General features: G+C 43.3%; 1 protein-coding gene across 7 annotated transcripts; it reads left to right on the top strand.

The window, feature by feature from the left end:
• The first annotated feature begins 15,857 nt into the window (after window positions 1-15,857).
• Window positions 15,858-58,245, top strand: plppr2a (phospholipid phosphatase related 2a). 7 transcript variants are annotated; one of them, XM_070981133.1, is made up of 8 exons: window positions 15,858-16,267; window positions 20,489-20,610; window positions 40,605-40,793; window positions 53,612-53,732; window positions 54,326-54,576; window positions 55,895-56,071; window positions 56,394-56,521; window positions 57,231-58,245. In XM_070981133.1, the coding sequence occupies exons 2-8, from the start codon at window positions 20,542-20,544 to the stop codon at window positions 57,295-57,297; spliced, it is 1,002 nt and encodes a 333-aa protein (XP_070837234.1). In that variant the 5' UTR covers window positions 15,858-16,267; window positions 20,489-20,541; the 3' UTR covers window positions 57,298-58,245. The 7 variants fall into 7 exon arrangements, with proteins under 7 accessions (XP_070837234.1, XP_070837232.1, XP_070837236.1 ...); XM_070981131.1 differs by having other exon boundaries at window positions 15,859-16,267; window positions 57,497-58,245; XM_070981135.1 differs by having other exon boundaries at window positions 15,859-16,267; window positions 56,394-56,537; window positions 57,497-58,245.
• The last annotated feature ends 13,844 nt before the right edge of the window (window positions 58,246-72,089 follow it).

Here is a 72,089-nt window from a genome sequence, read left to right as displayed (position 1 = left end):
ACGCTCAGTCTTTCTCAAAGCACTCCTCGGTGTGCATGCTCTGACGCTCTGAATGTTTTGCTGGACAGACAAATGAGGTATTATCTACAGTGTGTCTCAAATCCTACTGCTGTCAATACTCAGCTGTGGGATCTGTGAAGTTAGTCTTTCTGTGAAGGATGCACATGCACAAAAACTACGGGTATTCGGGCTGGGCGTTCATAAAAACAGAACAAGAATTGAAAATTAAATACAAAAATATAAAAACTCTCACATACTTCAGAGCCGGTGTACAAACACTGAACCAAGTGTGACATAGAGAAGTGGAAGTGACGTGTATGTGAGGCAGGAATCTAGAAGTAAAACTGTTTAGGTTGCTGGCCAATTTCACAGTTAATCTCTTGCTTAATTGTTTTGCTGCCCACACACAGATCTACAATATTCCAATCTAAGGTGCACTTATAAACTGCTGCATGTTTTATTATCTTATGTTAATTAGTGAGCTTTGGAGCGGCTGGAAGGCAGCTTTTGTTTTCTTTGGAGAGTCAGGCTCGCTGTTTCCCCATTTCCAGTCTTTGTGCTAACACAACATGTGTATGTCAGAGGACGTATGCATTGTCTCCATCACACTGTAGGCTTGTCTTTACTGAATGCTGAAAGATTGTAAACCTGTGACAGTTTTCCATACGTGACTACAGTCTTAAACCCACACTAGTTGCTGTTCCAGCTTCTCGTCAGCCGCTGTAGGGCAGCTGTGATTGTGTTTGTGTTTGTGTGTGTGGTGCAAATAGCTTGCACACTTAACATGCTATGGCAGTGTGTTAAAGAGGCGGTGTCATAACCGACACTGGAATCACCACATGCACTCTCTCGCTCTGTATCCCTTCGGGTGGGCCATTATTTAAATGTTGCCACAGTTGCATTTCATGCTTGTGCCTCCTCTGCTGTGACATGCTAACCATAGCAAATTTAGCTAAGGCCAAGAAGTGAACCAATCTAAAGATAATGAGAGGGTACGTGCGTGTGTAGAACAGAAGAATTCAACACCGTGCAGTGATCTCGTACAGCTCATGAAAGCAGTGTACTTCACAGAAGGAATTATTCAGGACTGCTCTGAGGGAGGCAGACGTGCCCTATATTTCCAGTAAAGTAGACTACTGTGAAAGATTATGAGAACTAGACCTATGATGTCCTAGTTTGAATGTCAAAATTACTTTTCCAGTTAATTTTTCCTATATATGTCTTATTACACAAGCTTTTTGGTAGAGACCTTTTCTGGCTCTTAGCCTCCCGAAATAAACACGGCTTTGCTTTGGTCAGGAGAAGCTGACCTCTGCAGGACTGGGTGAATCTCATATGCTGGCCCAGTTCTTACAAGCCTCCTAATCTTTTTACCCCCACTTCTCCTTCTTTTTTTTGGATTCAACTGAACTCCCATAATGCATGATTACAGCTGGAGTACCTGGCGTTCCCAACTTGGCTGTCACATTGTTAAGCACTCAACAGCCTGTTAATTTGTTTCAGCTGATCCCTAAACTGACAATCGATACAGAAAATTGCAGAAAACAAGTGTTAATGGAGCTCAGGCTTCATATAAAACACAGCTGTGATGTAGCATTCTGTCTAACTGGCGTAAACTCACACTGCCTTCCTATCAAGCTTAAATAACAAGCGTAATCAGTATTACTCTTTATCAATAATCAATGACACTAATTGCCGTACGGATGGAGAAGTAAAATCTTATGTGATATATTCATTCAAGTACAAACGCCAGCAATGAAAGTAATGAACATTTATTTACCAGCCCATTAAAAAGCAGCAGTATGTTCTCCCTGAATGTGTGGAGTTCAGCAGATACAGTCCAGCCTGACACCTCCGTAAGGTGTCTGACCTTCCCAACTCACACGCAGCTGTTTTCCAGACCCTGGTCGACACAATCAAGTTACAAGTTAGAAGAAACGCTGACTGTGTCAAATATACAAAGACGACAAAGGCTGGTTAAAGCAAATGTAGTCAGACATCTGCTCCATGTTTGAGCAAATGTGGGTGAGAGTTACTCTGTGAAGACTTTGGTCAAGCTATTTTGGCACTTAGCTGGCATCTGCTCTGACCTCTGACACCCCCCCCCCTTTTATAGTAGCATGCCAAGACACAAAGAACCAGGGGCCTGCTTATCTGCCCAGGGCCCCCAACTGAGAGGACTCCTAATGGTTATAGTTATACTACTGCATGATATAAAACACAAATTCTTACATATATTTACATGCACTCTGCAATAAAGTCAAAAATGCTAGTGTGTCTGCAAGGTTGTACCACCCCTGCAAAGAACACACAAAGCTTGTGTAGGAAGAGTTAACTGTATACAACATTATGTGCTTCTACAAAGTCCCCAGCTTTGTTGCCATACAGTATGCCAAGGTGTCTTTACTTGCACAGAACTAGAGCTTTGAAAGTCATCTTGGCTTCAATCACCCATTCGTTTGCTGCTAAATAAAGCTAATCTTTGTGCTAAGGCACTATAAGCCTCCAGTACCTCTCCATGGGATATTTCCCTCCTGTTGAATGAAATCAAAGAGCTGCTGCAGCCTACACAGTATGATCACACACACAGATTCACCCACATTCTCCAAAGGAAACATATGATTTCACCAACTGTGCACACACTGATCCACCCACAGAGTAGCCAGGAGGATGCGGCATGCTGGCTTTTAACCAGCTTAGGGCAAGAACATGCAGCATGCACTGAGGCTGACAGACACGACACACACGAGGAGCAATTATCCAGCTTGGCTTCTCTGTCCTCCCATTCAAACTGCAGATTGAGCTCTGTCTTACTCTATCTGGCAGCACTGCTTAATTCTTGTTTAGCCAACATGGGACATGGAGTGCTAGGGGCACACACACAGAAATCTGATCTGTGTATGTATTGTACCGTTGCACTGTGCTGCTGGCTGCCTGTGAGCTCAATCCACATACAGCAGCAGCGCCCCAGGTGGGGAGCGAAACAAGACGCCCTATTTAAGCCCAACAACACTCTTCTGTTGCATATTTACTTCATGTCCATTGAGACTTCCTCTCCTCTGCCCTTCACATAACTCTCCCTCTCCTCCCCTGAGAGGGGGGGCAGGGATCGGTGGCGGTCATAGAGTCAGATATAATGGGTTCACATTGCATAAAAAAGGATTACCATTTACTGAAGGTCAATATATGGTGCTAATTGTAGTTTAAAGGGGATTAAAGGAGCATACATTATATGCATGTATTAGCACATTGAACTGCATATTCTAAACGTTTCTGGTGACTATTTTGTAATACATACATTTATGCATTACTTGCCCTTTTCAAGTCATTTCGGTGATATATGAGAATCAAATTGTCAAGCTTGCTTCATATAGTTTGGATAATCTATCAAAGTCCTGTTACTCATACGTCATGTCGTCATCAAGCTGCACTGCAGTACGAGCTGCAGCACTCCATACTGTGCCTTGGTCATATAGCGTGCCCTGCACAAACGGTAGGGGGAAAAATTGTCATTTCTATACCAGTTATCTTGTAGTGGGTTGTGCCGTATGTTCAAAGGTAAAGGTGTCTGCTGTCCACCTGGACAGACTGAGGAAACATTTGATTTAAATGATGCCCTGCAAAAACTGCATTGTCCCAGGTAGACAGCATGGTCACCAAAATGCCTTTGACAATACATTCTGCTGACAGCTAACAAGCTAATGCTACGTGACCTAATCGTGGAGTAAACTACGCAGTGCGAAGGTCATAAATGCAGCTGGTGTGAGCAGGCACAATGTAAAAGTCTTCTGCACTGATTCTTTCAATGAAACACCAGAGAGTTGGCTGCTAAACACATTTTTTACAATGATCCTTAAACCTGTAATAACTGACGCTTTTGGCCACTTGGGGGCAGCAGAAACAAGCTGTGAACACGACATTGACATATCATCTTTTAAATTTATTTGGTGAGCTTGTTAGCAAACATTTGCTCATTTGCACATCCAGCAGTTACAGACTAGAGAGTCATGTTTGGGATCACCTGATGAATATAAGCCTAATATTCACTCTCCTTTAGCTCTGCTTTTAGTCTCTGAGGGAAATAACCGGCTCTTTAGCTTCTAAATACTCATTCAGGAACAAAGTTTATGGCCTGCCACAGATAATTCAGTAAAGAGTACGCTTTAAATATGTATGTTAATACGACATGCATTTTCTTTTGGAGCGTTAGAAACATGGTCCTTTATTTACATCCTGTCAGCCAGCAATAAAATCTGAAAGAGGGAAAACTATTTTGGGCAACAGCAAAGATATGACTGGCCTCTGCTGATGCGCTTTCTTTAAATAGCCCTCTGTGTCTGGGTTTCTTAGATCTCTTCATATTTCTTCTTCATTTATATTTCCTCATCACTTATCTGCCTTGCTGTTAAACCGAACTACCACTGTTATTAGAGCCTCAACTCCATCGTGAAGCACTCAGTCACACAGGCTCTTAACCACGAGAAAGCTGAGACCCATATAAGAAAATCATCTCTATCCCCAGTCCAGAGCTCATTAAAACATACAAATAGCTGGCAAATGGCCTGTGACCCATTTCTGGAATCCAGACTTGGTTTAAACACTGATGTAGAGAGAAGGTGTTGCAGCAGAGGAGTTATCTAGCTAAAGTTGAATTAGGTTAATTAAATGTAGAGAGGAAGAACAAATTATCATAATCCAATCACTTTCCTGAATGGAAATGATCTCCGTGGCCATTATATGTCCTCACAAAAAAACTTGACAATGTAAAATAATGAGATACTTTTCTCTGCAAACTGACAACACTGTTCTGTGCAAATGTTCCTTTCTCTGACAGGAATCCCATTCCTGAGCAGAGTCGCTGAGCAGATTCTCCATAAGTAGTTTGTTGATTGCTGCATCGTGAATCAGTTTCATGATACATTTCAGTCAAAATTCTGTGCGAACCACAGTATTGAAACAGCTCTTCTCAAGGTGACCAATCCTGATGAGTAAATAGTAACAAAGGTGATGCTCTGAGAGCAGAGTTTGCTGCGATGGATATCATTATATTTGAATTTTTTTGTCTCTTGGGAATTTTTACATCGAGGAAAGTTGAAATCATACTTTATATGGAATCCCTCAGGGGTCAATACTGAGCTCACTGCTGTTTGCTCATGTCAACTGCACAAACTGCAGAAATACAGCTTATGTTATCACAACACACAGTTATACCAATCTTCCTCCTCTCGAGATCTAAACATTGCTCAATATCTGGCTAAATTCATTAGAGACATAAATAACTAGATGTCCTACAATGTTTTGCTGTTCAGCAAGGAGAAAACCAAAATTAGAACTAAAAGCGAGAAATATATACTCATTTAACCTCAATCGGTCCCTGGAAAGTACCACACCGGTCAGGATCTGGGTGTTGTCCTTGATTCTGACCTTAATTTCCAGAGCCACATCTCTAACGCAGCCATTCTGTACTCCATCCTCTCTACCTCTGAGCTAGAGGGGGCTCTGATTGCACATTCTACATCTGAATGAGTGGACAGTGGTTCATAATATTGAGTTATGAGCCCCACGCTGACTGTATCTGCATTGCAGCCCCCCCCCCCCCCATAACAGGGTCACCTGATGAGAGAGTAATGGGTCTGTGGGATGGAGAGCCTCATAAATTATGCAGAGTAAGAGAGAGGCAAAAGACAAAGAAAGAGGTAGATGTATGCCTGTCACAAGCAGGTGGGAATGAGAAAGAGACCGTGAACTGTATTTTTTGTCGGTTTATAATGAGTCTAAGAACGACAGCTTTGTTATCTGCAAATAAACCGAACAACAAAATCAGGGCAGAGGTTTTGTGTCCCAGTGGAGCCTATCCGTCATGTTGCAGAGCTGATTCACAGGTCGACAGCTCATTGTGTGCTGCGGGCCCCTACAATACGTGGCTCTTTTTTCAGCTTGTCAGCCTGTGTCCTCCTGAACCGTTTTAAGCCACATGATGGACATCAACAACAGAATTTTAGGCGGGGCAGAACAAAATTAGGTGTGGGGGGGGAGGCTGTTTCAGGTAATGCAAAACTGAGTGATCCGCCAGCGTAACTGTGTGAGAAAGTGTCAGCTTCCTCAATACAGGAAGTAACACATCAGAGTAACGCGGGGTGGAGAAGGGAGGTGATAATTGAGTTGATGCGTCATAGACAGAATCTCGCTTCCACGAGTTTAAATTAGATCAGATCTGTTTCGAAAGCTTGGTGAGCAAGACATAGGAAGTGAACCACATCGAACTGAACACACGATGACCAACAAAACAATCAACAAGAACACAAATTTCCCAAATGGATAAAACTCGATTTGATGTTGCTGCTGTTTGACCTGCTGTTTGATCACAAACACACGATGGCCAGAACGTTCACAGCTGGTTCAGACTGCCTTCAGTTCAGCTTAGCTTTGAGAATCCCAAATGGCTGCTGAGCCAACAGGACAACACATTGAAGCCATTTGGGATAAAACACTGACAATAGCTGACCTAGCTTCTACCGCCACCTCCTTACCGCTGCACTTGACATTTTGGCCTCACAACTCCACTACACACTTGAGTGTGCTTGGCTAGCTATAAGCAATCGCCATTGTACAGTAAACAGCTGTGGGCAGTTCAGGTCTGATAGTTCACTTCCTGCTTTGTTTTCAGTAAAATGACCATTCACAGGATTTCATGGTGACCTACAACCCTCCACCCCTCCTCTGTGTCACAAACACTTTGAACTGCCTGTGTAAAGTCCCGACACCGCGGGAGTATTTTTAAAGATTCTGTCCAGATGGAGTGTGAAGAACTATTTCCTTCATCTCTCTCCCTCTCCCACCCACCCTCTCTTCATCCTCCGCCCCCACCGCTGCGTGTCCTACCTAATGAGGCGCTCCGCTTCAGCATGTGGGCGTCTTATAGTGAGTCTCAGCAGCCTTGGGCGCCAATCTGGATGCTTGTAACACTGTCAGCCCCACTGTGTGCTGCAGATTTAACTCTGTCTGTCTCTCTCTCAGATGCTTGCAGACAGCTCCAGCATGCAGACACATATAAACACATACAGCCAAGTGCATTGGCGCTCAAACTTCCCATGTCTAGCCTGCAGCTCTCTAAGAAAATAAATATTTGGTTCCCTTGCATTGCATTGCGATGTATGAACTCATCTTTGTGCGTTTGATGATTAGACAGTGATACTGTCACTTTTGACTTGGGACATGTTTGGACTAAGTGAGTCTTTAGAAAGCTAGATTTGGTTGATCTCAGCTGTATCACCTGATAGTGAAAGGTTCATTCTCTGAGCCATGGCAAACTCCAAAACATTTGGCAGTGCATAGTGTAAATAGTTATCTGTATTACTTGAAGGAATAGTTCAGACACATGGGGAAATGTGCTTATTTGCTCTCTTGCTGAGTGTTAAATAAAAAGTTAGCCAACAATTTGTTGCCTTTGGACAGAACCAGGCTAGCTGCTTCCCACTGTGTGCAGTTTTTATGCTCAGCTAAGATAAACTAAGCTAAGCTAACTGACTGCTAGCTGTTGCCATCTTCTCATCTAACTCTCAGCAGGGGAGCGAATGAGCACATTTCCCAAAATGTCAAACATGTTCTTTTAAATCTATTTCAAATGTTACCCCTAAATCAGTCACATGGCCCCAGTATATAAATGTCTGCTGTATAAGTACAAATTTTCACATCATTTCAATGCATGACTTTTAATTATATCATCTTGTAATTATATCAGTCATTTTCCTTGTTTTATTAGTATCTTTATTACTGAGTAAGTATCTGAATACTCCTTCCACTGCTGTCATATTTCTGTATTTCCTTCATTAAAAGTCTATGTTTATATGTGGCAGATTTCAGGTAAGCACACACACACACACACACACACACACACACACACACACACACACACACACACACACACACACACACACACACACACACACACACTTTATTTAACTGTCTGTCCTGACGCTTCTGCAATAACTGATGAGCATAAATTGGTTGAAAAAAGGCAGCATTTCTTTTGGCATAATATTTCTTTTCTCTGACATATTTGCAAATGACACGTTGTTTTGTGCTGAAAAAAGATTCCACACTGAAGACATTTCTGTCTGCCGTCAGCGCCTGTCACTGCTGCCAGTGTGGGGTAACACATTTTAAGCAATTACTACCTGATATAAAAATCATTCTAACACAGTTTATTTTAAACCCTGTGCCTCAACCATGTCTCCTTTTCTAGTCCAAACCTTTTCACTATTTCTCAGCATCCATGTGGATTACTGCCTGAGACATCAGAGGAGAAAGCAGTTGGACAACAGACAGCAGCAGGAACAGCACATATCCATAGTTGAGAGAGAGAGCGGAGGCCAAATTGGTGGCAGCAGTGATGAGGATGATGACAGTGATGCTGATAGGTGGTGGTGGTGTGTCTGCCTGGACTGGAGCCAACACCATTAATAAAAGCAACCAGGCTAAATGGACTTCTTGTGCCTTGGGTGACAGACAGAGTGTCCCAGAGCAATTTGTCTCCCTAACAGTTGGGTCATATTAACTCTTTCTGCTGCCATGGATGGAGGTCTCTGTTGTTCGTGGGTGTTCACTGATGGGGATGTTGTAAGTCACCCATGAATGACTTGTTGTTTGCTGTGTTGTCTGAACTGCATATCAAATAGCTATTTTGGATGCAGACTGTAGTTTGATTTGCACCACCAGCCTTGTATTTGTACAAGGATATCCAGAAATGTTCACGAGACTCCACTGCACATTTTGTCCTGTTTTCATCTTTGACAGGACACTCAGTGGTAACTTTGCTGCTTCTTCTATTCATTTCCTCAGGCACTAATTAGTTGAAATAAATATTCCAGAGGTTTGAATGTGTCTGAGGTTTTTCGTGCTTGTTTGTGGAAGTAAAGGAGGTATCTTTTCTCACGACACGTTGTCAGAAAAATCCACAAAATAATTGGTTGTTTAGCAGGAATGCGCAGTAACGAATGAAGCGTCTTACCTTTCTCAACTTGCAGGTAGTGGAGTTCACAGCAACTACTCCTAAAATATCCAGTTTTACCAAATGAACTGCCTGCAAAAGCTCAGTCTCGTGATACTGTGAAGGACTTTTTGGAGCCCAAACTGACCGAAAGTTCACACACTGAGAGGGGGGGTGGACCGGACAGATAGGGCGCTGCACACTCCTCTCATTAATAATGTAGCGCCCATCAGTCAGAAGGCTACGGGACGAGCTGCTCCCACTGACTGTGTATTAGCTAACATTACAAAAGGTACTGTCGGCCGTATCCAACGCAAGAACAAAACGTATAACTTTACTTTATTCTGTGGATTTTACAGCACGACTCGAACTGGCACGAAGAGCAACAAACACGCCTCGCCTTTCACCTCCCCTCCCTCCCCAACTCTCTGCCAATCACAGGTAGACTATCTCACAAAAATCACTGTCATAGGTAGCTCACATGATTGACAGGCTGATATCACGTTCACTGACACCCTGGAGAGCTCAGCGCCTGTACTAAAAAGTAATTTTGTATCGTCTGAAGTTCTATCTGTAAAACACGTGTCACCCAGTCCGTTACAGTGACATGAAAAACATCTTGAACATCTTGAAAGGGGATCTTCTGGGCAGCTCGGGACGTAGGGACAGCAGGCAGTAAATACTGCGTCACACCAAACCCGTAGACCTTCAGATTTGTACAGCTGAAACAACTTGTTAGCAAACAGGTGCCTATTTGCACATCCAGCACATGCGTAGTAACTCTAGAATTCATTTGAACTCGTCTCTCTGTCCACCTCAGTCATGTAAGTCCAAAATTCACTCTCTCTTTAGCTCTGTTGTTGGTGCTCATTTACTCCTCAGTTACATATCTGTGCTAATTGACTTTTTAGTAGTTAAATTCTGTGTTAACTAGCTAACTTAAGCTAGCAGTGGTGGAAGAAGTACTGGAACACTTCACATGTAGAAATATCACCTTGTAGAAAATACTCCATAACTGCATTTAAAATGCAGCTTAATATAAAGCTACATAAATATTATCAATGTTAACTACTTAAATACTGAACATTGTTATGAAGAGTGGAACAACTGAGTCAGGTGATGATTTGTGGGCTCATCACTGAGTGACACCTTTCACATTACACAGTCACTAATATCCTGTTATTATAAAAGTACAGATTTTAGACTCTTTAATATTGGCTGGTAGGTTTTTAGTTTAAGTCCCAGTCTAAGAAGAGCTGTGGCCTTACTCTAATATGACAAATGTGATTTATTTTCATGCAGGTTTGCTACCTGTCACTTACATTACTTCACACTGTCATCCATTGAAATGAGCCTCCCTGTCACCATCCCCGGCTTCGAGTCGCCTCCATTTACATCTCATTATAAAAAGATTGCTGCTCTACCTCCTTGTTCTCTGCTTCAGGACCCCATCTGGTGTGTTCACAATGACATGCATCATTTCCCTCTGTGCCTGAGGGCTTTATAGCAAGCTTACATGACCAAGGGACCACTCCACTGGATGCTGTGTAAAGGGGGGTGATAATAGCCAACTGCAGCTCATGAAATCAAATCACATGAGATGGAATTTATTTTCCAATCACCGTGAAAGGGGGGAACACCTGCTGTTGCCCCCCCCCACCCCCAATATTTGCAGAACCTTGCCCTCATGCTGTTATGTTTATGGTCTGCTAGCTCCGGCATTTTCTAAGACAGCAAAAAAATCCTCACGACTAGTACAGTATGAAGCAGCTCCATGATGAAAAACAGTGACTCCAGATAGGACACTGTGTTATGAAAGAAATTCACGAAGAGAAGTTTTTGACTTGAATTCAATGAGACTTTTGAGGAAACTGCTCGATGAATTTTGTGTGTGGGCACTTGAGCTGCTAAAAGACATTGGATATCATGTTGGTGTGGTTGGTTATGTTGATGGTTTCTAAATACTTTAAGACAATCCACGACTATTTAAGATGATATTCCCGTTGACAGTGATCAGTCACATCACGTCTTGTTTGTTTTGTTTCTGTTAACTATGGAGTCATATTTGCAGACTAAAAGGCCTGTTTACACAGCATGTAGCAGGTATTCATACAGATAGGCTTGATGTAATAGGGATGATCTGGTTTGAGAATAACCAAAAATGAGAGCTTTGTCGTGCGTTTAACTGGCAGAATTAGCACAGGATCAAGTGGGAGGTCCAGACAAAGGAGAAAGGATAGTGTAGGAATGTGGTCCTTTGTTGTCGAGCTGATTAATGATTTGCCCCTGTAGACCACAGCTGGAGCTCCTGGCATAATGATACAGGGGTGTGTGTGTGTGTGTGTGTGTGTGTGTGTGTGTGTGTGTGCCGTGGGGGGTTGTGTTTGAAGAGCTGTGCAGGAATTATGTGTGGTGGTAATAATGGAGTAATGTGTGTATCTGCATTTGGTGTTTTTATATGACGGGCTTGAAAATGGATATTAAGGTTGTGCATTCATGTGCCCATTTTGTGTGGTTCATGAATTAAAATGCATGTTTTTTGTTTTTTATACAGATTAATCAAATGAGAGAAAAGGTGGCGATTAGTGAGCTGGCAGTAGCTTCATATTCACTGCACAGACGCATCCAGCTGTCTGCAAGAAAGCAAGGAAATGTCAAACTCTTCCTTTAAAGCAGTGACTCTGTGTTTGAAATAATATCCACATGCTGAGTCATCTATGTTCAATTCTGTGAAAACGTTGTTTAATGTGCTTTAAAGCTTTTTTTTCTATTCTGAGTAGCTTTTTTGTTTTTCTACCTCTTGAGTCTTCACGTTGGCCAAACGTCTTGCATGAATGCCCATTTGATGTTAAATTGACAGTGAATTGATCGTGTGAATTATTCATATGCGGCATGTACAGTGCCAGTACACAGTTGACGTAAAGGGAAGCATTCAGCTGTGCCAAGGGTCCTGTAGATGCTTATGTTCATGGATGCATGCAGTGCACAGTTTGCAAGCATTTCTGCATTTATGTGCAGTGTGCATGAACGAGTAAATATGTTAATGCTTACAATACAGAGAACTTCCCGTTGACTGAATGTGTTTTCTGTGCATGCAAAGTTTGTGTGGTAACATCTAATTCACACTGTAAGCGCAGCTCAGCAAGATCTCTTTCAGATCCAGTCTCTTTCCTTTTGCCCTTTGCTTCTCTTTCTTTTGCCCTGTTATATCCTTCAATATCACTGGCTCTCAGTTTTCTCATCAGTCAAGGATGGGGAGTGTCCATTGTAGGCTTGTGGATGGTACTAGGAGCCAGAGAGGGGGATGGACAGAGAGATGGAGCAGGGTATATGGCCAGGGGGAGAGTAGACCCATGGGACAGGCATCCAATGTGCTGTAAACCATAACGGCCCCATAACAGGCAGATTTCTCATTTCCACGATGCACGGGCCATATCTCATCTACCACCATGACAATCCCACTGAGACCCATACAGGGCGGGACAGCACATTCAGCACTGGAGGAGGGGGCGCGGGACCTCGTGAGATGGTAATTTGGAGGGAATGAGAGCGAATGGTGATGAATTTCATTGACAGATAATTTTGAGACAAGGCCCAAAAATACCATAAAGATTTGATTTGATTCCTCCCTCACTCCTTGAGGCTAAAGGATTGTGAATTAAGGAGGTTATTAGGATATTTTTACCTTGAAGCCATATGATTTGGCCACTTTTCCTTTTTTGGTGTTTTTATTTTTTGACACTGCTTACACCGCAGCCCGTACACCATTACAAGAACATAACTCATAGCTGGTTACTGGTGTTCTTTGCCTCTTTCTTGATGTGTTATCATTCATAAAATATAGATCAGAAGCTGTGTACACATAAAAAAAGGCTAGTGGCTACTAACGTCTCTGAGGAAATGCTATATTAATGAAGAGTAGGCAAGGCAGAAGCCACCAGCAGCCAGGCTAACAGAAAAGCCCAAGGTTAACCTCTTGATTCATTAACACCCCTGGGTTTCTCTGAGCTGCAGAAGTCCACCTGTCATCCTGTTATATGTGTGCGTTCAAAAAGACATTAATACAGTGTGTTGGTGATGAAGTAAATCAGTCAACTTGATTCTGATCAAAACTTCTCGCAGAAGGTGATCAGATCTGGCTTTGTATTTTAAATGAGGCATATTAGTAATATTAATAGGATACAAGCTGTATTACTGTAGCGTCTTTCATACAAGAAATGCAGTTCAAAGTGATTTACAATAAAGAAACAACACGCAAAAACCAACCAACTGTTCAAGTGAATTGATTAAGATATCGTGGTCAGATGATATCACTTAGATCTAAGAGGACAAGAACTGAGACCTTTTTTTCATCAGAATTTAGTCTGAGGTCACTGGTTATTTTAGGCAGTGCAGTGCAGTGTGTGTGTGTGTGTGTGTGTGTGTGTGTGTGTGTGTGTGTGTGTGTGTGTGTGTGTGTGTGTGCGTGCGTGCGTGCGTGCGTGCGTGCGTGCGTGCGTGCGTGCGTGCGTGCGTGCGTGCGTGCGTGTGTGTGCGTGTGCGTATATGCTATCTTTTCCAGTATCTTACTGATGAATGGAAGGTTGGATATCAGCCTATAGTTATTGAGTGCAATACTATCAAGGTTGGGTTCCTTTCGTAATGGTTTTACAACAGCTGCTTTAAATGCATCTGGGAAGATGCCTGTTTGCAGAGATGTGCTTATAATCTCCAGTACATGACTTGAAACACTGTCACACACCTGCTTTAAGATGCTGTGGGTACAGAGTCAACACATGAGGTGAATGAGTTAGACTCAGTAATAGTCTTGCAGAGCTCAGTTAATGTGGCACAGGTGAAGTTTCCCATGGTTCCGTCTTTTTTACAGGGTTTGTTGAGCTCATCTGTGTTCACATCAGTAGCAATACTGGCTGTAATTTAAGTTATTTTGTCATTGTAGAATGATGCATGTTCTTCACAAGTTGAAGCAATGAGCTGAGGGCGGTTGGGGCTGGTCAATATTGCAGCATTCCCAGCATTCTCTGTAGTAATCTACTCATTTTTTTTTGTTGTCTTTGACGATGGTCACCAAGTCAGTTCTAACAATCTCAGTGCCATAAACTCTTGCCATGTCGTGGATGCGCTATGACATTAAAAGCAAATGCAAGAGGCGGTGTAAGCTTCAGCCCATTCGGTCATTATTTATACATCTGGAATTAGTAATGATAAGCATATTCCCGCAGTAAGGACTGGGGATAATGTTACGACAGCACAGCCTGCTACTCGCAAGGCTGATGAAGTGCCTCTGCTATTTCTCACCAACATTTGTCTTTTTGTCTTCGCCATGGTTACCTGACTGAGCTCTGGAGAGAGCATCTGATTGGTGAACGCTCAGGAACATGTTGTGGGTGATGTCACACTAGGCGTGTCAAGACAAAAATTTTGCTTCAGTCTTGCTGTCTAGGAATTTCTTTTGAATCCAAAAATCCCTTTAAGTCTCTGAGAATTCCTGCATAAACCCAGATGAATATCTTGGTGGTCAGTGCAACGTGATGATGACCACTGATGATTCTGCTGTGAGCTCAAGAGCAAGATTTTCAAATGATGTAAACTCACCGAGGTCAATGTCATTACACACAATCCCTCCTTTACTGTTTTATTTGACTGACTGATAAAAGTTAGAGTTTGGAGGATAAGACTGTATCAGTGTTGCCACACCAGTAGTGCTGTGTAGCCAAGTCTCAAATAAAACATCCATCCATCCATTAGCTATACCGCCTATCCCTTTCGGGGTTGCGGGGGGCTGGAGCCTATCCCAGCTACAATGGGCGAGAGGCGGGGTACACCCTGAACCGGTCGCCAGCCGATTGCAGGGCCACATGCAAAGACAAACAAACATTCACACTCACACTCACACCTACGGACAATTTAGAGTCATCAATTAACCTAATGAGCATGTTTTTGGTCTGTGGGAGGAAGCCGGAGAACCCGGAGAGAACCCACGCATGCACGGGAAGAACATGCAAACTTCACACAGAAAGGCCCCGTCTGACCCGGGGATCGATCAAATAAAACATAAAATGCACATTTTTCTTCACTGGTCAGATCATTAATGTCCCTGATTTCAAGACTGTCTACGGCCATGCTAGTGGCTCTGTGAGGCTGCGTGGTGGTGCTTTAAGCTAAATGCTAATGGATGCATGCTAACTTGCTCACAGTAACAATGGGATTGTCATTAGTTTTGCAGGTATTTGATCATAAATCAAAGTATTAGGCCAGTTAAAATGCTGAGCTGATGATGGTGCTAGATGAAAAGTTAAGTGATCACCAAAGTGATTAGAAATTATGTGCACAGGCACACTTACTGCTGTACAGCCAGTCAGACCAGCCTCTCCTTCTATGTTACCAGTTCTGACCTGTGATGTTACATGTGCTCCTGGAGTGCAAGATCAATAGCTGTGTATCATTAACCCACATCCAGAGTGTGCTGTGCTGGAGGCAGGCGGCCCAGAAGCCTTTCAAATACACACACACACACACACACACACACACACACACACACACACACACACACACACACACACGTGCAGCCTTCTTTCTTTTCGTTGTCTGCAGCATCCCTTCTTTTTTCCTCTAATGTTTGGGCCAGGTTCATGTCCTCTACGTCCATTCACGAAGGAGGAAAGGAAAAAGGAAAGGGAGGAAAAGAGGTGGAGAGAGCAGGGAGGAATGGATGGATGGAGGGAGATAAGGGGAGAGATGGACAGAGGGAAAGAGAAGAGAAGGGGAGGGATGGAGGGGGAAAACAAGCTTTGAATACAAATGAGCTGACACACATAATGCATGCCCTCCCTCTCTCTCCCTCTCTCTCTCTCGATCACTGTCTCTCACACACACTCTTACTCCCTCACACACATGTTCCTGCCCTCTCTCCCTCTCCTCTGTGTCTCCTCATTGGACCGTACGCTGCACAGGAGGTAATTTCAGCCACTTAATTTATTAGTCATCACTGGTTGTTGGAACAAGCTAATTAAAAGGAGGGTGAGTGTGTGTGTTTGTGTGGAAGATTTGGAGGCACAGACGCTGCTGCTGCTGCTGCCGCCGCTGCTGCCGTCTCTCATGCTTCACTTTGGAGCAAGAGGGAGCAGGCGAGAGTAGAGGGAAGGGAAGAAGAGGAGAGACAGACAGCTGGGTGGAAGGAGATTTTCACACCACTCTACCATCATCTGATCTGACATGGCCACCGCATAGGAATCTGGTGCCACGGCAACCGTCAGCTTTGGCGACGAGGTATCCGAGGTAAGGAGGGAGGGAAGGATGAGTGGATGGACGGACAGCAGGTTTTCTCTCCTCTCCTCCATGTGATTTGAGCAGCCGGTCTGCCTGAGGTGCCAATACAGAACAGTCATGTTGTGGAAGTCACTGCTTTGCATTTTCTGTGCTTTAAGTGGATCTGTTGTTATCTGCTTCTTCCCCAGGTCTTTGAGTGTGCCTGTGGGCGTGTGTGCGTGTGTGTGTGTGTGTGTGTGTGTGTGTGTGTGTGTGTGTGTGTGTGTGTGTGTGTGTGTGTGTGTGTGTGTGTGTGTGTGTGTGTGTGTGTTGTGATGGAGAGGGGGGAGGAGTGTCTCTCTGTGGTATTCTGTGTTTTGCGGTGGTATTCCCCAAACAGAAGCTGTAATTATCTAGCACTGAGTAAATCCTATTATGGCTTTACTCTCCTTGACTTTGCTCTATTAATAGTAGGGAGGGAATGCCTCATAGGCAGAGGAGTGGGATGTGTGTTGTTTGTTTGTGACTCAACTCAGGTGTCAGGATAGTTGTATTGTTCATGGTTGTAGCCTGTGTGTGCACGAGAAGCATGGCATCCTGCACTGTATGTAGAATGTATGTGTGTGAGTGCGATACAGCATGGGGTCTGAGTTGAAAGAAATTGGTATGACAATGGCAGGGCAAAAATGGCCACACTGCACACACACACACACACACACACACACACACACACACACACACACACACACACAAAATCCAAAGCACCATGAGAGCTGAGGGATGTGAGGTTTTGCTCAGATCAACAGTGACAGCTCTGGGCTGCAGGTAAATGGTCAAAAAAAGAGACTATTTCCATCACCGCTCCACACTGGAAAATGTACTGCAGTCAAAGTCTTGAATATTTAGGTTATGGCAGAGTTATCTCCCTGGATGTGGCACACAGGAGTAGAAGAATGGCTGACTGACAGTTGGCATTTTAACGCTGCATTGCTGCTGCACCTCTGTGATGTTACTGCTGCACAAATGTGGATTTAAGCAAAAAAGAATGTGATACTGCACTCTGCAAGAGCATTGTTTAGCAATGCAGAAATAACTAAAATCATGCATGATCCAGATTGTTGTATCCAATTAGCATTTGTGCATGTGCGCGCTCACATGCACAGGCGTGTGTCCTGTATGTCCTGGGGCAGGGTGGTGGACTGCAGAGGCAGGAGAGAGGACATATGGCTGCCTGGGTTGCTACCCTTTGACTGGAGTCCTCAGAGCCGCAGGAGATTCAAATGTCCTGCTCTCCACGACGTGTGTGTGCATCTGTGCGTGTGTGTGTGTGTGTGTATGTGTGTGTGTGTGTGTGTGTGTGTGAGAGAGTGAGAGATGGTACTAATTCAACTTTCTCCTCTGCAGCTCACTTTGCTCTTCTCTTCTCCACCATTTTGATTTCAGTAGCCTCATGTTTTCACTCTGATTGGTGTGTAATTGTCTCCTCGGCTCTGGTCTTTGTCTTTCCTTGTCTCCCGCCTCAAATTACACACATCTGTCTCTCCACACATCCCTCTCTGTGTTGACAGGTTGGTTTGGTTTTCTTGTATTGATAGATGGACTATCAGATTAGGTCCCTTTTCATTTAGCCCCCACTAATCAGATCAATACCAGCTGCACTGCCTCTTCTCTGCATAGTTACTCAAATGCACACACATGCACACAGATCGGTGTGTATTAGCCACCCTTTGTCAGTAACATGTTACCCAGTAATATTATTACTTTTTGCAGTAATTTTCAGTAATGGATATCAGTTGGTATCAGATTCAGGTGGTAACCCTCCGCTGACATTCTCACCTTGTTTTCACATTGTCATTGTAAAAATATCTATTATAGCAGCTTTACATACTGAACATGGTACATCTGGGTGTGAGGGCTTGTTTAAAGTAACAAGTAATGTAACTGCTCATTTTTGCGTAGTAATTTGCCAAGCTACTTTTTGATACTATTTGATAAGAAATTGATTACATTCTTCAAGTAACTTGCACAACACTGATTTGAATTCTTCAGTGACAAAGCTCTGATGTAGCCTCTATCTGAGTTTTCACATCCTTCATACTGAGCGTTGGCCAGATTTTCTCATACTAATTAAGCTACAAACTTGTCGCCCAAATCAGCACTGAGCAAAGGCTTCTGAGACGAATTTACTTCCACCAAAAGTGCGTGGGACAGCTCAGAAGTCTGCACACACCGACGGGGAATGTAACAAGCTTCACAATTCCCATTGTTTAGGTGAAATCATCCCCGGCTTGGTGTCCCACTTATCGTTATCGTTACCATCAAAAGCCTCACCGCCTCATCTCTGGCCACCCGAGTGCTTTCTCCCAAAGCGCAGTTTCATCTTCAGGAGATCTGTCACCACCAACTCACAGCCCGTGCGTGTGCTTTCTCAGCCGGTGGCCCAACTGTGGGAGCTTGTCTCTTTGTGCACCCTCCCACTGAGGGAATGAAAACCAAAGTAACACTTCCCATCAGCCTCTTGTAGGGAAGAAACAGGAACGAATCCCCCCTCTGTCTCTCTCTCTCTGCTGGTTTCCGTTACCTGGAGCCTTTGCTTGTTCACCCTGACAGCTCTTTTTTTTTCTTTTTTTTGGACAAGTATCTCACGCACACACAGAGAGGGAGTCCAACCAACCTTCTCTAAAAGCAGTCTTGGTTGGCACATTGCGTTGTTCTGCGGGCTGCTAAGAGCTTGGCTTCATGCCTTATTCATCCCTCAGGCCTATTCTTTCCACCAGCGTAGAAGGAATTAGGAGGAAGGAAGCTCTCTGGCACATAACACACCAGCAGAATGGAGGTCAAACTGACAACTGCTCAGAAACAGAAAAATCCCTTTTTTTCTACCTCTGCTCTCCTCTCTATGTTGTGTGTGTTCAAAATCTGTCCAACTTGACGCTCAATGATCCATCTCAAGCCTCTGAGGAGAGAGTTTGTGCTCCAAGTTCAGCAGTGTGGTGGATAACAACCTGAAGGCCAGATCGAGCTGAGCACTGCTACTCACTTTTGAGATTGTTTGCAAAGTGTGACAACTGGGATCACACTGTTCACACTGCTGGCAGTTCTTCCCTTCTGTCCTCTGTAGTACAATGCTTCTTAGTTTTCTTCCATTTTAAGTGGAAAAGCAGTGAGTAGTTGATGTCTCCTGCGAGACATCATGAGATATGTTGCTACTTAAAGGACTGATTTGACATTTTGGGAAATACGCTTGTTCTTTTTCTGGTAGAGAGTTAGTTTAGTAATGCTAATAGTTTAATGTTACAGTGGACATATTTCAGTAGGAAATTAATTGTTTGTTACTATGACAATGAGTTTTTCTCTCTTCATATTTGTCCAGTCAGACTGTCTGAGGTGTAACACTCAAGAACATGTTTGATGAACATGCTTTAATCAGGCTTTTCCTTTGCTGTGCTGGAGTTCGTCATGGAGGTGTGTCATGCACATCTTCACTGATTACCATCTTACAGTAAGCTAGCAGAGCTATTGAAATGTAGCTTCCTGACGCCCTCAGTTGTCTCTGTCACATGGCATGTTGTAGTGGTCCGTTAAGTCTCCCATTTGTGCTTGGATGTTCTGGGCTTAGCTTCCAACACCACTTGTTTTGCAGGGACTAGTGAATGACTTGTGGCACCATGGTTCCACCATTCACTTTTCATTTAACCTGTGAAATATGAAATCTCAGACATTTCCATATGTCGATTTATTTCAGATCAAACAATGTTTCTTTTTGTGGCTGGCAAACGATTGTGCCTGGATGTTGTATTGAGACTCAGCACAATGCTTTCATTAAATAAAATGCCAAGCACACAGAGGTGGATTGTGACGCAGTAGCAGGAGTTATTTCAATCATTTAGTTTTAACACCCAGGGCAGCTTTGACGCACAATGCATCAAAACCCAAAACAAGTGAAGCAATTTCAGTGAAGTAAACAGTGAAATGCACATAGCCCACAGTGCTAAGAAATGAGTTCACTTTTTGTGCATGTGTTAAATATTCATGGATGTATCACATAAATAAACAATAAAAAGGTATCACAGAAACCATGTAGTGAATGAAATAGATAACAGCCATGTCGCACTGAGGAATAAGACATCAAGGAAAACCCCAGGTCTATCCAAGGCTCATTTGTCCTGATTGGATTCCACTTAATCTCACACTCTGGACTTGACCTCAAGTTGGCCAGTGGACTAACCTGACTAACCCTCTTTCCTTCAGGATAAGGAGACAGAGAGCTGGACGGAGGGACGTTCACAGAAACCGAGAGAGGGATGGCGGTGGAGGAGAAGCCGGGCGTGAAGAGCAGCAGCTCCATCGTCCCCTGCTTCCTGTTTGTGGAGGTAAGAGACATGAACATTTCAACATGAGAATCGACACTTGGCAGAGTTCAAACATCTCCAAGGTTATTTTTCAGCATCAGCATCTCCTCACCAAGAACCTTTATCCTCTTGGTGTAATACAATAGTGAGTGAAGAGCCAAGAGGTATTTCTGGACGGGGCCTTGTAGATCCTTCACGTCTTGATCATATCTCTATTTCCTGTTTCTCTGGGCTTGGACTGATTTATCTCTGCGATTGCCCATCCTGTCAGGGAGGAGAAACCTTTGTGGCTCTGAGATTGGACTCTATCTAACCCCCCACACACACACACAACTTCATGCACTTTCTTCTCCTCAAATCTCTATGATCTAAGGCTCAGTGATAAATATTTCAGGCTGAGGAGAAGAGTTTGGGACAGCTCAGCAAACAGGCTCTCTGTTGCTGACATTCCCACTCGGTGTCACACATCCTGCCCCGTTCCAGCACCAGGGCCAGCCGAGGTTTTGCAAAGTGGCTATAGTTGTTCCGCGGCATGTTGAGCGTTACCCAGCGTATTTGTGAACTGCATGATTCATTGAGGTGGTTGTGGATGTCACAGCACAGACAGAGTGGGTTTTCAGCAGCTGCACTATGGGCTTTGGAGCTGTGTTGTACAGATCATGTCAAAGGTCATTTTCTGTGGCAGGAATGCTTAGAGAAACACACTAATGCACTGCGGACACACACAGACATACAGCTTCATCCCCTGTGAGAGGCATGCTCTACATTGTTTGTGGGGCAGTCAGACAGATGACTCAGGGGGCAGTGGAAGTCCCAGAGCGTTGACCAAATTGTAACTGAGGTGGAGACAAGCATGAACTGGTGAGATAATCAGACTGTCTGAAATCTAATCAGACAAACCAAGCAGCCCAGAAGCTCATTGGCTTCCAGTAAGCCCACCATCAGCTTCTCAGCTGGAGTTCCCCATACAGTCAGAGCACTGTCCTGTAACAGATTCCGATAGGAGAAGCTGTTTGTGTCACACCGTTGCATCACAGGTGCATCATGATTTGATGCAGATGTTGCATCATGTTGGATTTACATGCTTGGATTCACTTTAAGAATTGAAATGTATGTGCAGGCGTGTATTTTGCGCTGTATCTTCGTTATTGCATTGTGATCTCATTGCATGAGAAATTGTACTCAAATTGTAGTCTAACCTGATTACAACCTAAAAGTGTATGTAGATCGTCAAAACATCGCTAGTTACTGTACTTTGGCAGCTGATTTGGCCCATTCACCAACATAGTCAGCAGTTGCAGCTGTGAGGCACATGGAGGTAATTGGGGTACCTTTAGTGTTGTTTTTGGCGACCTGTTTTAAATTTAGTCTTAGTCTTTGTGTCAAGCTGTCATTTTAGTTTTCACGTTCATACTCTTTTTAGTCTAGTCAAGTTTCAGTCGACTAGTCAGCATTTTAGTCTTATTTTAGTCAGAATTATCTGTGACTATTTTAGTCTAGTTTTAGTCACTGAAAATTGTATTTTAGTCTCTTTTTAGTAATGCAATTCTATTTAACCCAGTCAATATAGTATAATTACCTAGTTGTATAGACAAAACCAAAATTTTCTTTTAGCCAACCCATTTATTATTATATTATTGTTACCTTATGGACTCAAAAATACATCCATTCCAGACACGAAGACGCTCTGATTTCATTATGGAATGCCTTGAGATGTTTCTTAAGATTCGTGGTGTTTTTTCCTGTGATTTTGTTGCTGCATTTCTCCCCATCTTTTTCCACAACACATTCTGTTTTCTTTTCCACTTCTATGTAATGAAAGTGTGTCCAAATGCCGTTTCTTCTTTTTCTCCCAAAGACAAACCCCGGCTGGCCGGCCATCGGTCCCGTTCTCTGTGTCAGTTGTCTGTCGTTAACGCTAACCTACTGCAGCTGCATCTTCTAAATAATGCCGCGAGTGGGGATTGAGGAAGTGACATCGCCTGCGGCTGCGCAGTGCGACCTGATGCAGCCCCTGAAGTGAGACACAGGAAACAGAAATACTGCAAAATAATAACAATGCAACTAAACAAGACAATATAATGTTTCGTCTCGTTTAACGAAAACAAGACATTTTAGCAATTTTTATTTCGTAAACCACATTTAGTCTCGTTTTTATTCCTCAACAATATTGCATTTTATTTAATTATAGTTATCGTCACATGACCAGCATTTATGTTGTGTCTCGTCTTGTTTTCGTCACGTGATAAAGGTTCCTTGACAACGATATTTGGTCATAATTTTCGTTGATGAAAGCAACACTAGGTACCTTAAACCCATAGCGGCAGATTGCTGCCATTTGAGTCAAAACTCGTAATACTTCCCAGCGGCGTAACACAATCAAATCTGAATATACAGTACAGCCATAATACACATATTTTTAGAATCAGTGTGACTTACTTTTCCTTAGCATATAATCAGCCATAATTTCACATAGAAATACTAGAAAAAATGTCTCGTAGTGACTCCAGAACTCACCTGAGAATTGTCATTAATATGAACTCTTTTAATGTTGCACTTTTACGCCGGTACGTGTTGGAGGGGGCGCAGTTGATTCAGTTTTGTCTGAGCAGGGGTCCACAGGTTCAGACTTTAAAAGCTAGATCTAGAAAACATATTTATGAAGAAGACACCTGCCTCCCTCTTGAAATTTAGCAGTTACTACACACTGTTTTGTAGTGGCTGCAAGTTAACATATCATGACCTGAGAGAGAAGTCCTCACCTACTGCCCAGTACCTCTGTGTGTGCGTGTGTGTGTGTGGCCGCACCCAAAGGACGGATCACAATACAATAGTTGGACTAACCCGGCCCGCCCATGTGAGCCTGTCTGTGAAACACTGGTCCCTTTAGTCATAATACACTGTAAAAGCTCTCCATTAGGCCACTCCGCCATGTGCCTCCCACACATCAGCTCTCAGCCCTCAGGTCTCAGTCAATTCCCTCACTAACTCTACATCTATGTGTGTGTGTATGATAGAGGATAGAGGGGGAGAGAGTATATCTGTCTATTTGTACTGGGATGGAGAACCCCAGCAAGCAATCAGGCCCAGGGAAAAGAGGCCAGCAGCTGTTACCTGTAATGGAGGGCAGTGAACAGGGTTTTCTTCAGCTTCTAGAGATGACAGCATGAATGTGTGCATGAATGCAACAGAAAGAGCAGGTATAACAATAGTTAATTACCTCTGGATATATTAATATACATGCATATTGATTGAAATGATTGACTACTAGTGAATGATTCATGTGATGTGTCAGCCAGGTTCATCACTGGTTCTTCGCGTCCCTGCACATTAATAATGGTGGCAGTTTTTAAAACAGTAGGGTTGTGGATTTCAGACATGCATCGACAAAGTGCGCTTCTCATTTCTATCCAGCGGCTGCTGATTTTGCTGGATGAAATGACAGCAGCCACTGGCAAATTGTATCAGCTGTGGCTAGTGAGCTAATCGAGCTAATTTTAGCTTCATGAGTTGTTATGAATGTTTCATCCTGATTTGTTTTAAACAGAAATCTGTAAAGGGGGTCTTGAATATACACTTGATGGCTACATACATGAAATTGTTCCATAAGTCTGAGGCTAAAGCTACATGTCCCAGGTCCCAAAAAGTTAGCAGTGTCACCACCTGATGATCTGATTTGCTGCAGACAAAGCACATTTTAATGCCAGGTATATGTTGATGTTATTCACATTATTATTCTGCCTTTAGATATAATCTGGCAACTCGCCTCCTGTTGATGCAAATTAGAAGTCAGGCCACTGAGTCACAGTATCAACTGGGTTTGGAGGAGTTGATCTCATTAATGATGCTGTTGCTAAGCAGACAGCAACATCACAGAGTTCTCTCTCTTTCTTGCTCCTTTGAGTCCAATTTCCATTCAGGCGACACCATTTTCACAAACTGAAATGTGGAATATGACATTAAAACATGCATTCATATTAGAAAGATACGGCCCCTATATTACACAGTATTATTTCCATTAATGCTTTAATTGCTTTGCTGTACATCACTCCCCAACCTGGAGTTACCTTACGTTCAGTAAAGTACCATGATGAGGAGGGCAGGATATAGTTTTGTAGTTCACAACCGCTCCACCAATGGCAATCCAAAGAATCCACCTCACATGCCTACACGTCTCCCATGCATCCAGGATTCAAACCCTTCTTCCTGCTTCTTGCTAGAAGGGCTGCAAGAGCTTCTGAGCCACGCTGTTGCTCAGCAGATTACCATTACTGACTGCGAGGTGCTTCAGTGGTTAGTGCTATCAACACTAGAGTGAGAAGAGTTCAGGTTTGATTCCCAGTCCTTCCTGTGTACTCTGTGATTGCTGGGAGTTCATGCACCCTAGTTTCTGGATACTGGAACTCGCCCATAGCCACTAATGTAAGTGAGTCTATGCGTGTTAGCCCTGTGATGGATACATCAGTGCAGCCCTTGTCCTTGTGTATTCTAGGTCAGGTTGTGTCCCATGTGACTCAAAAACAGGAAACTAAATTAAAACTAATTAATGATTCACATAAAAATAATGATGAATGATGGTGATTAATAGCCTGTAACATGCTGAATTACCACAGCTCTTGCTGCAGTGTCTCATCTGCTTCTCGGCATGTACACATTGATGTCAGTGAACGATTAATCAGCCAATATTAAAGAGATGGGGTTTCGGCTGGAAGGCACTGTGGAGGGGGCACAAATCCGTGTGAGGAAAGCTGCTGAGTGGCTGCTGACATTTAGGGGAATAAGCTTCTTGGTGTTCTTGCTGTGAGTTGGCCAGCTAGCCTAGCTTAGCATGTAGACTGGAAACAGGGAAACTAATAGCCTGGCTCTGTCCAAAGGTAACAACATTTGCCAACCAGCACCTCTAAAGCTCAGTAATTCACACATTCACACACGTTTATGCAGGCAGGACTATTTCGTGGCTGGGTGAAGTGACTTCCTGGACTTTGTAGGGACAAATAAGAAAGTAGTATAGACTTACCTCATTTAATTTAGTAAGAAAGCTAATATGCATATTCTCTTACTGTCTGTGATGGGGAAAAGTGTCTCTATAAACCCTCTAATGTTCCTCCATGCCCTCAGCATTTAATGTGTGTGGGAAATGTGTCAGTGATCCTTACCAAGCCAGAAGGACATGCTCTTTTATTTAGCCCCACACCTCATCAGCAGTTACCATGGAAACCAATCAGCCAGACTCATTCTCCATCTCTGCTCTCTTTCTTCTGGCTCCTTTCATCCTCCCTGCCCTAATCACAAGTCACAACCTTTTCTATCAATGCAACCCACTCAGCCATCTTGTTCTGCGTGACTCCCTTTCCCTCCATTTTGCTCGATCATTTCCCATTTTTTTTCCGCGTGGTTCCCTGCCAGCACTCATCTTTTGTCTCGGATTTTGTGCAAATCTCTCCCAGCCGTTCATTGCCGCACAGATACTGACATCACCTTTCATTAATCCCTGATAATCCTGTTTTATTGTGTACAATCTATATCGTCATCTCCTTCTGTAATTCTGCCTGTGACACAGTCAGATGAACTGTTGAACCCTTTCACCTGGGGAACACAAATGAATCAGCCTGGTGCATTTTGTGTATAGATTACTGTTTGGACTGATCTCTAACTTCACCCATAAAAAAATACAATTATTCTGTGCCATCTGGGGACACGCGAGCAAATTTGCAGTTTAAAAGTAATTTCTGTTAAAAGATAATCTGCTGTGTGCCTCAGTGAATGGGTGTAATGGAGAATGCAGCTTTCTATTGTGGAGAGCCTCTGATTAGGCACTTATTCAGACCAGTGGAGGGGGAACATAAAAGCCCCATTCCACCACTGTAAATACTTTTTACAGGCCTGATCTCAGCTCTGTGGTCTGCAGCCGCTGTCGTGTGACACACTGTGAGCTGTTTAATGTCACCTTTTGACCTGTATTTAAATTTTTGTTGCACCATTTACACTGCAGCTTTAGCCTTTGGCATTTTCCAGACATTTTGTATTTTTATCTCTCCCTCTCCGCAGATAGATAGTAGTACATATTTTTATGTACTGTGCAATAGTGTATAAAATGTATGTGTGTATAGTTGATTTTTAATTTTCTATTATATGTCTTTATAGTCTTGCTACTATTGGTGCTGCCTGCGACACCCTAATTTCCCCTATGGGGGATTAATAAAGTGCCATCTTGTTTTATCTTGCAATATCATCACATTAGGGACTGTACACAAATTGACTGTACACAGGGGAGGAAGTGTCAGAAAAGAGGGAGGGTTGCTGAAGGGAGGGTAGTGAGACTTTTCTTGGAAAAAGTCCAAGTAAAGTATGAATAGGAGAGCCTTGCTTTTTTTTAATTTTTTTTTTTTAGAAAAAGAAATGGAAGATTCAACCCCTCCCCAGTCATTTTCATACAGCCCCTCAGCTTAAATTTAGTCTGCGAGGGCAAGCTTTACGGTCAGATGAGGCGGCTGCTTGATTGTTTGATGAGTCCAAAGCTGTCTCAACACTGAATCTCTCATGTGCAGATCCGTTGTGTGCATGCTCAGTTGGGTTAATGTGGGTATGATCATTTCTATCTGTCTTAATCCTCCACTATTTTCCCTGAGCCCCCAATGTTGAAAACATGAAAGGAGTGGATGGATGACTTCGTTAATTTTATGGACATGAAAACTGGATTCTTTCTGTGAGATTTCTCTGTTTTTACCGCTTTTTATATGATAACTGTGGACCAGTGGTACAGTCTGAGATCTGGTGTTGCTTTTGTTTTCTTTTGCAAGTGCTCCATTAGCATTTTTATAAAAGTTAACATGGATTTGTACATCATGAATGTTTTCATCTGATGTTTCCTTTCTCTAATTTCAGAATTAGAGGGTGGAGAAAAGTTGGAGCAGTCTTTCCACCAGAGGGCACTGCTGTAACACAGCTGAAGCTCCTGTACAAGATAACAAGTTCTGCAGCTTTTTATAGCTTTTGAGTGTTTCACATAGTTTTAATTTAGTTTTGACAGAACCATCATTAAGTTTTATTATTGCTTGTTTTTCTCACCCTATTCACTATTCAAACTTGGGGTGGGGGAGTACAGTTTCTGTCATGAATGTCAGTTTTATGCACACGCACACACAAAGTCTCACAAGCCTCGTTAACACCTGAGCGGCATGCAGAGATTAGACAGAGAACATATCAGCGTGTCTTTGGCTGCCTCCCCCGTCTTTATTAATAGGCCAATGTGTTTCATGGTGGGTAACACTCCAGTAGCTTCACACCTGTCACAGGAAGTTACCCCAGTCTTGCCAACAAAGACCCCTCCCCACACGAACACTTGCTCATAGGCCAAACATACAGTGCAAAGAATTTGCTCGACATACAAACAAATTATATGAATGCAATGTCATGCTAACCTGCATTTATTATATTGGTTAAAACTATGATATCAAAGGATGAAGCTGCTGTTATTCTGTATATTTCTTAATGTCAGAAAATCCCACGAAAAGCCCAAAACTAGCAGGTCTGTCTCTTGCTGTACTAAAATTCTCTCTGGCTCCTGTACAGTGTTTTTGGCACTCAGCTCAAACCCATTTGTTCCTATGAAGATTTGAATCTTTAAAGCTGCACTAATCAATATATGTTTAAGTGCTGGTTAAAGAGCCAGCTATTTCCCGCTGGATTTAATGAGGACCAAAAGCAGAGCTATACATTCATCAGGTGGCTCCAAAACTACTGTATAAATAGGCTTACTTTATAAAGTGATAGTACAGTCTGTCAGTGTTTTTCAGCTTGTTCTGTTACTCTCAAGTGGCCAAGAAAAGAACAAGGCAAAACTGATGACACTGATTTAAAAACAAGTCGTAAATATATAGTTGTACTTTCATATGCATGCTAAACACCAGCTTTTTAAAACTGTCGATGTGAGCCTGTCGGTAGGCTGACATTAGCATTTGCTTTGAAGCACCACTGTGCCAAGTGCAGCCTCACAAAGGTGCTAGCATGGCTGGACACTTATTTAAAAATGCCTAATTTCCTGAAACAACAGGGCACTGTTGTTTTCTGCATTTTATGGGGATTATTTTCTGCTGCGGATTAATTCATGTTGGGAGTGCCAGGGGTTAGTTAAGGCTGCAGGATGGTGTATGCGGGCTCCAGAGTTGTAGACTTGAGACTTGGAATTGAACGTCTGGGGGACTTGACATGAGACTTGAAGGCGAAAAGCTGAGGAAACTTGACTTGGTGACCCATAAATATTCAAAAATGCTCATCTGAATGTAGTTCTGTCTGTTGGAGATCTGCCAATCTGTCATGAATGATTATTAACAAAACCAGGATGCGCACATCTCCATAATCTAATGCACACTTTCAGTTGCAGCTGCTTGCACCAGAACAAAATGGAGAAAACTCTAAATTCAGATTAAAGTAATTAGCCTTTATGCTAGAATTAATTAGTCTATATACATAAACGAGTATTTTAATAGCACCCCCTCCATCCAGCATATGCCTATTTTCCTCCTCCCTGCAGCTGCGAAAATATTTCATACCACCCGCCATGTTTTAAACAAGACTTCGAAGGGGGCGGCCACCTCCTGCGTGAGGTATTTGTGATAATAATATCTCCTAAAATCTTTTTGTATGCTCATGCAGCTTAATGATGAATGATCTAAACTGCTGCATAATGGGTCATACGTCTTGTAAACACAGCCAGGACATCGTGCCTCACAGTCCTCAGAGTGTGAGCTGACTATTAAAACAGAAGTTGCACTGTTAGTTAAGGTTGCGGCTGCACAGGCAACACTTGTTAGTTGGATTCATTCATTGTTGTTCTGTTGATGAGGAGAGAGATACAGAATGTTCTGGATTTTATCCTTGAAGGCAGCCCTGCATTGCCTGCTTTCATCCGTGGTGAAAAAATCTGATATATTGTCGTCAGCAAAGGAAGTAAACCAACCTCTGCTCTTTTACCGACTGCTCTGTGCTCTGGCTACTTCTCTGACATTACTCATTAATGAGGAGTGAGTAATACACACATTACAAACTGTATGACTTGGCAGGCGAAGGGCTTTGGAGCTTGGGGGCAGGTAGTAGGGCAGTAATAGCTGTTTTGCTGCAGTGTAATCTCTGTAATGTGCATGCACAGGGTTTCCCTGTGGTGCTATGTGCACTGCAGGGGTGTGTGTCTGACTGCAATGAAGACGTGCAGAGAGGTGGACCCCCAACAGTGTGTACAGTTGTATTTTTCGACAGTATTATCTGTTAAAAGACCATTGTGAGGCAGTGTACATGATGGCTGGCAGGAAATGAAATGAGAGCAACACGAGAGGTGTTTTTAAAAAGCGGGAGAGGAGAATTTGACTGGAGGATGATTAAAGCAACGTTCCTCTCATCTCTTTTCCCATTGCTCTCATTGGACTCGTCTTTCCCTTCAGCCCTTTTTCACATAATCCAGTACAAAAGCTCGAAAGCTCCCACTCTCCCTTTCTCTCCTGCTCCCTCCCATGGCTGCTCTCTCCTTACCTGCCCAGAAAAACACACACACACACACACACACACACACACACACACACACACACACACACACACACACACACACACACACACACACACACACACACACACACACACACACTCAATCAGAGAGACACTGCTGAAAGCATGTAGGCCAAAACTCTCCAAGAAGCCCTCTCCATTGCCAGCTCTCCTCTTCTCCCTTCCTTTTCATTCACTCACCCCATTGCACCCCTCTCCCATCATCCTCCCACCCTCTCTCGCTCCCTGAACACCTCCTCCTCTCCCTCTTCTTTCTTTTCTGCTGGGACTACAACAGCTCTTTGAATGCACCACTGCTTCTGCCGCTTTCTTATTCCAACTCCCATTCCTCCACATTTTTCACACTTAAGTGCTCCATCTAAACTTTTATAGACTATAAAATACTCCTCACTCTCTCTCATTCTGATTCATTTGCAAACAACTGACAAACCTCTCAGGGTCATTTTCTTGTGGATACCATTTATTCAGCCCACAAAGCCTATTTATCATGTCCCCCTCCGTCACAGTACGAGTATAGATTGGGTGCACAAGCCAGCTCCAAACATTATTGTTTTAATGTAGCTGTTTGTCATCATTTGAGCAAGATATCAATAGAGAGAGCAATGATGCATGTTAAAAAGAGTTGTGGGGAAGGAGTGTGTCGAGAGACAAGGCAACAAACGCGTCTTTAAAAACAATGCCAGTATGTGCATTTTCCAGATCTTATGTTTGACTGTTCAGATGCAATCAAATATCCCATTAGAGATTTCTGTGGGCTCAACAACCGAAACAGAAGGGATGGTGAACCAGGAATCTGTGAGTATATTAGTATTTTTAGCATTATATAATAAATCCCTCAATTACATTCCATCAACGAGAGTCAGACCTGGGTAAACACATGGCCTTTGAAACTTTTAGGGAGCCACATTGGGCAGATCACATTCAGACAAAATCAATAATGAGAGAATAGTGTCTAAAGGTTGATATAAATAGCTGCTCACTTGTATACTTACTGGTACTCTAGTTTGACCAAGGGTCTCATTGTAGCTGCAGATGAGTTGCAATTTAATATTTTTAATATGGACGTGGATCAATCTGCATCAAAATAAACAAAGTCATGGACAATCACATAAAAGTGTCACATTTGGTTCTTTAAATTAAATGCAAAGTAGATAAAAAAAATCCATAAATCCATTATGTCATGCTTTATATAAAGTATGATAGAAATAAACCCAGCATTTTTTGTCTTGGGAGTAGCAGTATTAGCCATGAACATAAACGTTATCACAGCATAATCTTGTCATAGCAAATGGCTTTGCTAAGACTGAACCAAAACAATAAGCTCAATGGCACTAAAACACAAATAGAGCTGAGGGGAACTGCACACTCAGCTGATAATCCTCTATGAGCTCACCATTTAAAGTGTCACTGTTAATATATACTTTTTTTGTATTTAGTGCAGCTTTAACAAATTTCTGAAGTATCCTGCGAGCTAACAATAAAAACAAACAGGGCCACAAAGAAGGCCTCTAACCCTAACGAGGACGAGGACAGCATCCAGCCAGGTGTGTCCCAGCAGTCGATCTGCTTGGTCCCACTCCTTACCACCTGATAGTGGAAAACATATTTGCCACCAGAAAGAGGGAGGGTAGAAATATTCCTGTTTTTTATTGGTATTTTTGTTTTCAGTGTAAACAAACCTTTAGAAAATGTTTGACACTTGAGCAGTGTTGTCAAATTTTTGGTGCATTTTCACACAGAGATGGGTCGGTACAGCCATGTGGGTTTTTTTGTCTCTGTCTCACAGTTCCTTCCATCCCGGTTTCAGCAGGGAGCCTCTCTTGTATTTAGAATGACAGATTAGAGATCAGTACAGACCACTGAGCTATTCCAGCTCCTGCTGTGAAGCTGTAATTAGCACTGACCGCCTGTCAGTTTCCAGCTCACACAAAATAACCCACATTAGGATGACAGAAATCTTCCTGTTTGTAGAATTGTGTAAGGGCATTTGTTTTGTTTAATGACAGGTAGAGAAGAGACACAAAGGGATGGGAGTGGGAGTACGGTGTGTGGGTGGGGTTACTGGTTGTGCTGGCAAAGTGTTGGTTGGTAGGAGGTTTTTGGCTTTAAACCTAGTTGAGGAAACAGACTCCAACTCACTATAAAACAGCACGAGGTCACAATCTTCTGATATCAAACGTTCAGGAATATGCAGCAGAGGAAACCATATACACCAGCTATTCAATAATTGATGGTGTTTTTGTACCGTGCAGGTTGTCAGAGTGTGTAGTGTCTCTGCTTTAGCACTGAAGAACCATGGGTACTGTTGAGCGTTATTGTCATGTTCAGTTCTGTTCATGGCAGAACAGCGGCTCTACCTCGAGCAGACATATAAAGCACACACATAAAACACATAGAACACACCAGCATGTCCTCCAAACTGAATAACAAAATAGGTTGTTTGCCATTTCCATCCAGAGCATATGTTTAATGGAAGAGTTCAACACTTTGAGAAATACACTTGTGTTCTCTTGCTGAGACTTGGCTGAGAAGATTGGTACCATACTCATGTCTCCATGCTAAATATGAAGCTACCTGTTAGCATAGCTTAGCACAAAGAGTTGAAACAGGGGGAAACGGCTAGCCTGGCTCAGGTCAATCTTAACAGTTCCCTTAACCCTAACCCTAACCTACTCACACCTTTAAAACAATTAAACAAATTAGAGTTTTCTATTTGATGACAGTTGATAACACTGATACACGAAAATGAACTTAATGGATTTTATTTCTAGAAAACGGCCGTGGGGGTGTTGGGCAAGTAATGTCATCGGTGTATCATCAGAGTATGCCGAACACCGTGTAACACCGACCGCTGAGGCAAGCCAAACCCACACAGACACAAACACGGCCACCCACAGTAACATTTCCACGAGGTGAATCACTCATCGCCTTTGAGAATCTGACTAGACGTAACAGTCAAGGAAAGAGGACATGAGGAGGAAGAAATTGGAACAGAGGAACAGGTGGTAAAGTTTTTCGGTCACCACCCTGAGCTTTGCACCTGTTCCCAAACACCACTCTTCTCTCTTCTTAACCCACACTCTCCAGCGTATCTGTCTTCCATCCCCTCCTCTCGCTTTGTATCGCCTCTTCAGTCTCGCCTCTTTCCGTCCGTCCTCTATCTCTGATTTTCTCCAATTTTTTGCCTTTCACATCTCTTCTTCCCTCTCTCCTTTTGAACCCCCTTTTTTCTTCTGTTGTTTTCCACTCCTCTTCTTCCTTCTACCCTCCTCTGGGCTTCCTCTTCCTCCCCCAGGACTTCTGTCATGCTGGCCAGGTGCAGTGTAGCGTGCATTGATGGCAGGCATCTTAATGGACAGCATGTGTCTGACGGTGGACCCCTGTGCCTCACCGTCCTTCTGCTCTAAATCCTCCGTCCGTAAAACACAAAACTGCTCTTTCAGGCAACAAGGCTTTAACAGCATTCAGGGACGTGACTGGACCTCCAGAGAAAGCGATAGAGAGAGAGAGCAACACAGACGGACGGGCGCACGTCGTGACCCTCATTAGAACTTCATGGCTCTTTCATATCCTGTGGAGATCTGTCATGTGAAGGTGCAAAATGTTACACTTTAGTATAAATAATATGAGAGCTGCAGCACTTAATGAATCAGCTGTCAGCTATTGAATTAATCACCAACTGTTTTGGTAACTTCAAGCTGATTCCAGCTTCTTAAATGTGGATATTTTCTGGTTTCTTCTCTCCTCTATGACAATAAACGTAATATCATTTGAGGACATGGGAAACAATGTTTTTCAACATTTTCTGCCATTTTCTAGACCAAACTAATCAAATAATCAAGAAAACATTAACAACAATGAAAACAATCATGATATGCACTCCTAGATAAGAACTTAAATCTTTGTTATTTTCATTTTGAGGCTGTCTTTAAAGACCAGTGATCAAATGAGATGATAGTTAAAACAGCTGGCAGCTACATCGCTGCATTCTTTGCCTCTGGTTTAGTTTCTGTGTACTTTGATTGATTTGCAGCACAGAGCAGGAAGAGGGCAGTGTACCTCCAGCACAAACTGAGCTAAATCTCTCAATAATTGGGGCAATTTTGCAAGAAGAAGCAGATGGCATCCAGAGTTGTTGTAGCTTGAACCATAAAAGTCAGGATTTTTCAACCTCTGCTGCATCTGTTTTGACCATTCTTTTTTGCAAGTCCCCCAAATTCACCAAACTCATTATAATCAGCCCATTATCAGGGCAATACTTTTTTTGTGGCATTTTTTTATAATTCATTGGTGGCCTTCATCAGCGTGTAGGTGTGCATAGTCCACACAATAATAAACTGAGGGTAACTGTGCTGCCCTTTGCAGAAATAACCAGATGGCAAAATGTATGCGACATGAACGTGGGGTGTGCATATCATGAAAACATTATCACAATATTAATGCAATAAACCTTCTGAAATACTACTATTAAACATGAATTATTAAAGATTGAATAGAAAGCACACACACACACACACACACACACACACACACACACACACACACACACACACACACACACACACACACACATATATATATATATACTCAGACTTTACAAAAGTACTAACATGAAATTTCCACACATAAAAACACCATACAGCAAAAGCAGGTGTGACGCTGACAGGCCTAACAAGACTTTTTGCTGTGCAGTCATAGCAAAGGGGGCGGCTGTCAGAAATGAATGGCTCTTTGTATCAACTGGATTACATCTATTTGGTCCAATTAAATCTTAGATAAGTCATATCAGTAAATTATTTCATCCCATTCATGGTTGTGGAGCCAAGAACAAGACATCTAACTGAGTCAGAGGAAGTCATTAACATGCACTTAATGCTCTTAACGGGCCAGAAAACACTCTTTGGGCTCAGAAGCACAAAGACTGAAAAACTTTTCTGCTTTTCATGGAATGAATTTGGCTCCATCTTGGAATGCAGTATCCATTGTCCTTAATATGCACCCATTAGCTGGACAGACAAGCTTCCTAGTTCACTCTCCCTGCTCTGTTTAACCAGTAGAAAGGCACACCTTTGTGTCTCATCACAATAAAACTGTTAATGATGACTGGGGCTCTGTGCAGCATTAGTGGTGCCCCCTGAAAACAAAGATTGTTGCAGTCATGGCAGTAAAAGAAATTGTTGGCTGACCCTCACAGTGGAAAGTATCATTTGGGCTTCTGACAGTCTGTGTCGTGCTGGCAACATTTCAATATGCTTTTTTGGTAAGAAAACATGCATCACAGATATAAATAACCTAAATAGTATGTGCATTTAGAAAAGGATCATAAGTCGTAGTAGTAGAAAGGTTGAGCTTTCTGCTAGGTCCTATTAATAAAGTATTAATGCAGATCATCAAGTATGGCTGACCTCGTAAAGCTGTCTATCCCTGTTTGTGAAGAAAAAGATTAAGATTTGTGCAAGGATGTCATGTTTGTTACCCTGGTGAAGGGAGGGAGGGACAGTGTTTATATTTTAAGAGTTGTGCCGAGCTCGCTGCGGTAGGTCCTTCACACGCCGTCGGCTGTTGCTGTTCCCTGGACTCGCTCCCACAGCCTTCCCAAAACGCTTTCCATCTATCTGTGCCGTGTTTCCAGTCGTCTGGATGTCACTGCTGTTGTAAACTCTCGCTACCTCTTGGTGTCACAAAAATGGAAGAAGTGTTAGAGGGATGAGTGAGAAATGAGGAATGACAGAAACAGCTGAGACCTGGGGCGGCGGCAGCGGGGGGGGGGGGGGGGGGTAGGATTTTTGGGAGGTAAAATTACAATGAAGAAGGAGGATAGGCTGGGTCTTTGAGCAGTTTTTCTTAAGGCAAGATGGGGCATGGAGCAGTTGAAAGAGAAACACACAGTGACATTTCTATTGTCATACCTGTAGATATCAGGTAAAACAGGATAGTCATCTCAGAAAAGGGCAGAGTCTCATCCGTAGTGCCGTTGGGAATGTGATGGTGCTCTGAGGGTGAGTACCCGCTGAATACTGTGCCCTTTCACAGAGCGATAACGTGCAAATTGAGGTAATTTTTTCTGACTTGGGCTGTCTGTTGTGAGGTTTTAAGACTTGTGTTTTTTTTCTGTATCACACGAAACAAGCTGTGGCGCTCATATTTTTCTCATCACTTCTCCCGTATGTTCATTGACCTAAATGAGATCATTTAGACTCACTGGTAATGGGACACAGTGACTGTTATGTTACACCCAACAGGATGCAGTGTTTCCCATAAACCGATATGAATGTAAACAGGAAGATAAAAAAGGAGAAAAGTGTATGTACTGGTGTGTTTAATGTATGTGTTTGTGTGAACAGAAAGAATTAATGATACTAAACCAAACCCACCCTGCTAAACTCGCCTGAGATGCAAACTCCCGTATAGCACATGTAGTTTAGACAGTGACAGATGTTTGCATCAGGATTCTTTGTCATTTTTAAAACATGGAATCCTTGATTTCAAACAGAGGAGGACAACAGCAGGCTTCTCATTTGTTGCTTCATCAACTTTTATCAGCTGCAACTAGGTAGCTAATTTAGCTATGGCTAGCTCCATGAGTCTTGAGTGCAGTTAGCATAGTGAAATTTGGGGTCAGAGGGGCTTCAGAAAGTATCAGATTTAATATGCAGGACATCATTTGATAAGTAATTGTAACTTGTCATACTAGCGTAGCTATAGTGGGTTAGGGTTAGAGACTGTTCCCATTCACACAGCTGCAACAGATCAGTCATGAAGACCAGATAATCCCTCTTCTTATCTCCGATGAGCGCTTCTCGTACGGCCGCACAAAAATCAACGAAGGGCGGATTTCCTGTAAGACTTGTTGCGGGTATCCACAGCATGTGGAAGGAACTGGTGCTCATTCAGAATATCCTGATACCTGAAATAATTGAGTCGCTTTTATGTCAGTATGTAACGAGGCGAAGTGCAGTAATGGCTTGATAATCTGACAGGTATTAAGTATATTTTCAAAGCGGCGATATGAAGGCAGGCTCGGAGGAAGATAATGACATCTTAAGAAGGATAGAAGAAGACACTCGTCGGTCTTCACACACTCTTTGTGCTGGTAACACGCAGTCTTGTGTCTCCCTGTGACAGCTCCCAACTTGAACTGTCGTAATGTGACCTTTCATCTTGACAAGCTCCTTTCTTTGCTATTGATCTGCCTTTCCATCTCCACACTAAAATAGGTCAGCTAAGGATGTGTTCTTTACTGTGAAATCTGTCCCCTTTTCTATTAACAGCAGCTCCTTTTGATGAGAGGTCAAGAAAGAAAAAGGGAACGGAAAGAATACAGGAGTCTCTTGGTGATAGTGGGCAGAAGAGTGTGAAGCAGCGCTAAAGAGGGAGCAGAGGAGTGTATGGAAGCTGTCAGGGTGTGAAAGAGCCACTGTCAGCCACCTAACAGACACAGCCAAACAACTCGCCAGCAGCTGGCTAATCTGTACGATTGCGAGTTTGAGGAAACATGAGTTTGTAGCTATGCAAGTACTCACATTAGGTATGCTGAAAGTGACTCAGCCCCATTTTTATTTCTTTTAAAGTGTAAATGCACACAGTCTTATGTTACATTACATTTGAGTTCATGCTACTTCATGCAGTTTCCCAGCACAGTATGGTCTTAAATGGGGTGATGAGAAAAAGCCAGAATCACAGAAGATGACTCACCAAAAAAAGCAGCTACCGCTTCTACCAGCCGGACATGCGGATTCGCAGGTTAAGGTTCAACAATATAAACTCTGACCTGCGAATTTGCAGGAGCCTCCAGGCAAAATCGCAGCTCCGTCGTTCTCGGATTTTTGCCCTTTTCATGGTGCTCAGAGGGAATTGAGGAGGCATGTTAACAGCTCAACTCTAAGTATGCTGCTGATTTTAAGGCGGCGTTGTGAATTACTGGTGTTCCTTCAGTTTAGCAGTCACAGGAATGAGTCAGAGCCCGCCACAATACGCTGGGTAAATGCAGGGCAAGAGCACTACGGCATCAAACAGGAAAACAAGGGAAAGCGTCATGAGTCACACATATCAAACACCCCCTCTCGCCCAAGGCAAACCCACCAAAGAGGCTCCATCAGGTGTGTGTGCAGCCCCAAACCTCCTCCATGCACATACACAAAAAAAATGCACCCAGACAAATAGAGTTACAGGCAATAACTGCTGGTCTGATTTCTGCTCAACATTTGGTGCAACGTGTAATACAAACACCATTTTTGGAAAAAACAGCTGTTCAGTCACATTTTTGATGCAGAAACATGAAAAATTCACAATATTATAAGCCATTTCTTCACCATGACAACTGCGGATAGCAAAACACATCTTCCTCAAGGGAGGCACAGACGAAGGCTGATTTGATACGAATAAAGAAACGGAGCGAGTTTGTGTGTGTGAGCGTGTCACGTGTGTAGATGTGCATGTTTCTTTCTGTGTTGGGTGTCTGCTTACTCTTGCACTTACAGTATGTGTGGTACATGTATGTTTTAGTGCGTACTGCATGTGAGTGTCTGTGCCACAGCTGTGGGTGGCGCCATGTCTCTGGTCAGAGGGATGTGACTGTGACTGTGAGCTGAACGTCCCAGAGGGCTTCAGGCTGCCACTCTCAGCCTCTCCTCTCTGTCCTCTCTGTCCTCAAGTACAACACTCTTCCATCCATTCTTAAATTTCCCACAATAGAACATTTGTTTGCAGATACTGAGTGCTGTTGTCTCAAATGCCATTCAAAAGAACACTGGGATAAAAAAACAAAAGAAAATTACAATGGACTTAACATTAAAGCTGCATTAATCACGTTCCCTTCTGCATTTTGGCCTCTCTCAGCTCATTGCTTTGCCTTCAACTTTAGTGTTTTGATGTAGTCTCAGCGCCTTGTTTCAAGCAGCTGTACTTGTTCAGCATCAAACAACAGATAAACAAAGTCAGCGACTAGCTGGTGGACATAGTGAAGCATGTAGCAGCTTAAAAGCCATATATTGGTCACCAAGTGGCCAAAAAAGGTCTATTAATATTGTTTTAACACATTTACCAAGGAAAAACTATTTGCACTTAAATGCATACTTTTCTGATGGACTTTATTTTCATTGTGGTCACAGCACGTTTACATTGGATCTTTAATGGATTTATTAAGTGTGTTTTTTGTGGTGTGTTACAAATATGAGGAGCATATTTTCAAAGAATGGCACAAGAAATTTAAGCTGTAGCACCTTCATGCTACATCCAAATATTTGAATTTTTAAACAAGAATAAAGAAAAATAATGAAAAAAATAAGGTAAAACAAAACAAAGCAATATATGCAGACATTTATATGTTCATGTATGTATATGTACTCCATTTCATGATATTTTAATTAAGCCTGAAGTAACTGATTTTCTTTCCGGCCATAAGTAGCTGTAAACACATCACAGACAGTTTCACCTTTAAAGTTTTAACTTGTTGGAAAGCAGTTGTCTATTTACACACACGAGAAATGTATCTGGCTGCTGTAGCGGCTCCCTGCTCCACGATGTTCGCCTGCTAGTTGCTAATTTAGCCTTCCAACATTTGGCGCTGAGCAGGTCGTGTCGAGTGGACCCCACTCCTGGCGTCATGTTTAACACCTCCCTTCTCAAGTGTTGTTTACTGGCTCTTGTGTACTTATCCCCAATTGAAAGGCGTAATCAGACATTATTTCATACCATTTCACTGAAATTTACCTCATCCAAAAACACGTCTGATGTTTACGCGTCTTTGTTTCTCACTTCAGAGATGAGAGCGTTGAAGTTTCTAGAAGTATTTTAACTTTTTAGCAGAGGTGTCAGCTGATGGTGGGAAACACGTCTGAATAATCACTTCACTCTCCTGTGCACCTGCTCTCATCAAACACATTCATGTATTCTGTACACACACACACACTCACACACACACACACACACACACACACACACACACACACACACACACACACACACACACACACACAATATCTACATATACACTCACTTCTCAACTGTAGTAGATTTCATGAGTGCTGGCAGCAGAAAGGCTGCTCCCTCATTCTCTGCCTCCCGCCTCCCTCCCTTCCTCTCTCTCTCTCTCTCTCCCTCTCTCTCTATTGCTCTCCCATTCTCTCGCTCGCTCTCTATGCAATTCTTTGTTTTTGCTGCTTGTGCTGCCACGGAACCCTCTTTTATTCTGTTGTTTTCCTCCTCCTGCAGATTTCCTTTTCTCTGTCTTGTCTTGGTACCTCTCTCTCTCTCTCTCTCTCTCTCTCTCTCTCTCTCTCTCTCTCTCTCTCTCGCTCCGTATTTCCTATGCATCTCCCCGTGGCTGAGGGGAACAGGGACTTGACTCTCCCCTCTTCCTCTCCTCCTCCTCCTCTTCCACCTCCTCCGCCTCTCTGTCCTCTTCTTCACCTCTTGTCCTCGCTCTTCCTAACGGAGGGATAATGTTCTATTTCCAGCTGGTGATCATGGCTGGGACGGTGCTGCTGGCTTACTACTTCGAGTACACGGACACCTTCCCCGTTCACATCCAGGGCTTCTTCTGCTATGACAAGACCTTCTCCAAGCCCTACCCCGGTCCGGACGACACCAGCAAGATCCCCCCTGTGCTCATCTACTCGCTCGTCACAGCCATCCCCACCATCACGGTAAGAGTTGGGTGTATTTAGAAATAAAGGTGGAGACAGAGACAGGGAGAGGTATCTTTGAGGTGCATGAGAAAAGCGTGGGAGTGTCTTTATGTTGAAAAGGGAGAGTGAAGTAAAATGAACGTGCTGCAACAGAGAGTAAGAAGTTGTCAAAGTTGTGTTGCTGTGTTTGAATTGTTTTCTGTATGTGCTTTCACATGCTGTGAGAGCATATGAGAGAGCATTGTTCGCTTTCTACTTCGTGTGATTTGCTAGGTTTTGCAATCTTGCGATGAATCATCTCTGGTGTGTGTGCTGCACCACTGATATAGTGAGCAGATTGGCAAGCTGCATGGTGGTAACCCCCTCCATCCTTGACAGGCAGGTGTGTGTATGTGCATGCGTGTGGAGAAAAAAACAGAGGCAAGAATCAACTCGGACAACACAGACTTGTAATGGGGATGGGCAGACAGGTCATTAGAGGAAGAAAGAGATAGAAGTGAAGCGGACAGAAGAACAGTCAGAGAGACAAATAATAGAGAAAGCAAGAGAATGAAACGGTGCAAAAGTTGGAGTCAAGACAGAGCGATAATTGCAGGCAGCAGATGCCGTCTGAAAAGAAAAACCTGGAGATGATAGGTGAGAAAAAGAGACAATGAGCACAAAGGAAGGCAATTTGGAGGGGGGCATGGACTGTTTTTTGTGTGTGTGACGCTTGTGTTTGTGTGTGAGGGTAGCTCTTAAGCCCCAAGTGAGACGGAAGGCAGTGAGCGTGAAATGCATAACACCTGGCACTGACTCTGAGCACTGACACAGACCTTAACAGCTTACATCCCCAACAGACCTCAAAAAACAAAAGCACAGAGGACACCACAGACAGAACCAGCCTACAGCCACAACACAAAGCAGACAAATAACCTGACCGGATTACAGGCACAGACAAAACCACAGCCTGCACCTACTGCAACGACAAGAACATCCTCCAACTGCACCGCTGAACAGACACAGATCCTGCTGGAGTGCAGCAGCTGATGGTAAAGAGAACGGTAGTGGGTCATTAGAGTGAGGGACCACATGTACGGTTTGTCTCACAGACACAATATGACCCGGAAAATAAGTCATATTAGCAAGTTACTGTCATGGCAGACCAAAACAATGTGTACAATCAGTCATTTGACAGGTTCACATCACTAATGAAGTTGATACACTGTGCAAGTGTGGTATTGATTTAGCAACTTCATGAAATCATTAGAGAGGATTGGAATCAGAAAAGGCAGAGGGTTCATTTTATTTCATTTAGTTGAAGGGAGGGGTTGTGTAAAATCTTTGCAGAAGTAGGTGGTGGGTTTTTTCACTTCTAACTAACTTAGATTGATCTTTTTATTTCATTTTTCCCTTGTGAGAAATAACATTAAAAAACTCTAACAGTTTATTTAGCAGCTCCTTTCTCAAAAACAGGGAGCTGCTGCTATTTTTTCTTATTTCTGTCTTATAATATTTGTAATTAAAATATTGTCTTGAGAAATTAATGCAGGCGAGGGCCTTACTTTTTAATACAATGAATTATGAGATTCCGCCTTAATCCCTACCCCAATGATTTGGTTACATGTTTTTTTTCTTTCACTTAAATCAAAATCCTGCAGCATCACTTTAATATTGTCTGACATGTTGAAATATACAGCAGTCACCCTCTTTAGCACCAAGCTACACTCCCTAATCCAAACCATATAGACCTTTAAAGCTGCCCTAGCACATGGTGAATTACTTTCTAAGTTGATCTGGGTCAGAGCACATTACTCACACCAGCTGGCCTGCCCTAACCTGGACTGACAGAGGCTTTGGTGTGTGTAACAAGCAGCGAGGTAAATCACAGCAGTAACTCCCTATGATAGCACCAGTCTGGTGCAAATGTGCTTTGCCTCTGGTTCCCGAGGAGCCGGATCTCTTTTTGTCCAGTGCAGCAGCAAGTCAAAGCTTCATGTTTGCTGATAAAGCGGCTGCACAGCAAAATGCCAGTGTTTGTCAATACAAAGAGAGTTGTGCCCTTTTATATGGTTCTAAGTAAGCGGTTCAGATCTGTCATACCATTCTGTGCCAAGCAACATGACTGTATGTACCATTTTAGAAAATTAGATTTTTAACGTCAACTCTTTTAACATTGAGTAGAAGAAAGGCAGAGAGGCACAGTACTAAAAGTAACCATAACTGCACGTCAGAGGTTGGACCTGATTATTAGACTGGCCGCATAAATAGGACGACCCTGCCTAGCTGAATCACTTTAGGTAATCAGCCACCAGTGCATTTGGGTCGGAGCCAGAGGCATCCAAGCCCGAAAGAGGGCACTCTAGCTCTCTGTCAGCTCCCAGTAGGGTCCCAATATCTAATTAAAGTCATCAATCACCTTTTGGAGTTTCAGCACAAGGAGCCAATCCACTGCTTGAAGACTGAAACAGAAGAGAAAGCGACCTGACATCCTCCCACCTCAGTGCGTTCATCGCATTTGTAGCATGTGTGCAGATGTGCCTCTCTGTAACTCACACTTCACTGAATGTGTCTAATCTTCCTAGTTAGCACAGTTGGTGGACATTTGTATTGTTTTGAGACGCTTGTCATCTCAGTTATGGCCAATATCTCAGTGGGTGTAATAGTCTAAATCATTGGTGCAGAATGTCAAGCAAAGAAAAAACATCATTTCTACATTGAGTTCCTACTATTGGTTTTGAAGGGGACTCCAACATTAAGGGTTTATTAGGTACACGAAGAAGCTAACGCAGGCTCATGCAACAGCTCTGCAACAAATCCAACCATTATGAAGATTAGAATGATTCCCCTTTCTGATCAGCTTGGCAGCTGTAGTTTGAAGTGCTGTTGAAGTGCATTGCCTTATACTGGGGGTAGTATTTTCAGTCAGATGTACCCATAAACTGGCAATGAGTGTAAGCCGTCATCTGATTTTAAAGAGAAACTCAGCACTGGCTTCCCACCAGGCTAATTCACGTGTCACATTGGTACTGTTACTACGCCTGTCAAAGTTTGGTAAAGTTCAAAACATGCATCCCTGATTGTAGAGAAAAGCACCCTCTCATTTGTTGTTGGCTGAAACTGCACTTTGAAATCATATATGTGTGTAGAGAAGTCAAACAAATGAACCTTGAAAATCCATCTACTTTTTTGTGAATAGATTAATGCGAGTAGAATACTGTTGGATTTTACCCCAAGGCAACTGCTGTATCTGCAATAACGCTGAAAATTCCCCACACAGCAGCACACTTTGGTGTTTGGTTCATTTTAAGGGCATCTTGAAAGTTTGCCTAATGGAGCTTGTAAGCCAGTTAAGTCCCGGATAAATTAACTTATCTAGCACAGATTCAATCTCACAGTGTATGCGCAAATGTGTATTCATGCTTCTCTGTAAATCCTCCCTTTGATCAGCTTCGATTCTTTTTTTTTGTCTTTGTCTTTCTCTCTTTAACCTCTGCTGCATGTTCTCTTTCCACAACCTTCCTCATTCCTCACACCGCTACATCTCATCCACTGACCTTTCTCCCTTGATGTGCTTTGTCTAGCCTTTTTCGTTTAGCTGGAAATCTCCTGTATTCACACCACTTCAGCCTGACAGCAGTTGTATTTCATGTTTCCTCCTACCACCATCACTGGGTTCTTTTTTACTAGATTGTTTCCACTCTCATCAGCACCTCCTCAACCTTTTCAGTCTCTTTATTGCCTTGCCCTTATTGACCTCTCCTCACACCTGTTTGCCTCACCTCCCAATTAACACATCTTGTCTGTGAACTGATGGAGCTTCTCAGCTTGTCTGCTCTGCGATAGGTGGCTAGAGTGATAATCAAACAGACTCGTGCAGGAAGACATCAAAAATCTGTTTTTCTGTCCCACTTCCTGCTCTCCTCCTCAGATACAGAGGGGAAGAAGTCTTGTATGTGACTGAACTCATACTGAGATAAAAGGCACACGCTGAAAGAAATGAATACTTATCTTCATACAGAGCTTTCAGTTTTGATCTGACTCATCCAGTTGAATTCCAGGTCACGCCCACACTACTTCCATGTTGGAGTTAAGACGCTGTTGGGAAAAACATCAAGCAAACTCAGTTTAGTGGGAAGCAACAAATATGTCGCAGTATCACAAGTAATACCTCGACTGATGCTTGATAAATTAAAACTCATTACGTGAGCTTTAGAGGTGCTGATAGGTGGAATTTTGACCAGACTATCCGTCTCTTGCTGTTTCCAGTCTTTATGCTAAGTTAAGCTAACTGGCTGCTAGCTGTAGCTTCATGTTTACCGTAACTGTATGTAACTCTCAGTAGATACTGACAGTGACCCCAGAAAAAAAAGTTGTTTCTATTGGATAGAGACAAAGAAGGACATGCAAAGGTCGCCATCTGGAATTGAACTGAGACTGTGTTCCCATGCAGCATACACTGATCATCCATTTTTATTTAACAAATTAATATTGGATGAAGACTGTTTTGAGACAGAAGCACAAATAACATCTTTTGAAAAAAATGTGTGAACTTATCATCGCATTAGTGACTTATCTAAATAGCTTTCTAGCTAACAGTTAGCAAGTCCTGTAGCTCTGAGAGCTTTTTTCCTCCTTCAGTAACTATTGAACAAAATTATGACAAATCCTCAGAATAGCTGTACAGTTCTCAGGTGTACAGGCCTGAGAACAGAAATTCCATGGGAAGAGTAAACAGAACAGTGCAGAGAAAATGAAAAGAAGCTTAGAGGAGTCATGGAGTCACATCCAGGCTAGTCTCTGCTCCACTTGTTTCTATAGAGTGCAGTCTCTCGTCATTTGTTTTATCCATCTTTCTGAAAAGATTAACCGTGTTCTGGAGGTTTACTGTCTGTATTCCATTCCACTAGAGCACTTACTATTACAGGTTTGTGATTTTGAGAAAGTTAAACAATTAATTCAGTCATCACTGACTGGCTTGCACTAGCATGTTAGCGGCCAGGTCATCAGCTATATTCATTCAGAAACACCACCCCTGCTTTCTGGTGGCAACCCAGTAATTATAGTCACTAATGTTCAAACATGGCTTGCACATTATGATCCAGTGCTGAGTGGTTTTTGTATTTGTCCTATTTTTGACCTTGGAGAATATTTCGGACACTCTGTACATGTTTATCTGGATGTCACAGAGGAGTCCTGTTAGCATCCTCACATCCTCAGCCATAATGTCAGCGGACTGACATTAAACTGCACTATGCCACACCCGGAGGAACTGTGACCTCACACTATCCCCAAAAGAAAGCTCTCACATTTATGCACAATTGCACAGACATGGATCAATGCCTTTCTGTCTGTCTGTCTGTCTGTCTGTCTGTCTGTCTGTCTCTCAGTGTCTCTCTTAAGCTTTTGCCTTTCAATCTTCTTTGCTGTCCATCCTCTTTTTTTACTCTGCTGCATCTCCCTTTTGTTTCCAAACACAGACCTACACACACATACAGTCAGTCCAGGCCAGTATGCTCCTGACTCAGGTTAATGAGGCAGATGGCAGGGTGGGCTCCATGGTGGGAGGGGGGGGACGTCGGTTGCTGTGACACTGGCTGCCATGGGAGCATATGTGCCTGGGTGAAGGCTTTCGCGCCTCTGCCCTTTGAGTTCTGTTCTCCATTCTGTGATGAAAAGGGAAATGAGGAAAATGTGTGATAAGAGGGGAGATGATGTACAAACCAGAAAATAAATGTACAATCCAGGCCATCACAGAGAGAGAGAAAAGAAACCCAAAGAGAAACTGATAGGGATTCTATTCATAGAAGGAAGGTACGCGTTGTTTTCTTCTCTGCACATTAAAGTGTCTCTATCTGCTCTAACTATCTGCGGGCCTGTTATCCATACAGAAGTATAATTTACCACAGTCTGCACAGTTCCCATTCTGCCTGGAACACAATCACTGCTCTGATCTGAGTGCTTGCGATAATAATCACCCCACCCAAACCAGCATAGGATTGCGTCACCACGCCATTTTGATATTTGCATCATCAAACAAGCTCTTGTTCACTCTGTCACATTTTCTTTTCCCTGTCACCTTAACCAGCTCCTCTCCTTCACTCTCTGTAGTTGGGTTCAGAGCTGAGCTGCCTGCTCCGTGTACCGTTTTCCTGGTGGCCTCGAGGCAGCTGTTGCATCACCCTGATTGACTATACTGTGATCTCAGCAAGAGACGTAGACAGAGACTAAGCGAGAGAGAGTGTGTTTGTGCCTTCCTGTTGCCAGTCTTTTGTTTCTGGCAGAAGTCACCCATTCCTGTGGAACAGGGTTCCTGCAAGGTGCATGAGGTGCCTCAAGTACTGGCACTCAGAAATTTAAGTACTGGGATACCTTGAAAATCAGACATTTTTTAACTTGTTTCTTGATAAAATGATAAATTATTTTAGGAAACATATTACTCGTGTGTTATTCATTCTTTGCTCATTGAGATTGATCTTGATCTTAGATCCATAGCTCCATTGAATTTGCACAGTTGCAACAGATAGATGGTTATGGAGAAAATGATTTCATCCTTAAAAGCGAGTGCTTGAACAGCTACTTGAAAGTCCTTGAATTTGACTTGCTCCTGTCTGCAGGAACCCTGGTGAAATGAGATTAGACTGAACAGTGGTTGTCATTTCTGCTTCTTAGCTTTGATCCATTTTTCAGTCGTGCAGAGAGGAGAGACACCTCAGGGGTCCTGCGTGGCTGGTGGACTGCCATGCTTCACTCAGCACCTCAGAGATCACTGACAAATGCCAATGCCCAATCTGCATTCACAACAGGGGTGCATCCCAGCTCCCCACCCTCAATTCTTACATCTTTGCATGTGGCCGCTGGACCCGATCGGTGGCTTTCTGTGTGGAACTGTGACTTTCACTCGCATTCACACGAGTTCTCTCCAGAAAATTATTAAGAGCTCTGTCATGAATCAAGGTGATAAAACGGATGAGTGAATGAGTGGGAAGTGGAAAATATCTGTAAAAGTAGTGCAGTGTTCCGTTGTCACTCTCCTGTCGAGGGTCAAGGGTTGAAGGATTTTCATTTTGAACACAGACCTGCGGATGATTAATCATAAGATGTGTTTTGTAATTTGAATACTGATGGTATTCATTCATGTTATCTGAATGTGGTAATATTTTTAGTAGAACGAAAATTTCTTTTACAAGTGCAGCTTTTTCAAAGTGGAAAACACAATGACAAGTATATGTATGGGTATACTGGTAACTTCAGCGCATTTGGTCGTTTTTATAGTGCTGAGAGGAGGTTATTACTGTGTGCAGTGGCAGTGAAGTAAAACAGTAGAATGCAGCCATTTTGATATGTGGCTGTTTTAGTAGTCAGTGGTAAGGCTGGATTACATACATGCATCATTTCCTGTGGATCCCTCGCGTGTGTGAGGGCAATTTGAAGCTAGCATGGAAATGGCAGACTTCGCCACTAAACAATATCTATAATATAAATATAAATAAATAAATAAATATGTAAATACATTGAGTGGCTTTTGCTGAAAAATGTCAACCATAAGTTGTATCAAAAGCTGGACTGAATTGATTTCATGATATGGCTTTAAATTTGGAGAAGGTGTCTGTGATCCGTGCAGATACTCTTCAGTCTTAAATACACCAACAGGCAGGCACACGCAGATCAACAGGACACACAAGGCTAAAGGTTCCTAGGTTCAAGCAGCCATTTTTTCTTGGAAACAGGAATAAATTTTGGCTAAAATTTCTCAGAAATTCCTTGTCTTTAACCCTGGTCACTGAAGGTACATCCAGAGGTTAGAGGCACGGGGCTGACCCCAACTCAAGAGGTGAGAAAATACATGATTGTGAGCAAAAGATGTCAAAGGACAAGGAGAGGAACCAAAGATACACAATGAGATATAAAACAGCTTGCAGTCGCATTGATGCAGATGTTTAAGAAACGTAACAGAGCAGGTTTGGGGGGGGGGGGGGGGGGTGATAATGCTGCAACACAATGGTGAAGAAGTGTTGCTTCTGCAGAATGGAAAACATCTCTGTTCCTCAGAGTACACCAGTGTATTATTAAAAACAAGTGTTTGGGTGCAAGGACAGATTCTCAGCAGGCTAACAGTGCTTACGATGTGCAATCACACTTTGCTCAATGCAACCAACGGCGTCTCGGTGCGTGAATGTGATGCTTTTGCACATGCCTCCGTGTTTTGCAGATGCAGTACAGTTTGTATGAAGCGCTCTGCGCCCCTGCGAATACATTTGCGGTTGCATGTATGTGCTGTGTACGCGTCCATCCATGAATGAGATCATGTTCTTTTCCCCGTCATCATTCTCCATCATGTCAACGGACTGAAGTACACGCTGTAGTCCGTCTGTATTTTCAGTCTCCTGTTAACACCCATTCCACGCAGTCCGAATCCTGGTGAGAAGAACCACATGTGAGTAAGGGTGATGGTGATCCTGATGTACTCAGACAGGTGCAGTGTCTTTCGCATCGTCCATTAGCCCAAATCTCACATATACACTCCACTGCGGAGATTGAGGTCGCTGTAGATGATGACGGATAATGGGATGCCAGTGACAGCTCGGCATCTCTTTGTACTTCACACATGAATAACCTTCCCAATCTTATCAGAAGCATTAGGTCTTATGGCTGCAGAGCTGCACTTCACAGAAATGGGTCTGCGGTTGGTCCATACAGTTGAAGAGCTGCGGCATGCTTTGATTCCATTCGATGCCACTGAAAGACTGAATATCTCTTGACAAAGGGTTTGTGCTAAATAATTTAATTTTGATCTTTCTTGAGATTTAAAGTTGAGCACTCGCTCCATAAGACTTTTGAGAGATGGGGTAATTTCAGACAGAAGCTCTGAGTTGAAACCAAGAATTACTTTTTTCTTTATTGGATATTAAAATCACTTTATCTCGTCCTCCTCCTCCTGGTAAAATATGATCTTTAAAGGTAACAGGCTTAATAATCTTGGTAAACTATGAATTGTTAGCCTGCATAAAAAGCACAGTAGTGGAGTAATAGACATTTGCTGCTCTTTTAGGATTAGGATTTAGATAATAAACAGCATCTCATTGCTTCTTGCAGCATTGGTCCATTGTACATAATGGCTCAGAGTCAAGTGTACACAATATTTCCATCTGTTGTCTTCTGTTTGTTTTGTTTTTTTTTTTTTTACCACCTTATTATGTCACTAACACAGGCTGAACAGAGTCGGTTGCTATTTGTAGAAATGAATACTAATGGGGGCAATCTGCATTTCACTGCTCTGCTGCAGTGCCATCGCTCAAATACTTATTCCAAGAAGCTTGATTTGTCCTTTATTGACATGATCCCCACGTGATGATAGCACTTCAGGCTGTTGGTCTCCTGTATCCTCTCCTGTCTTCAGACTCACTCGTGGCTTCAGACAGCCTTTCAATCACAGGAAGTGCAGGCTGGTTCTACAGTAACTTTAAAAGAGCTGGTTGAGATCATAATCTTCATGTGGAGAATGAGCACATATCCTGACATTTTTTCCCCTAGTATGCATATCTCCTGAATATTTATTAATCTATGAAATTACATGAAAAATAATTAGATGAAATGTATTCATCTAAACTCTTTTATTGCCTCCACCTCTTCCTCTCTTCTTTCCTCTCCTCCCACTGCTCCACAATCCTCTTCATTCATCTAAAACATCCCCGGTTGTTGTCCTCTAATAGACACGCCTTCATAAAAACTCTGCACCCGCACTCACATTCGACTAATACCCACTGACACAAATCAAGATCTGATTACTTACACACACAGAGCAGGATCCTCCAGCTTCCTTGTGTGGACAAAAATGGCTTCTGTACTCATGATGTGGTTTGTGCACGCACACAGAGTTAATCATGGCTCATGTATGTATTAATGTTTCATTTCTTCCTCTTGTTCTGCACCTAAATCGTGCATGGGAGTATGCATGTAACACACGTCTTTTTTTTTTTTTTCTTCACACTTGAATCTCACCCTGCTATTTCTAGAAGCCATCATGTCTCCTGGACCGCCACACTTCTGGATGCATCACTGCGCTGTACTTCTGCATTGTCAGGGACTGGATGAGCAGTTTAATTTCAAGGAATTATTATCCGCTCACCCCTAAACTGCAGTGACAACCTCGTCATATTTAACCGTGAATCCCTGAAGGAGCACTCAGGGCAGGGGCAGGGAGCTGGAGCGCGTCCTGCAGCAGTGGAGAGACATCATTTAAAATTGTTGGTTGAAATAATGCGCTACATGATTCACATGGATGCCATCCATGCATGAATATTTCATTCCTGCAGTATTACCCCCCCAACCCCATTACTGTTCTACCTTCCCCATACTATTCCTCTCTTCTTTCCTTACTCTTCAACTTTCCTTTTGTGCTCTCATATTCTCACTCTTTCACCTCGTCTCTCGCAGACTCTCCAGCTCTTATCTCAAAGGGCATGGGTTCGATTTCAGAAGTGATGGGTGGAAACGGAGCTGTGAGCCTATGTAGTTTTTGCAGAGTAGTGTTTGCAGATGTTCAGTCCCAGCAAGCTCCATCAATCAGCGGGCACAGCCTAAAAACTGTGTATTTTGACAGAAATAAGAATTTAAAGGATTTATTTAAGGGATATTAGGGATTTATTTTCAGAAAAAACAGGTTTCAATCTCAAGCTCAGTATGATTTCATCATCTGTTACTCTCTTAGACTTTGAAAAGTTCCCTTCAGAGCGGCAGAGGACCGCTCTTTTCACACGTTAAGCAGGAGTCCTTGTGAAAACTAAACTCTTCCTTCATGTGTGAAATTGTTGAATTGCTTCGTTAAAGGTGCACTTTGACTTTTTGGGAAATATAGATATTCAGTTTCTTTCGCGAGATGAGAAGATTGGCGGCCTTCTTGTATCTGTAAAATAAATGTGACGCTGCCACAAGCTGCTGGTTAGCTTAGCTTAGCATAAAGAGTAGCAACAGGGGGAAAACAGCCAGCCTGGCAGTGTAGGAAGGGAACAAAATCCATCTACCAGAAACTCTAAAGTTCACTAAATAAAATTTTATTCAATTTTACTCAAGTGTGTTACTACAATAAAAGACTGATTAAGCGTATTCCCTGAGCACACAGTACAAACTAAAAGCAGCCCGTGCCAGCACTGTCAACTCAGAGCTGCTCATTCATGGGCGTTACGCTGACTGAACAGCAAGAGGACACTGTTTACAGACTAAATCAAACTAAAACTATCGAAGCTGGGCGTGCTCATTTTGAAATCTGTTGGGGATTTTATAACAGGCCTATCACAGCTTCATCGCAGAGGCATTGACATTGAACAACAGTACTGGACAAAAATGGCTTAGTAGTACTATATGCTTCCAAAAAGGCCAACCACCCACTGCTTGACAGCTTTGCCTGAGGCAAAGTGTTGAAGAGCACTTGTCCATGAGTGACAGCGTGCTACCATCATCTCACATTCTGTGGTACACACATGCTCCAGCCCTCCACAGTCCAGCAGTCCCCATGGAAACAGCCTCCATGCTGTCTTTTAATTGCCCCACAAATGGCTGTCCGCAGTGTGACGGTGCCCCTAACATCTCTGATTTGAAGCTACTGATTAAACCCCCTCAGCTTTGATTTCATGCTCATATTAGTGTTTAGAGGGTTGCCATGAAACACCCAGTAGGGTTGTGTTACGCTAATGGAAGAAAGCACTCGGCCAGGCACGCACTTCACAGCCCTGCTGCACTGACTGGGCCCCTGCATGCTATGAAGTCATTTGATTTGGCTGGACCTGCGTGGAAATGCCCACAAGCATGAGACTTGACTGAAACATGATCATTTATCTCTCTTTGTCTCTCTCCTGCTTTCTTTCTGTTTTTCTCTATTTCTGTAGTCCTTTCCTTTCTCTCCTCTGACAGCACTCCTTCAGACATTGTCACTGTGGGGGATGAATGGGGGATTATGTCAAATATGGAAAGAGGAAGAATGAGGCTGATGGGTTTGTGGGACACAGTCAGCGTTAAAGTGGATCCCGCTACTGTCACAGCAGAGCATGGGAACTGTCAGGATGATTTAAGATTAAGTGTATCTCTGTCATAGAGAGTTATTCATTGAGGGAGCTAAGTTTTAGTCTGTGCCAGTGTCTTTGAGTGCTGGAGGCTCTCATACAGATGAGTCTCACAGCTGCACTCCATTGAGGAATCATCAGTCTGGAGAGGCACCGCTGTTTGGACTCGCAGGGAGTGAATTGAACACAATCGCCTGACCAAAACCTCTGCCACAAGCCTGATGTTCCTCACAAAGAGAGCAATAAAATTGCAAGCACCCAACAACAATGGCTGCTAGTTTTGATCACAGACATTTCCAGAGTTTACATCTCTGTCCAACCACAGCCAGGGAGTCCACGCTTAACAGACGAGATGATGAGTACGGTCTCTAATTAGATTCACTTGCACTGTGAGCCCGAAGACCATTACTAAGTTTGATCACTGGTCAAATGATTCCTCTATGTAGAGCTGCATAATGTCAGAGCTCGTTCAAGATAAGAGGAAGTCAAGTGTATTGTCTTCCTCCCTGAGGTGAACTACCTCTGGAGAATACTTGATACTTGTTCTACAGCATATTCCTGCCTGTGATGTAATTGTTGTCCTGTGCTTAATTCTTGCCATATTCTTTTTCTTGTGCCAGCATCTGAAATGTGAAGATTTTATTCTTTTCTTTTGACATGTGGTGAGTGCCGTTATAGTGGTGTGGGGGGCCAGATCCCAACACAGTTTGTAATACGATACCATTAATTCAGCGTTCCACTCTACGTTTTCAACCACCAATTTTGTGTTTTTATGTGTGTGTGCGGCTGTGTGCACAGATTCTTGTCGGAGAGCTGTGTGCCTTCTTCACAAAGGCAGAGGGAACCCAGGAGAAGACCATTGTTACTGCAGACTGCTGCTACTTCAACCCCCTGCTGAGACGCATAATACGCTTCCTAGGTGAACACACTGTTTTGCATCACACAGCCTCTCTGCTCTTTACAGGCCCGTGAAAGGGCATTTTTGGATCTAGGTGTGTGGTTTTCACAGGGAGACAAAACAGAAACGATTAAAATAACATGAAAGAAAAGGTTGACTTGTAAGAACGTGACCTGCTACTCTTCAGAGTTTGTCAACCCGAGCTGGGACATGCAGCTGTTAATTGGATGATGAACGGTGATATCATCTTTGCAGCAAGATCGTGGCAGTGAGACACTTGTGAATATTAAATAGTTTACAAATTTGCATTTTGAGCTGAATCAGCTGAGGTGGAGGCTTCTGTTGCAATTTCACACCTCAGCTGATAATAATGTGTTGAGGTTATTTTAGGGAGAAAAAGCGTATTATCACCCGTTTTATCTCACAGGTCTGTTACATGTTTTGATATCACTTTCTGTAAAACATCTAATGTGCTTTCCTTCATCTTCTGATCCCTTCTGTCACTGCCTTTTTTCTTTTATGCCACTTCTTTATCACTTTTCCATCAAATTGCCCCCCCACACACACACCCCCCCACCCCTCCTCACTCTCCCTCATTCTCATCTCCTACCCAGGTGTCTATGCCTTCGGCCTCTTCACCACCACCATCTTTGCAAACGCAGGCCAGGTGGTGACTGGAAACCAGACGCCTCACTTCCTGTCTGCCTGCCGACCAAACTACACCGCGCTGGGCTGCCAGTCCACCATGCAGTACATCGCTGAGCGCCGTGCCTGCACAGGCAACCCGCTGATTGTCATGTCTGCACGTAAATCCTTCCCGTCCAAGGACGCAGCGCTCAGCGTCTTCTCCGCAGTGTACACAGTGGTAGGTTGGAGCATGCAGGAGGTGATGTTTCTGTAACGATTTGTAAATACATGCAACCAACTGAATCCTTGCTTGCTCTCATGCCGTGCATACAGAGCTACAGCCTTAGCTATACAAAGACTTGCTTGTGTAATCCCTTCAACAATTGATGTGCTAGAACAACAGTTTCTGGTCTTACATGTGCAAGACTCTCTCTTGGCTGGGAGCTTTTAGTTCTGGGAGCCTTGTTGTCACTGCGAGGTTACCAGGCAGCCAGAAGAAGAAACAAGCTATGACACTTTAATAAGTGAGCTTTGCAGGTACAGGAGGCGAATTGTGTTACCTTTAGACGAGCCAAGGCAGCTGTTTCTCTCTGTTTCTGCAGTTTGTGCAAAGATAAGCTAACCTGCTGCTAGCCATAGCTTCATATATACCTTACAGATGTGACAGTGGTATCAGTCTTCTCATTGAGCTCTCTGTCTCTCTGCAAAAAAGACAATAAGAGTTGTGAAAAAGTAAACTTTATATGTCATAAATTGCAGCTGCATCAGACAAGAGTGTTGCACATCCAATATCGAGTCTACACATTGTCCCGACTTACTCAACTTCCCTTGAATTCAGTGGCTGGGCTCTGTCACTGGTGGGGAATATTCTCAGTGCACAGGAAGTGATGAATCATGAGGAAAATAAAACTTTTAAGGTGTGTTCAAAATGAACCTCACGTTGCATTATTCACACATACATCTGAATCTTGCTGGAATGTTTTTGCAGTCTGTGTTTCTTTGCCCCAAAGAGACAGTGTACCCAGACGTAAGCTGGCAAGCAATCTATGCACCGATCATTTGTGTGCGGAGTGGACTTCACCCTTTCATGTGTGACAGCTCAGACTCAAAACTAATTGCAAAACCTTACTATAAACTCCACGTCTTTCTGTTTAATTACTCCAGAACCCTCTCCTTTTCCTCTTATCTCATTGTGTTAATTAATGGGGCTGATAAAGCCTTAGTGTAAGTGCTAACTATGCTAATGCTGAAACATTTTTCAAAGACTAATTGTTGCCCTCTATATCTAATACGTGTCTGCATCAGCCTCATCTTTGCATTGACTTTATATGCACTACCTCTAAAACTCCATTTGTGTTGAGTCTGAGCACACCTTTAAAGAAAGATGCAAACCTCCTGTGTTGAGATCCTTTGCAGTTTTGTTAAAGAACTTCAGTGCTCTGTCCCTTGAGAAACGTCATCAGGTTGTAATGAAGCATACATGCCTGTGTGTCTTGTGTTGCTTCCTGTGTTTGTTGTACTCTCCTCTGCGTGCCCTCCTGTATGCCTCTCTGCAGATGTACGTGACACTGGTGTTCAAAACCAAAGGCACACGGCTGACCAAGCCCACCATCAGCCTCACCCTGCTCTGTCTGGCCATGCTAGTAGGTGTGGTCCGGGTGGCTGAGTACCGCAACCACTGGGCTGATGTCCTGGCGGGATTCTTCACCGGGGGAGCCATCGCGGTGTTTCTGGTGAGAAGAGACGAGACTGGAAAAGAAGACATGTTCAAAGTGTTCCCTCTACCGATTTCACACATGAAGCTTGGTTTACTTTAAATACCACGACTCAACCTAAAAAGAATCTTAAATAACCACAGGCTAAAGCTGCTCCAGGCAAGTCAGCATCCTCACCAGTTGATGATCCACATAGAAGACTTGGGCTCCCTACAGGAGCCCTTTTTCATTGGCCTGCCATGCCTAGTTACAGTTGCTGAGCTATGATTGGCTTATCCCAGTGGGGGCAGGGGTTTAGCAAATGGGTCAATTCTCCTCATATCTTTCTTTCTTTCTCCAGGTGACTTGCGTGATTAACAACTTCCAGCAGATGCAGCCCATTCCTCCTCCACCGCGACCCCATCGCCCCGAGTCCGTGCTGGGCATGCCAATGGTGACGCTGCCCTGTGTGGAGAGTCCACTCGAAAAGTTAAGTGGCACTCAGGTAAGGGGCGGGGGTGGGTGTGAGGCACGGCTGCCCTCACAAAAGAGGGGCTGAGATAACCAGCCCTTGTCTCTGACCTGAATCCGTTGTCCTCCTCTTTCCCCAAAGAGAACAAATCCCCAAACATGCATGCTCCAGGCACCACCTGCACCCCCAGTCTCAACAAAAGCACCCGAAGTGAATCCTTTAAATCTCTAAGCCTTGTTGTCGGCTGATAAGAATGCAGCTGAGAGGATGGAGCGAAGTCTACTGTGAATGCTTGTCTGAAAGAGGCGCTCCCTTACTCCTAAACTCCACAGTGTTACACATTTCCTTGTTATCTGGGATTTAGAGAGTCACTTATCTCTTTGAGGTGAGTCAGCAGTTTGGCTGACACTGTAATTTACCAGTCTGATATAATGCAAAGCAGCTGGCTGCAGGAAAACTATGAATTCAGCTGAGGCTAAAAGAAAATAGTAGTAAAAGGTCCCCTCAAGTTTGTATCTTCAATGGTGCTGTGTTTTCTAAAGCTGTTCTCTCAGGGGGGAGCGGCAGCGTAGCTACATCTGTCCCCATCCGAGTAGTTAGGAAAATGTCTTGCGTCCTCTGTGGTCTGTCACCGTCACTAACCCTCACCTGACTGCCTCTTTTCCTCTGTCTCCCACCTTGCCTCTCTCCTCTCAATCTGCTCCCTTGTCCCTCACTCTCCTCCAGCATCCTGCACTCTCCGCCTCCTCCCCGCCTTACAACACCTACGTCCAACCATTCTAACCAACTTTAAATCTTTTTAATCGTCACTCCTCACCATCCCCGTCATCTGTTGCCTTATTTCTGTTTGGGCTCTATGCATCTGTTTTCTCCTCTCTCCCGCCCCTCATCCCGTGCATTGCTCTTGATTATTCTTTTCTTCACTTTTCTCTCTCCTTCGCCTTCTCTCTGCCCCGTCCTCTCTCTTTCTCACTCCTCTCTTTCCCCTGCAGACTCCGCGGGGATCTCCGTTCACCGAGATCACATGACCATCAGCCCTATCGGTTCCCCGCCACCCCCGATGTCCTCATACCGTCTCGCTCCATTTCCAGCGAAGTCTAGACCAGTCGGAGCAGCACTCGCCGCACTGCTCCGCCCATCCGGCTGGGCGGTACGCAACGCTGCACCGCTCCTATTCCACACAGGTCTAGACCTCCCCTAACACACACACACACACACACACACACACACACACACACACACACACACACACACACACACACCCCTTCCTCTTACCCTCTTAACCCCCGGGGAACCGATAGGCAAACTTTGAAAACTTTCTCTTTGCTGGACACCCAGTAAAGAGCTGAACATTCAGTACAGAGTCAGGTGCATCTCTTTTTTCATTTGGAGTATTCTAATTAAAGACTTGTCTTTTTTTTTGTATGAACTCAGTCGTGTGAAGCTCACTTTCGTCTTCAGTGGTGTGCTCTGTACGCAAAAGCACATCAAACTGTGACCACTGAGAATGTTTTTTTTTTCTTAGCAACGGTATAAATGAGTTTACACCCATTTGAAGGAGGCGCATGCTGAAAGCTAAATGTGACGTCGAACTCCCAGGAGGCAGCTTTGATGTGTGCTGTCAGGAGGTTGCCATGTTGGACCAAAGAAACCCTCTGAAGGATACGTGTGCTGCTGAGATTTACCCGTAAAAACACCCTTTTAGCAAGCCATAGACACACACACACACACACACACACACACACACACACACACACACACACACACACACACACACATACACACACATTTTCTCCCTTGGTCTCCTCCTCTCACCCTCCCTCCTTATCTCATCCCATTCACACACGCACAACCTCACACACTTCATAACCTCACGCACACACTGTCGTCTGAGTAGCAGTGCCCCACTCGGCTTCGCATGAGGTTTACTCAGATCAAAGAATCCATTTCGTATCTCTCAGCAGAAGCGCCAGACAAAAGCAAACAGGATGAAAGTACCGACATCTTCACTTGGCTTTCTTCTTCATGTTTTTTCCTCTCAGATGGTTGCAGCTTCGCCAAAAACTGATGCGAAATACAAACACATTTGATAAGACAAAGCCAAGCTCCTGACTGCAGGTGGCACTACAGCCAGCCAAATAAAGTGCATCGTGTTGAGGAGCAAATATTTGTTTTTTGTATTGTTTTGAGACGAGGAGCCTTCATACAAAACACTTTTCGTGATGCCAACAGACTTTTTTTTTTTTTTTTTCGGGAGGGGGGGTTATTTCACTCGCTCATCCTGAACTGGAGTTCCTTTCTCACCGAGTCTTGAGACGATTTGCTAAAGACTGGCCGAGTCATGTAATTATTGTGATTCATTTTGGAGATTTTATTACCAGATTTATTTATTGACATGTATATACGGTGTGGTTGCCACGGAAGCGCTCCATGTGGCGTGACAGTTTTGCTGATTTTGATTTGCACACTCATGTCCATGTTTTTTATCCTCCCTCCTCTTCCTCCCTCCACACATCTTGTTTTACAACCTCTATTTAGCTCTCTGTGGTATCTTGACTATAATACCATCACTGTGCTGTGAAATGTTTCCCTCTGCTGGACGACGCACACACACACACACACACACACACACACACACACACACACACACACACACACGCACACACACACACACACACACACAAACAAAAGACCTGTTTTACTGAGCACACGTATATTAAAACATATTCAAAAGCACACACACGCACTTACGTCCCCTGCCCTGGTTGTTACTGTATGTCCCTAAATCGACTTTCTTACACTGAAACTTGTTTGTATGATACTGTACATAACTCTTTTTTTGTATTGAGAGTGTGATTTTTACACAAGCATCACCAACACTCCATGTATTGATTGGGGAAAATGTTGATAACAGAGAACAGTGTGTATGAAGGTGCTGAACCAACAGTGGATCAGCTGGAAAACACCCAGATGGCGCATTCTTTGAATCAAACTACATGCCCACTGGACTGAGGACAGGCTGCGAGAGTTGTTTGCTCATAGTTTCTAACATACTGCGTGTTCATTAGATCATCAACTTAAAGCCCTTGCTGCTTAGAATTCTCAAATGAGTAAAAACTGTGGATGAAAGTCAGTTTTTCCCTCTTTTGCTGTCAGAGCGTCAGACATGTTCACGGTCAGGTGTTGTGAAAGCTAGCATAATACAAGGTAACAAAAATATAGCTAACTAAAGCTGCACTAAGTGATTTGTTCTAATTTGGGGGAAGGAGAACTTGCTGTGAACGCAACACTGACATAATATTGTGGCAAACTTATTAGCATGCCATGTTAATTTGAGAGAAACTTAAGCATTCATTAGGAGTTTTGTTTCTGGCTACCTGATTAATGTAAATACAATATTTCTTTAGCGACTAAATGCTCTACTGTGTCCACCAGCTGTTAGTCAGTGTTGTCTGTTTGCAGTTTAGTGTTGGCCAGCTGGTGTACAGTGATTTTATCACACCTTTGTCACAGCTGCCTACTGCTGAAGCAAACAAGGGGATGTTATCACCAAGTCTGAACTGAACAGCGACGCTAAACGAAAACAACAAGCTAAAAGATGCTAAAAGACTCCATAGAGCTCATCACTGTTCCTTACCCCTCTCCCATTAGACAGCCATTTGATCCGTTATTAATATCAAAATATTGGTAAATGCAGCTTTAAGAGTTTGAATCTCAAACCTGTGTGGTTTGAAGTCTCCAAAATCTAGACAGAAGATTTTTTAAACTCTTGTTAGCACAAGAGTCTAAATGGGCATCATGCTAACATGTTAGCCATGAGAACCTTACAGGGTGTTTACAGCTTGTTCCACTGACCCCTAGTGATCAAAAAATCTCACTTAATGCTGCTTTAATGTACGTGTTGTATTATTATTATTATTATTATTATTTTAGCTTGCTTTACTTTAGCATTGTTCACTTTTACATTTGGCTGTGGATTTGACAACAAGAAGAGAGAAAACTGCTCTCACATCCACACATTCACATCCAGTGTTTCCTTAAAAAACCTGTGTGCACAAGATAAAAAAAAAGTATGAATGATGAATCATACCAGGAAGTTGTTTTTTTAACATAACGTCCACCAAGCCCAACCATGTGGTTCTATGTGCAGCGAAGCCATCAAGAGTATGTGCTGAATTTCCCTCACATTATCCACAGGATGTTAAGCCCTGTTATCTCATGTGAGAAAGATGGTGTAGAGGTTTACGGCACATCTTGTACTTAGACTGAAAAAAAAAAAAAAGTTGGGGCATATACACCACCTGTCTGCAAAGAGTCAGGCTCATGACCTTTGCTGCATGACATCCCATTGTTTCATACTTTTCCTCATTGCATTCCAGTCCTCATTTTCCTGCTGGAGCAGAAATGCCTTAAGATCATCTTAATTGAAAAATATAGCAAGAGAAAACACATGAAGTACTTTCAACCAGTAACAACCTGTAACTCTAAGTGCAAGTTCCTCATCTCAGCAACTCCTCACCGTGGATCAGTGTCTGAATCGGTGTTCACCGTGTGAGCGCTGCTTCAGCACAGGCCAAAAGAAAACCTCCCTTCATAAACAGCCAGACTCCCTTCAGGTCAGAATATGTTCTCCTCTGGTTCAGCCGTCAAAACCGCAGCTTTACTCTTCCTGTAAAGTCTGTAGTTACTTTAAATCAAAGAACAAACATACCACAGTTGACTGACATGTGAATAAAAAGCACCAGTCTCCTTCAGATCTGCAGCTCTAAGGGAGAAACACGTTTCCTTTGATCCTGTTGCAGCAAACCCTCTGTTTTGTAAAGATTTGTGTGATGAGAACAATAAATGGATATTGCAATAAGAAAAGCTTCCTGTGACAGTGTGCTCTGTTTGTTTTGTTACAGTATTCGCACAGTGATTAGGTGTGATTTTGTGTGTGTCCAGTGTGTTCATCTCGTGTATGTACACACAGGTGTGCAGGATGTGCATGCGGATTTTTTTGTGGTCTTTCCATCATGAGCAAAAGAGATTTTACAGCCACTGATCATGGAGTCCAATCAGAGCGCAGGTGTGTTCACCAAGCCTGACTCTGAGGTGCAGCATCTGCGTACTTGTATAATAATGATTGTTTCTCTCTTTAGAGATTCATTGAGCGGTCTGGACCTTTGGTCATACTTTCAGGATCAGGAACAATCAGGACACTGAAAAGATGCTCTTTGTTGAATTATGGGAATTGTAGGATCCAGTGTTTTTTGAGCTTGACCCATACCAGGGACAAAAAGTCAGCATGTTTTACCTTTTTCTAAACTTGTCTTACCTGCTTTATATTCTGTTAATGTAATACAAAACACAAAATTCCTGCCCCTGTGTGCACCTCTTATCATGTGACTCACGATCCACTCTTAGGTCATGGGACGACGAGTCGGCTATTTCCATGATAACTGAGCAAACCATCTACTGCTGAGGACCATGAGATAAAGCTAGTAAGTGGACCTTGTGGGTTTTTTTTTTTTTCAATCAAACTTTTTACTTATTATTTAGGATTTCTGTCTGTTTTTTTCTGCCTTTGACATTGTTGAAATCTGTTCTGTAATGGCTCCATTATAAGTACTGAGTTCAAAACTACAATGCAGTATTATCAGCAAAATAAACTGAAGTATCAAAAGAAAGAAGTATTTGTTTTGCAGAAAAATGACCACTGTGACTGGTATTACTTTGTATGACATCATTAGCGTTTTATCACTGAAGCACTGATGTGCAAGCAGCATGCTGCTGCTGTAGCTCACTGAGGTGGACCTAGTTTTACCCACCCTACATACACTCGGTAGTTTAGTCCAGTGGCTCCCAACCCGTCGCCCAGTCGGTCACAAGATAAATCTTGGACTTGTCTTTGCTTTTCTGTGAAATATTGGTTCTTTAAATGAAATTGTGTGAGAGGTTTAGAGGGAAAATCAGCTCACAGACATCCGAAGCATGACAAGGGATCCCAGCTGGACCTGTTGTGTAAAGTAAACTGAAAGTGTGTCTGTCAAATAAGTCAAGTAAATAAGTAAAATGTACAATATTTCCTTCTGAAACGCACAGTTGTGATGTAGAACGACCTGAAAATGTGACATAACAGTTCTTGAGTCAATGTATTTAGTTTCTTTCCTCCACTGCTTTACCCTCACTTAAGGGTTGCTGCAGTGCTTCATTATTCCACTTACAGTGAAAACAGGTCAAAATCGATGGAGCAGAGGCTGAGCTGTTGTTACTGTCAGTACCTTGAGTGGATCAAGCCCTTTGGAGCTTGATCACACACTGATCCATTCATTCTACACCCAATTATGACTTCATCAAGGTTAGTTTCTCAGACAGACTCCCCCAGCAGAGTGAGTACACCTCCCCATAACTGACCTTCATCTGAAAAGTCTCTCTGCTGTGACAGGCTCAGTAGTGCCATCATGTGGTGTAAGGCCATCGTACCCACCATACACTAGAGATGGCTCTGAATCTGCTTTATAACAATGCATCAGGCAAGAACATAAAGAGAGATTCTAATATTTCAGCATATTCATTTTTAGATACTGTCAACCAGTTTGCTGCTTTGCACCTCTCCCATGTGGATTATAAGGAAGCTGAATTGGAACTCCGGCAGGTCAGGGGATAAGAGGATGAAACTAAAACACATGAAATTTAAAGATAAAACCGACATTTCCTTTCTGTCCGGCGACTCTAACACACGCCTGTTCGGAATAGCTTCGTGACTTCCGTCACTCTTGAGAGGTTATGCATTTGCAGGTAAAGTCCACAAGATGGCAATGTACATCATAGACGTATATGTTTTGTAAGAGCTGCTGAGAGACAGTTCTTACCCAGCGTTCATCCTTTCAGACATCTTACATGAGATTTCTCAAGCTGTGTCATGAAATGAAAGGAACAATCACAGTACTTAGAGAAGATCTGCACCTGTGTACGCTAATGAGACATAATGACATCCATTTTCTTAATGTCACAGATAATGGAAAGAATTACTTATACATCAATGTCTCCACACCCTTCACTCTGCATGCTCGATTTCCACAGCGAGTGCCTTTTTGACTCGTTTTAGGAATACGCAGCCTAAAACACAGAGAACATTATCCATGAATTACACTGAGAAGCTGATCAAAGAAACCTTACAGTACAGCTGACACTAATTACAGCCAGCTCAATTCTCCAGACTTTAGAGAGATGCACCTGCAATTCCTAAAAAACCTCTGCTTGACTGAATTTAAACGACCACCAAACATCCCAGTCAGAGGGGTTCAAAGGATGACGCTGTTTCCTTGGTGAAATCCCACCTGCAGCGTCTTTCTGCCTCTTTTTTCTGCCCATACAGGCCTCATTAGTGTGGGCAGCACAACTGCCTCTGTTAGTTTGCTGGGAATTTTAATTCCACAGCGTTCTTCTCCGCATTCCAATCACAGGAGTTTTCTGGTAATTTTAGGTAATTTTATTTTCAACCAGCACGCTCATTTGGTTTTGAAGGTAAACGTGATCAGTGTGACAAAACGTTTTAATATCGACACAGCGCTGAGTGGTTTACAAGCTGTGGATGAAGGTGCATGTGAGGGGGGGAGCCACAGAGGAAAGGGACTAGAGAATAAGAAGGAAGTGAAGTAAAAATAAGAAGTGTGTGATAGTTCTTGGAGGATAACTACATCTTGCCCTGAAAAGGAAAATATGAAAATGAAAATATCACATTTTACAGTCATTTTGTGAGTGCGATATGAGCAGTGTAAGGCAGCGTGTTAGAGGAGGATGAAGGCAACGCACCATCAAATGAAAGTAATGCACAGAGCCAATAGAGTTAAGTCTTTTCATTTGACTGTAAGGAGGGAAAATGCTAAAGTTAGGTATAAAGCTCATGGAAATATAGTTAAAAAGATGAAATGATCAGAAAGTGCTTGAACACCAGCACAGATCTGTGACCTCAACATTTTGACCCTGGAGATGACATCAAGGAGAGGAGAGGATAATCATTTGCAGCCCTAATTAGGCTTGCTGAACATTTCATAATTCATTATTTTAACTGACTGAATTGCTAAAATCCCTCTTCTGAACAGTGACTGTTCAGCCATACCTTTAGCAGCCTTAGCTAGACTTAACTGTCTTTCCAAAACCAAGAACTCAGGAGTCATAGTGTAACGAATGGATTGAACTGCTCTAACATAAACTGCATTTGTTAGCATGTCCGGCTAACCAGCTAACCACCTGCTGTGCAGTGGTAACAGAGCGATTGTTATTATTTATTTATTATTGTTAGTAATGTTTTTCATTTCCATGTTTTTAACATCATCTGGTGAGGATACTGACTTTATGGGACATGCTGGAAAAAATGTAAAAGTTAACTACAAACAGCATTTTCAGCTCATGCAGTTATGGTTTGCTTCATTATCTAGCAAGCGTTAGTCCACATTCAGCTCTAAAAGTGACCTTGTCCACATAAAATGAAAAGCCTGCTACCTTAGTCTGAAATCAAGGGCCCATTGTTTGAAAATTAGACAAACTTAGCATTTCAGGAGCTAGCTGTGCCTCGGTCACGGCGCACAATCTGTCGCCTTTTCACCAGACCAGTCTATTTCAGTGGCAAGTTTGTCGAGGACAAAAGGGGAGAGATAAACCCAACGCGGAATGTTTAGTGAATCACATCACGTCGCAAACAAAATCCAACACATTTTAATTTATTTCATTTTGCATCTGCAAATTTAGGTGCAGGCCCTGATTTATATTCTCACTCCTGTGTAAGTTTTTCAGCGCGGTGCGAGCAGGCAGGTGGCAGATGAGGAGGAGAGCAGAAAGAGGCACCACAGAAAATCTATAACAACCAGACAATGGGGCATTCCCACTCGAATCTCAAATTCCATCCAGCTCCGTGTTGTCTTCTGTCTGCCGGGATACGGGACCTGTTTCTAAAAGCAGGTGCTGTGGGTTCGGGGCATCAGTTTCCCCTGACAGTTTGGAGGTGAGGCGCAGTCAGCTGAAGCGCTCCATTGAGGAAGTTGCACATGTCATCATGGTGGTTAAGTGGAGGAGAGGAGGAGAGACAAGCCGGATGAGTCATGATGGGACAGACAGAGATGTGGAGGGAGGGAGGGAGGGAGGGGAGGAGAGGGTGGAGTGTGTGTGTGTGTGTGTGTGTGTGTGTGTGTGTGTGTGTGTGTGTGTGTGTGTGTGTGTGTGTGTGTGTGTGTGTGTGCGTGCAGCTGGTATTGAATTTGTATAGAATGTAAGCTACAGAGCAGGTGTAGAGCAACTTATTATGTCCCTGCTCCTCACTGCTCTGCCTCTTATTCTCCCCTTTTCTCCTTACATGGAAAATAATGCACACACACACTTCTCTCACACACATGCACACACACATGCACAGATACCAGATGTCAGCTCAATATTAATTTAGTTAAATTATAATTGTTCAGGCAGAACTACAGGCTGACTCAATGAAATTACACATAACCGTGAGTTATTGATTTTGTGTTATGTGCAGAGGGTGTGAAATAAATTGAAAGTATTACTACAGCATCAAAGTGTGCAGCGCCGACAAGAACATAATGTATACACTTAAATCGCCCCTTTAACACGACTAGCAATTACAGATACCCATTGAAAAGAAGGAAGATTCAATCAGGCAAAGTTGAGACTCATATCCAGTGGTGGAGTGGGGTTAATTAGTATACGTGGCTTTAACCAACCATGCAGGATGTTGAAGGGTTGAAGGATAATGTTTGTTTAGATACATGAGCATAGTGTCCACAGATAATGTCTTCATTAAGTATTGATGCGCTCACACACGCAGGCAGAAAGCCCCTGTATCTCCTCCAGCTTCGATGCTGCATTCCCTCCACCTCTACACCTTTTTCACTCCGTCTCCTCTCCTTTATCTGAGCATCCTGGCAAATCTGTAAATCCCCCCCACACACACACATGCACACACACCTCCTCCACCCCCCATGGTTTTTCACGCCTGCACTCTCCTCTCCCCCTCCACTTTTCTCCTCCCTCATCTCTGTCTTCATTCTCTCCTTCCACGTCTCTCTCTCTTTCACTTGAACATAAGCGCAAGGTACACAACGCCCGCCCATCTTCCCTTCCCACCCCCAACTTCGACTCCCCCCCCCACCCACCGCCCCACCCCTCCCCCACATACACACACACAGCCCTTCACTCCTTGCATTATCTTTCCCGGAAATTGCATTTCCAGCACAGCCAGGGCCCCATTATGAAGAGGGAGCGACATGCTGTAACCTTTTTAAAAAGCCATTAGTGATGCACCTGCCCCTCCCCCTACCCCCCTCCCTCCTTCACAGCACCCACCCTTTAGACCCCCACCAACCCTCACCCTTCATACATAGCCCCCCCCCCTCTTTTTTCACCCTCCCTGACCCCTCCCCACCCTTATAGCAGCTGTAATGTTATTAGGCCGTTTCTACAGCCATTACTCGGCCAGCTCCGCACTGCCATGCTGAACGTGCAGCAGATGCAGAGGGAGCAGCGCAGGGCAATGGGTGCAGCGATAAGTGTGCAAAGGGTCAGGTGTAGAGGAGGGTTTGTAGAGAGGGGATGGATGGATGGATGGATGGATGGAGGGGAGGGTGAATAAAATTGAGCGCATGCAGTAGAAAAGATAGGAATGTGAGCACGAGAGGAGAAGGGAGTGAAATCGATAGAGGTAAACAATGAACTGTCCCCCCCCATCCCTGTTCCTTCTTTCACCCCCCTTATCTAAACACAAACAGCAACTGTACCAGCAGACCCGGGTATCACACTCAGCACGCACAAACATGTAAACAGACACAGCATAACCTACACGCACACACAGAAGCAGCAGCTCGATACGTTGAAGGAGCGCCATTGTTGTTGCACTGTCATGTAGTGTCGTAGTTGTGGACCACACTGGTTGCATTATCGTCCAATTAGAATGCAGAGACGAGTCAAGGAGGGCAGTAAAGAGGGAAGTGGAGTGCCATGGAGCAGTGGAGAGACAGAAAGAGAGGGTTGAGACAAGCCAGGCACACAGACCGACACTAAATCCAATTGCATGGGCAGGTTCCAGGAAGTGGATAGTGAGCGATAGAGGAGGAGGTGAAGTCTTTTTTTCCCTTCCTCTTCTTCTTCTTCTTCTTCTTCTGTATAACACACAGCAGAGCACGCGAGCCCTGATGCAGCAGCTGTAGCTTAACTGTACTGTACAAGCCTACACAATACACACATACACAGCACGGCTCAGCCCACTGACTGACTGTCAATGTGATGGAGGTGCTGCACTACACCGAGGCATTGGAGGGAAACCCAGAGGACACAAATCCATAAAAACAACCCACTGTATATTTTATGATTCTGCCCACTTCATAAAATCCCACTATCACACAGGAGGATGTTCATTAAAGTAATTATTGGCACTACGACAGCGCAGAGCAGGCCGTTCTTGCGAGGTGACTGCAGTGAATGTTTATAAGAATATCCCATAAGTCTATATATTCATGCTGTAAATGTGATCCTAATGCTTAGCAACATATCGATCAAAGCTGCATGAGATGTTGAAGTAGGTTTAAATGATGGCCGGAGCTGGCAGTAAGGTTTGTAATCCTCCCCCATACAAGTCCCCTGTGTCTGCTGGATGGTAACAGGGCTTGATTCACCTCACAGTAAGCCACTGAAGGCACCGTCCTCCCCACACACAGGCTATCCGTCTGTCTGTCTGTCTGTCTGTCTGTCTGTCTGTCTGTCTGTCTGTCTGTCTGTCTGTCTGTCTGTCTGAACAATAAGAAATGATGTAGCATAAAAGCGGTGGCAGAAGAAATATATTGAGGGTGACTTTTACTTACCACAATGTAAAAATACTCTGTTTCATATTTCCTGCATTCAAAGTCTTACTCAAAGCAACAGTCTGGCATTTTGGGAAATGTACTTAGTCACTTTCTTGCAAAGAGGTAGGTGAGAATATTGATATAACTCCATCTGTCCATGAAAGATGAAGCTACAGTCAAACACTGGTTTGCTTAGTTGCGCATAAAGACCGGAAACGGGCTAAACAGCTAGCCTGGCTCTGTCGTAATAAGTAACAAGTAAGTAATAAAATAATAAAAAGTAATAAAATCCACATACTGGCACCTCTAAAGTTTACTAATTGTCATTAAAAAAATGATATAAATGACAGATTAGCAGGGTGAACAGGCTGCAGCTGGGTGTGTGTCATATTTTAGCATCCTTTGCTAAAGCTCACTGATTGACTCGTTGTAATGTAAACACATTACAGAAGAAAAAGGTGCGTACTGCGTGAGACGCTGTGGTGTTAAATGGACTTTGCTGCCTTCAGACAGAGCCAGGTTTGCTTTTTTCCCCCCTGTTGATTCTAAGCTACTATACGCTAACCAGCTCCTGGCTGTTGTTTCATATTTAATGCACTGACAAGAGAGTGGTATCAATCCTCTCATCTGACTCTCAGCTAGAAAACAGATACATGTATTTAACCAAATGCTGAGCTGCCGCTTTAGCTTTTAAAGATTGATCTATCTATCTATCTATCTATCTATCTATCTATCTATCTATCTATCTATCTATCTATCTATCTATCTATCTATCTATCTATCTATCTATCTATCTATCTATCTATCTATCTATCTATCTATCTATCTATCTATCTATCTATCTCTTCTGTTGCTTCTTCCTCCATCTCTCTCCACCTAACCCCATCAACCCCATCCTCCCTTCCCTCTCTCGTCTTCTCTCTCCAGACACTGACACCAAATCCCACAACAGACGCCCTGCTGATCGATACCATGACATCATCAGGCGTGGACATCATCAGTGGGCTGTGGGCGAGGTGCTGACCTGAAAAACACACACACGCGCACACTCTCATCCACACACACATGCAGTAGGACCCGAGGGACTGAGCCAAGCTGAGCTTCCCATCCCAGCCCGTATAACCCCTGCCTGCCTGCCAACGCTGCTGCTGTAGTAAATCTGACTGATGACAGGCCCAAGACCTCTTTCACACACACGTAAACACACGGACAAACAGCGAGCTAATAGTCAATGAGGACATTCCCCTTGAGTGAGCTGTTGAGAGGAGACCAGGCTGATGGGTGTAAGTACAGTGAAGACAAAGCACTGCACTCTGGGATTGTTAAACCGCACTGCAGCTGTCATATTTGCACTACTTCACCCTACTTATCAGGATAAATGAGGAACAAGCATATCGTAATCCTAATTGTGTGTGAAGCATTGAATAGCACTACAGCACCCTCTCCCCGATCTGTCTTACAACACAACCTTTTCATTCCAAGCTTGACTGACTGAACAGACTGCTTGACTGACAGACCTGCTTATTGTCTGACGAGGCCTGGACGATACATGGACATGCAGTTTTATGTCGGTGCTACTTGTCTGATGCTGTCACCGGCTTTACGGCCAGCTGGGAGGCTCCAGTCTGAAGCTGGACAGCCAGGATCAAAGAGCAGAGGAGGAGTCAATATCCATAAAGCTGAAAACACCTCCCAGTCTGCGTAAGACAGCTGCAAACGGCAAAATCGCTCTGTGTTTATGGCTGTGGGCTCTGCAGTGCGTTCAGCCTTCAGACAGACAGACGGACTGACAGAGACGGGGCGGAGGTGGTGAGCTGTGATTTCTTTGATGGAATAGAAACATCTGTAAAACGTTGTAAATATTGGTACATTGGTCTGTCACTATGAGTTGCCCCTGGCGTTGTGATGGGAAGGCAGCTTGGCCTGTCACGCATCTGAAGGATGAGGCTACAGTCTTCAAGCAATATAGTTTGACATCCAGGACTCTTGGAAAAAATATTGAAAAAAAATGCCAATGTTTTAAATTACAGCCTCCAAATGACCGTGTAAATATGCTGCGTGTACAGGATACAAATGAAATACTTGCTGGGTATCTGCCGGTGGGTAAAAGGGAAGAAGTGCAGGCAATAAGTGGGTATCAAATTTGTGTTTAGGGGTATTTTTCTAATTATACAGTACAAACTGTATAAGTGTGTCATGAAAAGGAGCCAAACTATACGTGGCACTTTTGTAAATAATAATAATAAGAAGAAGGATTTTTAATAATGATAGTACATCACACACCTCAAAAGCAGAATACCTTGCCACACTACTTACTGCACGTTGTCCAATAAGCCACAAAACACTTTGCCTGTGAATTTGTCAGTGAAAGTACACGTATTCAGCTCAATACCAGTTCACTTGGATGTACCACAAATGCATGCTAATGGACTGTATTATACCATGCTGTAACCGCTGCTGCAGAATGTCTCCTACCCACTCCCCCAACCCACTCTCCACAACCCTCCCACTTACCCCCACAACTTTACAGAAGGGCCAAAAATAATAATCAAAATAAATGCAATGCACAGATGTGTGTATCTCCCGGTACGTACAGGTCCATCCACACGCTAACTCGTGTGTATATGCATACAGATGTGCAAGCACCAACACACATGTATTCTCCCACATACACTGTAAATCTAAGTGGTTATAGTGTCTATGGACGAAAAACAAAAAAGATATAATAAAGAAACAGAAGTAATCCTTTTTGCATGCAAGCGCACAACAGAAAGCCTCTGAATGAAGCCTGCACTGTCAGTATATACTGTACATAAGAAATCCATACATACTATCCATCCATTATCTATACCGCCTATCCCTTTCGGGGTTGCGGGGGGCTGGAGCCTATCCCAGCTACAATGGGCGAGAGGCGGGGTACACCCTGAACCGGTCGCCAGCCGATTGCAGGGCCACATGAAAGGACAAACAAACATTCACACTCACACTCACACCTACGGACAATTTAGAGTCATCAATTAACCTAATGAGCATGTTTTTGGTCTGTGGGAGGAAGCCAGAGTGCCCGGAGAGAACCCACGCATGCACGGGAAGAACATGCAAACTTCACACAGAAAGGCCCCGCCTGACCCGGGGATCGAACCGGCAACCTTCTTGCTGCGAGGCACGCGCACTACCTGCTGCGCCACCATGCAGCCTCCATACATACTATTCTATTTTTATATTTTCTATATTCTAACTAGTTCAGAGCTACAGCTATAAACCCTTCTTTACAAATGTAGCCTGATGTTGTTCCCCAGCAGCAGAAATGTAAACCATATTAATGTAATAAGAACAGCAATTAATAAAGAAAAACATTTGCATATAGAATTTTAATGTTACCTTGAGTAATTTCATTGCAGTATTGGCCTTGTCACCCGTTTTTTCTCATTTATCCTGTCTTGCTATTCAATATGACTGAGTTACAGTCATTTAAAAAATACTTAGTGTAATTTATTTCCATGTCCTTCTTAATACAAACTTTTTACCTGCTAACCTCCTCCAAACCTCTCGTCCCTGTATTTTCACATCTGTCCTTGTACAGATACCCAGTAAGTATTTAATACATGCTACATATTTACTAATAATTACACTGGAATCTGAAATGCTACCAGAAAATTGGTCTTTTCTGTCTTTTCTTCAGGGACTAGAACATTAAACTCCCCATTGAAACAGACACAGCTGAGGCTGCTCTTGAGTACCTTGGACTGATATACTG

The sequence above is a fragment of the Chaetodon trifascialis genome, chromosome 15 (assembly GCF_039877785.1).
Source record: "Chaetodon trifascialis isolate fChaTrf1 chromosome 15, fChaTrf1.hap1, whole genome shotgun sequence".
NCBI classification, from domain to species: domain Eukaryota; kingdom Metazoa; phylum Chordata; class Actinopteri; order Chaetodontiformes; family Chaetodontidae; genus Chaetodon; species Chaetodon trifascialis.
This window is presented reverse-complemented; position numbering and strand designations above follow the sequence as displayed.

Excerpts from the sequence above, each read along its gene's own strand:
- plppr2a (XM_070981131.1), top strand. The coding sequence starts at position 20,542 with ATGGCGGTGGAGGAGAAGCCGGGCGTGAAGAGCAGCAGCTCCATCGTC. Across the intron at positions 20,611-40,604 it reads CCTGCTTCCTGTTTGTGGAG|CTGGTGATCATGGCTGGGAC; the intron begins GTAAGAGACATG and ends TTCTATTTCCAG. Across the intron at positions 54,577-55,894 it reads TCTCCGCAGTGTACACAGTG|ATGTACGTGACACTGGTGTT; the intron begins GTAGGTTGGAGC and ends GCCTCTCTGCAG.